General features: G+C 35.7%; 1 long non-coding RNA gene across 2 annotated transcripts, besides 1 other annotated feature; it reads right to left on the bottom strand.

The window, feature by feature from the left end:
* Window positions 1-30,586: 30,586 nt before the first annotated feature.
* LOC105374036 (uncharacterized) lies at window positions 30,587-55,008 on the bottom strand. Of its 2 annotated transcripts, none has more exons than XR_924327.3 (4): window positions 54,902-55,008; window positions 40,886-40,933; window positions 35,344-35,455; window positions 30,587-30,884 (listed from the first exon to the last, which is right to left on the bottom strand). It is a non-coding gene; the product is annotated as an uncharacterized LOC105374036 (long non-coding RNA). The 2 variants fall into 2 exon arrangements; XR_924326.3 differs by having other exon boundaries at window positions 30,664-30,884; window positions 40,821-40,933.
* Window positions 61,271-61,875: an enhancer, noted in NCBI's record as "NANOG-H3K27ac-H3K4me1 hESC enhancer chr3:110159215-110159819 (GRCh37/hg19 assembly coordinates)". NCBI's record gives its function as "activates a minimal SCP1, AML or CMV promoter by ChIP-STARR-seq in naive and primed H9 embryonic stem cells {active_cell/tissue: H9 hESC(naive and primed)}" and the evidence as "EXISTENCE:reporter gene assay evidence [ECO:0000049][PMID:30033119]".

Raw genomic sequence — 72,089 nt, 5'->3', positions numbered from 1 at the left:
AACAATTCAACAATATCAATTATATGATGTTAAGTTCAAATAAGGTAACGTGCAAGACAAACTCTGTTTCTTTAGGCTAAATCCACATACCCAAGTAATACATGCAGTGGTTCTGATGAATCCTTGTAAGAGGGTGAGCCTGACCATGGCTTCACATAAGTAGATGTTAATTATGTACTGCTTTCCAGGATTGGCCTGCACAATGTCCCTCTCACCTATCCTAGCCCATGATCTTGGCCATCTTGAAACCTCTTGCAGCCTGAAAGACAGAGGACAGAGCATTGCAGAAACTAATAGTAGTGTCCTGAAAATAGGAGGATCAGACAAGCTGTGTTTGAAATTGGGAGTGGAGTGGAGAGTAATCAGAAGGTGACTGCGGTGGCCAATAAGTAGTTAAAAAAAAAAGATGAGTTTCATAATTATACTGTATGAAGGTCCCAATGGGAAACAATAGATGAGTGTATATCTTATAACGTGTTTGGGGCTATTCTGAAGATTAAGTTGGTCACAAAAAAGACATTACTTTTGGTGCAACTAGAAGAGAATTAACACTACATATATATACATATATACGTATATATATATATATATACACGTATATATATATATATAGAGAGAGAGAGAGAGAGAAGCAGACAGAGTTGAGAAATGTTGGTTTTTCATTTGTTTACTGAGTACATATTAGCATATTAGATGCCAAACTGTGTAATGTGCTGGAAATTATTTTTAAAAAAAAGAAAGATTATATTCTTTTCTTTTTTTTTTACATGTGCAGAATGTGCAGGTTTGTTACATAGGTATACATGTGCCATGGTGGTTTGCCACACCCATCAACCAGTCATCTACATTAGGTATTTCTCCTAATGCTATCCCTCCCCTTTATCCCCTCCCCCAGACATGCCCCCCGGTGTGTGATGTTTCTTTCCCTGTGTCCATATGTTCTCATTGTTCAACTCCCACTTATGAGTGAGAACATGTGGTGTTCAGGTTTCTGTTCCTGTGTTAATTTGCTGAAAATGATGGTTTTCAGCTTCATCCATGTCCCTGCAAAGGTCATGAACTTATTATTTTTTATGGCTGCATAGTATTTTGTGGTGTATATGTGCCACATTTTCTTTATCCAGTCTATCACTGATGGGCCTTTCAGTTGGTTTCAAATCTTTCCTATTGTGAATAGTCCTGCAATAAACATACATGTGTATGTGTCTTTAGAGTAGAAAAATTTATAATCCTTTGGGTATATACCCACTAATGGGATTGCTGGCTCAAATGGTGTTTCTAGTTCTAGATCCTTGAGGAATCACCACATTGTCTTCTGCAATGGTTGAACTAATTTACACTCCCACCAACAGTGTAAAAGCATTCCTATTGGCCAGGCGTGGTGGCTCATGCCTATAATCCCAGCACTTTGGGAGGCCGAGGCAGGCGGATCATGAGGTCAAGAGATCAAGACCATCCTGGCTAACACAGTGAAACCCCGTCTCTACTAAATATACAAAAAATTAGCTGGGCTTTTTGGTGGGTGCCTGTAGTCCCAGATACTTGGGAAGCTGAGGCAGGAGGATGGTGTGAACCTGGGAGGTGGAGCTTGCAGTGAGCTGAGATCGCACCACTGCACTCCAGCCTGGGCGATAGAGCGAGACTCCATCTCAAAAGAAAAAAAAAAAGCATTCCTATTTCTCCACATCATCTCCAGCATCTGTTGTTTCCTGACTTTTTAATGACCACCATTCAAGCTGGCATGAGAACGTATCTCATTGTGGTTTTGATTTGCATTTCTCTAATGATTGGTGATGATGAGCTTTTTTTCATATGTTTCTTGGCTGCATAAATGTCTTCTTTGGAAAAGTGTCTGTTCATATTCTTTGCCCACTTTTTGATGGGGTTGTTTGTTTATTTCTTGTAAATTTGTTTAAGTTCCTTGTAGATTCTGGATATTCACCCTTAGTCAGAGGGATAGACTGCAAAAATGTTCTCCCATTATGTAGGTTGCCTGTTCACTCTGATGATAGTTTCTTTTGCTGTGCAGAAGCTCTTTAGTTTAATTAGATCCCATTTGTCAATTTTGGCTTTTGTTGCCATTGCTTTTGGTGTTTTAGTCATGAAGTCTTTTCCCATGCATATGTCCTGAATTACCATTCAGGTTGCCTAAGTTTTCTTCTAGGGTTTTTAGGGTTTTACATGTTAGGTTTAAATCTTTAATCCATCTTGAGTTAACTTTTGTATAAGATGTAAGGAAAGGGTCCAGTTTCAGTTTTCTGCATATGACTAGTCAGTTTTCCCAAAACCATTTATTAAATAGGGAATTTTTTCCCCATTCCTTGTTTTTGTCAGGTTTCTGGAAGATCAGATGGTGGCACGTGTGTGGTGTTATTTCTGAGGTCTCTGTTCTGTTCCATTGGTCCGTATATCTGTTGTGGTACTAGTACCATGCTCTTTTGGTTACTGTAGCCTTGTAGAATAGTTTGAAGTCAGGTAGCGTGATGCCTCCAGCTTTATTCTTTTTGCTTAGAATTGTCTTGGCTATACGGGCTCTTTTTTTGGTTCCATATGAAATTTAAATTAAAATTTTTTCTAATTCTGTGAAGAAAGTCAATTGTAGCTTGATGGGGATAGCATTGAATCTATAAGTTACTTTGGGCAGCATGGCCTTTTTCACAATATTGATTCTTCCTATCCATGAGCATGGAATGTTTTTCCATTTGTTTGTGTCCTCTCTTATTTCCTTGAGCAGTGTTTGTAGTTCTCCTTGAAGAGGTCCTTCACATCCCTTGTAACTTGTATTTCTAGGTATTTTATTCTCTTTGTAGCAGTGGTGAATGGGAGTTTACTCATGATTTGGCTCTTTGTCTATTATTTGTGTATAGGAATGCTTGTGATTTTGGCACGTTGATTTTGTATCCTGAGACTTTGCTGAAATTGCTTATTGGCTTAAGACGTTTTTGGGCTAAGACAATGGAATGGTTTTTTATAAATATACAATCATGTCATCTGCAAACAGAGATAATTTGACTTCCTTTCTTCCTATTTGAATACTCTTTATTTCTTTCTCTTGCCTGATTGCCCTGGCCAAAACTTCCAATACTATGTTGAATAGGAGTGGTGAGAGAGGGCATCCTTGTCTTGTGCTGGTTTTCAAAGAGACTGCTTCCAGCTTTTGCCCATTCAGCATGATATTGGCTGTGGGTTTGTCATAAATAACTTATTATTTTGAGATATGTTCCATCAACACCTAGTTTATTGAGAGTTTTTAGCATGAAGGGTGTTGAATTTTATCGAAGGCCTTTTCTGTATCTATTGAGATAATCGTGTGGTTTTTGTCGTTGAATCTGTTTATGTGACGAATTGCATTTATTGATTTGCATATGTTGTACTAGACTTGCATCCCAGGGATGAACCCGACTTGATCGTGGTGGATAAGCTTTTTGATATGCTGCTGGATTTGATTTGCCATTATTTTATTGAGGATTTTCACATCGATGTTCATCAGGGATATTGGCCTGAAATTTTCTTTTTTTGTTGTGTCTCTGACAGGTTTTAATATCAGGATGATGCTGTCCTCATAAAATCAGTTAGAGAGGTATCTCTCTTTTTCTATTGTTTGGAATAGTTTTAGGAGGAATGGTACCAGCTGCTCTTTGTACGTCTGGTAAAATTCAGTTGCAAATCCATCTGTTCCTAGGCTTTTTTTGGTTGTTAGGCTATTAATTACGGCCTCAATTTCAGAAATTTTATTGGTCCATTCAGGGATTTGACTTCTTCCTGATTTAGTCTTGGGAGGGTGTATGTATTCAGGAATTTATCCATTTCTTCTAGATTTTCTAGGTTCTTTTCATAGAGATGTTTATAGTATTCTCTGATGATAGTTTATATTTCTGTGGTATCAGTGGTGATCTCCCCTTTGTCATTTTTTATTGTGTCTCTTTGATTCTTCTCTCTTTTCTTCTTTATTAGTCTGGCTAGCGGTCTATCTATTTTGTTAATCTTTTCAAAAAGCCAGCTCCTGGATTCATTGAATATTTTTTAAGTGTTTTTCATGTCTCTATCTCCTTCAGTTCTGCTCTGATCTTTGTTATTTATTGTCTTCTGCTAGCTTTTGAATTTGTTTGCTCTTGCTTCTCTAGTTGTTTTAATGGTGATGTTAGACTGTCAGTTTTAGATCTTTCCCACTTTTTCCTGTGGGCATTTGGTGCTATACATTTTTCTCTAAACACTGCTTTAGCTCTGTTCCAGAGATTCTGGTATATTGTGTTTTTGTTCTCACTGGTTTCAAAGAACTTATTTATTTCTGCCTGAATTTTGTTATTTACCCAGTAGTCATTCAGGAGCAGGTTGTTCAGTTTCCATGTAGTTGTGTGGTTTTGAGTGAGTTTCTTAATCCCGAGTTCTAATTTAATTGCACTGTGGTCTGAGAGACTGTTTATTATTATTCCCATTCTTTTGCATTTGCTGAAGAGTGTTTTACTTCCAATTATGTGGTCAATTTTAGAATAAGTGCTATGTGGTACTGAGAAGAATGTGTATTCTGTTGATTTGGGATGGAGATTTCTGTAGATGGCTATTAGGTCGGCTTGGTCCAGAGCTGAGTTCAGGTCCTGAATATCCTTGTTAATTTTCTGTTTCGTTGATCTGTCTAATATTGACAGTGGGGTGTTAAAGTCTCCCATTTATTATTGTGTGAGAGTCTAAGTCTCTTTGTAGGTCTCTAAGAACTTACTTTATGAATCTGGGTGCTCCTGTATTGGGTGCATATGTATTTAGGATAGTTAGCTCTTCTTGTTGCATTGATCCCTTTACCATTCTGTAATGCCCTTCTTTGTCTTTTTTGGTCATTGTTGGTTTAAAGTCTGTTTTATCAGAGACTAGGATTGCAAACCCTGCTGTTTTTGCTTTCCATTTGCTTGTTAAATCTTCCTCTATCTCTTTATTTTGTGCCTATGTGTGTCTTTGCACATGAGATGGGTTTCCTGAATATAGCACACCGATGGGTCTTGACTCTTTATCCAATTTGCCAGTTTGTGTCTTTTAATTGGGGCATTTAGCCTATTTACACTTAAGGTTAATATTGTTATGTGTGAATTTGATTCTGTCATTATGATGCTAGCAGGTTATTTTGCCCATTAGTTGATGGAGTTTCTTTATAGTGTCGATGGTATTTACATTTTGATATGTTTTTGCAGTGGCTGGTACCAGCTGTTCCTTTCCATATTTAGTGCTTTTTTTCAGGAGCTCTTGTAAGGCAGGCCTAGTGGTCACAAAATCCCTCAGCATTTGCTTGACTGTAAAGGATTTTATTTCTCCTTCACTTATGAAGCTTAATTGGCTGGATATGAAATTCTGGCTTGAAAATTCTTTTTTTAAGAATGTTGAATGTTGGCCCCCACTCTCTTCTGGCTTTTAGGGTTTCTGCCAAGAGATCCGCTGTTAGTCTGATGAGCTTCCCACTGTGGGTAACCCAGCCTTTCTCTCTGGCTGCCCCTAACATTTTTTTCTTCATTTCAAGCTTGGTGAATCTGAAGATCATGTGTCTTGTGGTTGCTCTTCTCAAGGAGTATCTTTGTGGTGCTCTCTGTATTTCCTGAATTTGAATGTTGGCCTGCCTTGCTAGGTTGGGGATATTCTCCTGGATAATATCCTGATGTGTGTTTCCCAACTTGGTTCCATTCTCCTGTCATTTTCAGGTACACAAATCAAATGTAGGTTTGGTCTTTTCACATAGGCCCATATTTCCTGGAGGCTTTGCTTGTTCCTTTTCATTCTTTTTTCTCTAATCTTGTCTCATGCTTTATTTCATTAAGTTGATCTTCAATCTCTGATATCCTTTCTTCCACTCGATCGATTCGGTTATTGATACCTGTATATGCTTCACGAAGTTCTCGTGCTGTGTTTTTCGGCTCCATCAGGTCATTTATGTTCTTCTCTAAACTGGTTATTCTAGTTAGCGGTTCCTGTAACATTTTATCAAGGTTCTTAGCTTCCTTGCATTGGGTTAGAACATGCTCCTTTAGCTCAGAGGACTTTGTTATTACTCACCTTCTGAAGCCTACTTCTATCAATTTGTCAAACTCATTATCTGTCCAGTTTTGTTCCCTTGCTGGTGAGGAGTTGTGATCCTTTGGAGGAGAAGAGCCATTCTGTTTTTTTGGAATTTTCAGCCTTTTTGTGCTGGTTTTCCCTCATCTTCATGGGTTTATCTACCTTTGGTCTTTGCTGTTGGTGACCTTCAGATGGAGTTTTTACGTGGTCGCCGTTTTTGTTGATGTTGATGCTATTTCTTTCTGTTTGTTGGTTTTCCTTCTAACAGTCAGGCCTATCTTCTGCAGGTCTGCTGGAGTTTGCTGGAGGTCCACTCTAGACCCTATTTGCCTGAGTATCACCAGCAGAGGCTGCAGAACAGCAAAGATTACTGCTTGCTCCTTCCTTTGGAAGCTTTTGTCCCAGAGGAGTACCTGCCAGATGCCAGCTGCAGCTCTCCTGTATGAGGTGTCTGTCGACCTCTGCTGGGAGGTGTCTCCCTTTCAGGAGGCACGGGGCTCAGGGACCCACCCAGGAAAGAGGAGGCAGTCTTTCCTCTAGCAGAGCTCAAGTGCTGTGCTGAGAGATCCACTGCTCTCTTCAGAGTTGGCCGGCAGGAACTTTTAAGTCAGTTGAAGCTGCACCCACAGCTGCCCCTTCCCCCAGGTGCTCTTCCCAGGGAGACGGGAATTTTATCTATAAGCTCCTGACTGGGGCTGCTGCCTTTCTTTCAGAGATGCCCTACCCAGACAGGAGGAATCTAGAGAGGAGGTCTGGCTACCACAGCTTTGTGGTGCTGCAGTAGGATCCGCCCAGTCCGAACTTCCTGGTGGCTTTGTTTACACTGTGAGGGGAAAACCTCCTACTCAAGCCTCAGTAATGGCGAATGCCACTCCCTCCACCAAGTTCGAGTGTCCCAGGTCGACTTCAGGCTGCTGAGCTGGCAGCAAGAATTTCAAGCCAGTAGATTTTAGCTTGCTGGGCTCCATAGGGGTGGGATCCTCTGAGCAAGACCACTTGGCTCCCTGACTTCATCTCCCTTTCCAGGGGAGTGAACAGTTCTGTCTCACTGGGGTTCCAGTCTTCACTGGGGTATGAAAAAAAATTCCTGCAGCTAGCCCAGTAGGTCTGTGTCTGCCCAAACAGCCGCCCAGTTTTGTGCTTGAAACCCAGGGCCCTGGTGGTATAGGCACCCGAGGGAATCTCCTGGTCTGGGAGTTGCAAAGACTGTGGGAAAAGCGTAGTATCTGGGCTGGCAAGCACTGTCTGTCATGGCACCGTCCTTCAAGGCTTCCTTTGGGTAGGGGAGGGAGTTCCCCAACCCCTTTCACTTCCTGGTTGAGGCAATGCCCTACCCTGCTTCTGCTTGCCCTCCGTGGGCTGCACCCACTCTCTAACCAGTCCCAGTGAGATGAACCGGGTACCTCCGTTGGAAATGAAGAAATCACCTACCTTCTGTGTTGGTCTCGCTGGGAGCTGCATATTGGAGCTGTTCCTATTTGGCCATCTTGCCCAGGAATCCTGTATTCTTTTTTTTTTAATAGAAAGAAAGTGGCATACAAATTTTTATTGTTGTGCATATGAACACAAGAGCCATATACAAAGTCTTATATACATGAGAGTTTAAGGAGGGGCCAGATGGTTGATGATTAAATATTCTTACCTTTCGGAGATTCTAGTTAACTATCTTAGCTCTTATAGAAAACTCATAGCAATGAATATTTATTTATTCACAAATGTCTGCATGGGTGAAGGCCATACATACTATCAAGAGCCTAAAGTCAGTAGGGGCTTTATTCCAATTTAGAACCTCTGCTACCAGTTTGTGTAGCCTGGGATATTTGCTCAGAGTTCAATTTCACAAAAATCTATGTCTTACAGTGCTGGCATGAATAATACAGTCTTGTTTGTATCTGTTCACACATCTCTCTCCTGCCAACTGTAGGACAGCCTCTTTTATATATAATGCTTTATATACATATTTTCTGCTGCTTCCGAGTAGTGACAGATTGTTTTGTGACAGCACAAACACAAAATCTCTCCTTAGTTCAACTCCCAGATGCTGTAAGAAACTTAGAAGAGGAGATGGCTAAGGAAAGGTAGCTAGCTGCCATCATCAAAGGAAAGAAAGAAATGATCTTGAAACTGGTCAAAAAGCACTCCAACAGCTGGCTGACTATTTTTGTCATTTTTAAAGAAGATGCTCCCTTTGTACTACTGGAGAAAAGTACCTAAACCTCCTGAATGTGTCATCACTATTTATATGTGCCATCATGGCCTTGAGGGACCTATTCTGCAGTGTAAATTTGCAATTTTGAAATCTGCAGCATATGCAGACCTGATTTATTTGACTCAGATTGGGAAGACAGACTGTTACTGGGCAATATCACTAGGTAACCAAAGAGGAGGCAATAGAGTTCAAAACCCCATTTCTTATTTAAGTAAAAGCACAATTAATTACTCTGCAGCATGTTATTTGGGTTGTATGATATCTTTCAACATCAGGGTTTTATTTTTAGTTGCTTAGTTACTGAGATCACTATTCTAAGTAAACAATATCATACACTATAACATGAACAAGAAAAAAAAGCCCCAAAGCTTTGAACAAGGAAGCAAAATAGTCCTGTAAATGGGTTTGCCTAGTAAGTAGCAAGGCAAATCCAGGAAAAACCAGACAGCTGCTGATGTTACATTTTGCTGCTCTCCTTTATATGCTGCATGGCTTACAAGTCAATAAAACACTATTGAAGACAAGGAGATAAAATTTGAATGCCTAATATATGTATATTATTAAGATGTGGTTCTCTAATTAGGTTAAAGTAATGGTTGAATGTTCAGACTTTCCTTACAGAGAAAAGACAGAAAATCCAGAACATTTCGGGGGATATCCATGTCTCCTTTTCTCTGTCAAATGCTTCTAATTATTTATCTGTGCTTACAGTTTCATTTATCTTGTCTACACTTACTCTTTTCACCCTAGTCTGTTTCTGCCTTCAGTACTTGCCGAGATTATTTTCTAAACTATCATAAAAGTCTAGCTAATTGCCAAATTCTGCTTGACCTCTCTACAATGTCTGACATTACTGTCTATTTTATTGCCTTGAAATTCTCTTTTTCCTTGCATTGCATTCTCCTAATGGTCCTTCTTCTTTACTGGAAACAATTGCCTATGTGAAACTGGACTTTGTTCATTACAGCATGTGCAGCTAATAGCTATGTTAGGCAAATGACTTTAAAAATTTATGCCTCAGATTCTTCGTCTGTAAAATGGATGCAATAATAGTAATATTCCCCACTTACACAGTTCTTGTGAGAATAAAATGAGTTGACCAATATAGAGGATTTACAACAGTGCCTGTCAAAAATCCTACTCTTGCTTGTGCCATTACTGTCTATCTGGTTCTAAAATGACATTGTTCTTGAAAGCTGTGATTTTTTTCTTGAGCTTTGTATCTACTTCCTGGCTTATACTTTTATCTAATTGATATTGAATGTGACCTCTTTCCTCCTGAGCTCTACTCTCATATCACTAAGTTTGCTAATACCCTCCTGTGGATTTCTAATAGGGAATGAAATTAATTAACACAAGCTATCAAAAAGTTCATTCATTTATTGATCCATTTACTATTTTCCAGATACCATATTTGACCCAAGAGCACTGTTGGCCTGAGACCAATAGTTTGTTGGATATAGTAATATTGTATCTCAATGTTTATTTCCATCTTGAAATCTTTGGGTATTGCCCCACTGTATCCTGGTGTTGAATGATGTTGCTGGCAGTGTGTCTGAGGACAATCTAAGTTTTTTGTTGTTGTTGTTTGCTTTTTTAATGGATGACAGAATTCTTTTTTATTTTTTTTAAGTCCAGTAATTTTATTGGGATATTTTTTGGTGCTTATAACTCTACATACTTTTTTTTCTGGCATCAAGTATACTCTTTCAATTTGTAAATTCAACTTTTTACTTTCAGAAACATTTCTAATTTATATGTCATTTAAATATATTTTCTCTAGGAAGAATAATTTTTTTTCTTGGGAGTAGTTATAGTCATGTGATATCTCCTTTGACTGTCTTCCCTATCTCATATTTTCTCTATACACCCTTACATTTTCACTTCATTATTCTCTATGTTTTTTATCCATGTCTATGTAAATATTGCCTTATGTTATGATTTTTCTTTTCTCTCTCTCTCTCTCTTTTTTTCTACTGACGATTGTTAGCTCATATTTTGTGTCCTCCTGTCTCACCATTGCTACCTTGAGGTATTGTATCTTTGCTGTGACAATTTTTCTTGATTTCTTAAGTTACTTGAATTTAAGGAAGCATGCTGTTTTTTGATAACATTTTTCTCCATCTGTGGTTCATTCATCCTGTTCTTTCTCTTATGTTTTTTTCTTAATCATTTTTAATTTATTTATTATTTCCTCACCTCTGAATAGGATGAGTCTTAACGAGATGATTTAATTACAGAATATTCATGGGAAAAGTAAGTGGAACAAGTTCTCAAATAGCAGATATTCCTCCCAATTCACACAAAAATTCCTTATGACCCAGAGCTGTATGGCCTCATGCATTTGGTCAACCGGTTCACTGTTTTCTTCAGCCAGCACAATTTGCAGCTACTGAGATCATTGTGATTCAGAGTCTCTTTCCCTAACAGAAGGTTTCCTATGGAAACAAAAGAGAAGACTCTAACACCAGTTTCCACGCTTCATTTTTATTATTTCTGATATCGAATTCTGTTTTTTCTTCCCCTCAAGGTGTGCTATGCCCTGTGGACAGCTATGCACTGATGAAATTTGTAGCTTCTCTTACCCTGGTTATTTTTTATACCCATTGTACCTTCACTACATTTGAGATAGCTTCTCACACATTGTTATTTGAGTTATGAATATTTTCTATTTCTCTTAAGATGGAAGTTTTATTTGTTTCTTGTCCTTCTCTTTTTTTCACATGCTTTTCAAGATGAAAAAAGGACAAGACCATTTTATCCACCATTTAAAAATTAAAAGTGAAGTATACATTTAGATCTAAGCTATGCTATGACATACTCCCTCAGAAGGCAGAATAGTACGTCTCTTCCTCTCCCCCTATTTATTAAGATTAGATTTCCAGTCCAGTTCAAATGGATGTATTTTTATCCAATTAGAAAATGCTCCCCCCACCCTAAAAATTGTTATTGTAACAGATAAGTGCCAAAAGCCAATCCGGACAATAAAAATGCTGGCATTGAACATTTCTGAAGATACAATGAGTTTAACACTTAAGTGAATTTTAGACTGTAGATACTTTAAGGAATTAGATCTGCTTTGCTAAAGTGATTATTTAAACAAATTAAATTGTAAGTAAATAAGTGAATTAGTACTGAAAGGTTTATATATGGTCATATTGTTGTATAATGTCAATTAGTGTGCTAAATTGGTGGCAAAGCAGATGCGTGATTTTCTGCAGAGATGAATGGCTTTGTTTTTTTGTTAGACCTATATGTGTGTATATATATATATGTATATGAATATATATATGTACATATATAGGCATTTATAATATGAACGTTGCATATGTAACAATTGTCTAATGCTATTCTGATATGAATTCACTTTAGAATTTCAATGTCAATTATGTCACAGGAAATTTTCCTTTGTCCTGACTTCAGTTAGGTACTATTTCATATGCCTGTGATGGGAAAAATTAGAAAAAATGGTAAATTTAAGGCAAACGTTATGTGTTTTTGTTTTTTCTATGTATGCATAGGCTTGGAATAAGTGACTCTTCAGCTATGTCATGACTACGTCAGATACTCTGTGCAAGATCTATAAGAGAGAATGAAGGAAACAAAACACTTGAAATTTATGTTTTCAAAAAAGGACCATGATAATTGGAAAAAATATATTTGTGTTTTGGAAATCTATGGTTTGGTGAGCTCCTTATGTGTTTGAATTTCGCATAGTTATCTTAACAAACTCTTCTTACCTAAAATATTCCTTTTTATCAGCAACAGAAGGAAATTTTCTTCATAGGACAGTTTATACCTACTATGAAATTTCTATAGGAAGATCAAAGTTTAATGGGCATCTCAAGGAACATGGTATGGTTTTTAAAGGATCAGCTTTCAACATTCTCAGATTAATAAGTTCTTAGTGGGTTATTGTGAAAATGGACTTAGACAAAACATGCCCAAAAGAAACATTGTCTGGGGACAAGCTGTCTCAGGAGATTAGTAACAGGTGACATGGAAACTTAAACCTCAAGGTCAATAGCTCCAATCTATCCTCAGTCAATAGTGGCTAGCAAGTCATTAATGTACAAATGCTGGCCAGTTTTCTAGGAGAAAGAAGAAAGGTTTTCTAATCTTGCTCTTTGAAAGTATTTGTATCACAAGTTCTGATTTGAAAACAAGAGAGGATGTATAAACATATGCAAGCATACATAAACATACCAACATAAACATACCTATTAGGATAAAATTGAAAGAATATACAGGTATATGTTCCTACTCAGCAGGATTATAGAGATTTTAAATTTCATCTTTTTGCCAATTCTTGTTTTCTAAATATTTTACAATGAAGTACATTGCTTTATACTACAAGAAAAAAATTAAAACCTCTTTTCTTCCCGGACTGATTTCTAAAGAACTAAAAGACAATCAACATTATCTTCACTAGTTTATCTCTTTAGATCCTGTGTTTAATTACTTTCACCAGTAACTCTTCTGTGAAGCATTCAATATTGTCTTAAGTGGATGGCCTAACAGCTAATCTTCCCCACTTCCTCATTATTTAGTACTTGTTTCTCCATTTCAGGTATCAAATTAAGTTAAATTTTCATGCCTCCAGAAACCACCAAGGGATTACCCAAATGTTTTTCAGACTCAATATCATATTAGAACAAGATTTTTTTAATATTTGACCTAGCTCATCTTATTTTTAATGTACTTTTCAATCTGAGTGAGTGAATGCTCACTTAAAAAAATGTCATAGGACAACAAGACTTATAATGACAAAAACAGCAAGCCTCTATTCCTCCTCCTCACAGCTCTCATTTTGCTTCTCAGAGATAACTTTTAACATGTATTATTTATTCACCTAATATCTAATGAATGCCTACTATGTTCCAGACACTGTTTAAGTGATATGAATTAGCAGTGAACAAACCCATAGAAGTCCTTGCTAATATGGAGTGTACATTCTTATGGAGGAGAAAACAACAAACAAATGAATGAACAATGTACATATAACATACAATCCATTGGATGGTGGTAAGAGTTAACTAAAAATAATTCAGTATGAAAGGAAATATGAAATATTGGGAGGGGTAAAATAGTAAATAGATTTTATAGGACAAGCTTAATTGAAGGGTGACTTTTGTCACCTGAGGGAAGTGCAGCAGTTACTTAAGAGGATATCTAGAATCAGAGGTTTCTAGGCAACAAATACAAAGGCCATGAGACAGGAATATGCCTATTGATTTCAAGAGCACTTCAGCTATTCATAGTCCTCCTGGTAATTTGATATTTTTCTACATAACTAATCAGTATGATTTATTAATATTAAACATGTTATCTTGAATTGCACCAATATAGAAGTCAATTGCTCTCTGTTATGCTACTGTCCCATCTTGCTTATCCTCCCTTGACCCCCAGCTCAGTAATATTAGAGTATTTGATTAAGTCGATGATCAGTTTTTACATTATTTTGGCTATGTAAATTATATTCATAAGTAGTAGATCACAACCCCACTTTTTTTACATGAGTTAAATTTCTAAAGGCAATACCTACTTCATTCTTCATTTGCTCATTGTGCTGTACAATTTTATTAATATTCACCTAAACACTTCAATATTTCTTTTAAAGTTTTTTGTTTGTCTTTGATTTTTGTTATGTCTTGCTATACTCCTCTTGGGTTAAATTTGATTTGAGACCTCTATGCTTTCTATACTGGGTATTGGCAATTTCCCAGATTAGGGAAATTTCCAGCCGTTATTTATTTAAATATGATTTCTGGTCTTTTTTCTTTCTTTCTTTCTCTTCCTTCTGCAATTCTTATGATGTGAAGGTTTGATCTCTTGATAATATCCCATTATTCCTATAAGCTTTCTTTTTGTTCTTTTTTACTCTTTTGTCTTTTTGCTCCTCTTACTCAATACTTAAATTCTCTTTAAGCTCATTGATCCTTTATTTTGTTTCGTTGAGTGTGCTGCTGAAGCTTTCCTTTGAATTTTCAACTTAGTCCTTGCATTTTTCACCTCTAGGATTTCCAGTGAGCTCTTTGCTATTATTTCTATTTCTTTGTTAATCTCATGTTTTCATGCAAATTGTGTTACATTTAACATTTGTATATTATTGTAGTTTACTAAACTTCTTCATGAATCTTCTTCTGAATTCTTTGTCAGTCATTTCATACACCTCATTTCTTTGATGTCCATTACTGGAGCTTTATTAGTGTACTTTGAAGTTTTCATGATTCCCTGATTTTTTGGTAATTCTTATATTCTTGCATTGTTGTCTGTGTATTCTAAGGAAGAGCCATCTCCTCTAGCCTTTACAGTTTTTCTTTGTGAGGGATGAAACTTCTCTATTTAGTCTACCTCATTATTTTGGAAGGGCCAACTGATAATAACCCAGGGCAGGCAGAACTTGTTGTGAGTTTTCTAGTTGACTGGACCACTGGTTTTGCCCTGATATTGAATGGTGCTACTGGCTGGGCTCCACTGACTGGTGACACCACTGGCTGGGTCCTTTTATCAGGCAGAGCTGCTGGCTGGGTACTTCAGTGGACTCTGGTAAGTCTGGTTACAGGAGATCTTCTTTGGCCAGACATTTCCACTATTTGGGATCTGAAATTGGGCAGGGCTGCAGATTGAGCTCCAAGGTTAAGTAGAGTTGCTTCTCTGGACTGGCAGGATGTAAAGCTAGGCTTCTTAGGGATACCCAGTTGAGTATTACTGCCTGGGTGGAGCCATCGTGTGGACTTTTGGCTGAGCTGAGTGGCTGTTTGACCTCCTAGATCAAGAAGGACTACCCCCTACATTTCTCCAGAATGCACAAGGGTAGAGTAATTGAATGGGCTGTTGGGCTATGTGGAACCACTGCCTGCATTCCTGGGTCAAGCTGGTCTAATTCCTTTGCTTCTCTGAAATCATAGATGTAGGAGTCTCTGTTTGGATGGGACCATTAGGTGGCTTTTATGGCTGTGTGGAATTACTGCTTGCCTTCCTGGATATAGCAGGTTAAATTCCTTCACTTCTCTGAAATGAGTGGAGCTGCATTTCTCCCTGCCTGGGTGGGGTTGTCAAGGTGGGTTCCAAGGTTGGATAGGGAGACTAGCAGTATTGAGGCTTAATGTAGGTTTTACTTCCCAGCATACTTCTGAAGGCAACCTACTCAGTTTTGCAGGTGGGCTATGACGCTGGCTGATATAGCTTATTGAGTGCCACAGCTGGCAGGAACAAAGAGGTAATACCAAGAACTGTGCGTTGGTCACTGTTTTTGTGTCTACTTGACCTCTGGGTTGTCAAGCTTTGCCATTTTGCCTAGTCTTCCCTATGAGGTGAGTACAGAGTTTTTCTTGGTGTTGAGCATCTCAAAAAAAAAAAAAATACTCTAATCTACAAATAATTGCTAGTTGAACTTTTCTGTGGGAAGGAGTGGATCTGGAGACTTCCTATTCCACCATTTTGCTGACATCAGTCTCCTAAACACTTCAATGTTTCCACATAATGCCTATCAGTAGTGTTTATCATTTGTTGCCCCTAGTCTTTTCTGTCTGTCTTATTCAGTGGGACTCTTGCCTTTTAGGACCGCTGCCATTAAGGACTTTGTGCTATTCTTGGACTTCCCTTTGCTAATTGCCCATGTTGAATCTCTTGTTACGTGAATTTCATTTCTTCTTTCATGGAATTTTATGTTTCTTTCTGGACTAATCAAATCAACTTTCAGTGCTTCTTCATGGATGTCTTATCTTGCCTTTGCTTGTGCTATTATATTTTATTATTTCTTTCTTTCTTTTGAATTAAGTTTTCTGTTTTTTTGAAACCTAAAGCATCCTAGGAAATATAGAATTTAAAATACTATATAAAATGTCTAGTAACAAGAAGTCCTGAAGTAGTTTGACTTCATGTCTGGTTAATCCAATCGCTCAGAAACTCATTATAGACCCAGAGTTTTGGCAGTCTTGAAACTTGCAAATTTTGGTATATTCCATTATGGTCACAGTAGATTCTAACAGCACTAGGTATTACCAACATCTAGAGGAGGAGAAATACATGTTTCTTATGTCAATATGCAGAAACTCTAGATAATTTTTTTCTTTAGGATTAATTAGTTTTTCCAAAGATGAGCCTTCTAATCCTCACCTGTGATGTGAAGTGGCCAGAATGTGGGGTGGTAGGGTGATGTATGTGTTACAATCTTCTTCTAGTAGGGAAAGGAGTTTGAGAATCACACAGTTTAATATGTAGACTTTTAACTAATTTCTGTTGTCTTCCAATACTTCACCCCAGCTCTTCACTATGCCTAGAATTCCCCATTCCAAGCCCTTTTAGAGTTATGCTTTGTAAAGAAGAGACTCCTGATCTCCAGCCTGAAGAAGGATGCATTATGTATCTAACTGTTTAGTCATCGGGATCAGACTGTTAGAGCCTATAATTCTGCGTCAATGTTTTGTGTAATGTAATATTTTATTTCTCTGGGACATATTTCCAGGAGTGTAATTTCTGAGTCATATTATATTTTAGTCTTTAAAAAACTGCCAAACTATCTCCCAGAATAGGCATATCATTTACATTCACACCAACAATGTATGTGAGATCCAGTTTCTCTGCATTCTCACCAACTTTTGGTATTGTCAGTCTTTTTAATTGTGCTCTTCTAATACATGAAGAGTAATGTTTTAACATGGCTTAAATTTTAATTTCTGTATTAGCCAATGACAAAAAGTATAAAATCTTAATCACATTTTTCATTCCTTTACCCTCTCCCCTTTTATTACAAATGTCTTTAATGTTTTGTCTGTATATATTAGAAATCATATCAGACAATGGTATGATTTTTGTTTCACCCACCTGACATAATTTAGAAGACCCAAGATGAGAAAGATAGTATACTATATTTACCCATATTTCTACTTTTTCCATTTTTCTCTATTCATTCTTGATGTTCCAAGTTTCCTTTCTTTATTATTTTATTTCTGTTTGAAAAAACTTGCTTCAGACATTATTTTAGGAAGGCCTGTTGATATCAAATTCTCTTAGATTTTTTTCATCTGAGAGTGTCTTCATTTAACCTTTGTTTCTGAAGGATATTTTTGCTGGATATAGAATTCCAAGTTGACATGGTTTTTTGTTGCTTGTTTGTTGTTGTTTTGTCAGCAGTGAAAAATATGCCATTTCCTTTTGACCTCCATGGTTTCTGATGACAAATTTGCTCTCATTCACAGTGTTGTTCCTCTATAGATAAAGAAACATTTCTTTATGGCTGCTTTAAAGATATTTTTGTTTTTAATTTTCAAAAGTTTCACTATGTTGAGTGTTGGCATCGATTTCTTTGGGTTTATTCTGTTTGGAATTTTTCTCAGCTTTTTGGATCTGTAAGTTTATGTCTTTTTGCTAAAGTTTGAATTCCTCAGTCATAGGTTTTTGGGTTTTTTTTAATGCTTTTTAAGACCCACCACATTTCTTTTTTCTTTTTTATGGCTCTGATGACATGAAAGTAAGATCTTTTGTTTTAGGTCTTCAGATCTCAGAAGCCTTGTTCTCTCTCTTTCTCTTTCTTTCTTTCTTTCTTCCCTTCTTTCCTTCCTTCCTTCCTTCCTTCCTTTCTTTCTTTCTTTCTCTTTCTTTCTTTCTTTCTTTCTTTCTTTCTTTCTTTCTTTCTTTCTCTTTCTTTCTTTCTTTCTTTGTTTCTTTTCTTCTTTCTTCTCTCTCTCTCTCTCTTCCTTCCTTCCTTCCTTCTATTATTTTTCCATTGTTTAGATTGGGTAATGTCTGCTATTCTATATTTGAGTTTATAAATTTATTTTTTTGTGCCCTCCATTCTGCTGTAAAACACATCATCAAGTACTTTATTTGATTAATTTATATTTTATTTTAAAATTTTCATTGGCTTCTTTATATTTTGTTATTTGCTGAGACTTTCTATTGTTTATTTGTTTCAAGTGTTTCTGAGATTGCTTACTGAAAATATCAGTGATAGCTTCTTTAATATTTTTGTCAGATATTTTCATAACCTGTATCATCTTGGTGCTGGTATCTGTTTATTGCCTTTTGTCATGTAAGTTCAGATTTTTCTTATTCTTAGAAAGGATAGGTTTTTAAAAATTCTTTCCTTGGCATTGTGGAAAGTATGTTGTTAGACCTTAGGTCTTATTTAATATCCCTTTTTTTCTGCCAGGGAGTCACACTATGTAGGTGTAGAGTAAAGCCCTGGTTGGGGCAAAAGCTCAGTTTACCACAGTAGGCCCCATTGATAGTATTACTATAACAGTGAAGAAATCAGAATGCCAATTAACATCACATTTGTACCATCTAATTTCACCTCATTGTTTATCTATGTACATAAAAGTTATACTTTCTATTTTCCTATTGACATAAGTCAGGCAAAGGGAAGTGGAAGACTGACATGACCTACCTTCTGTCATTGGACAGAATGAAAACTTTAACTCTTTAACAACCCCACTGATTCTTCAGGAAAAAGGCATTTTTTCCTTTTATGCTTGTCTGGATTAGGATGGGTATTATTAAAAATGTCTTTTATACTCTACACAACCTTTTTCTGGTCCTTTTGTTAGAGGGTACAGGCATACCTCGAAGATACTGTGGGTTTGGTCCCAGACTATTGCAATAATGTAACTATCACAATAAAGTGAATCACACAAACTTTTTAATTATCCAGTGCACATAAAAGTTATATTTATACTATACTACAGTCTATTAAGTGTACCATAGCACTGTGTCTAAAAATATACATATCTAAATTAAAAAACACTTTATTGATAAAAATGCTAATAATTATCTGATCCTTCAGTGACTCATAATCTTTTTGCTGGTAGAAGATGTTGCCTCAATGTTCTGGCTATTGACTGATCAGGGTGGCAGTTCCTGACGGTTCAGATGACTATGGCAATTTCTTAAAATGAGACAACAGAAAGTTTGCTGCATCAATGGACTCTTTCTTTAATGAAAGATTTTTCTGTAGTAAATGATGTTGATAGCATTTTATCCATAGTAGATCTTCAAACCCTGCTGCTGCTGCTTTATCCACTGAATTTACGTAATATTCTAAACCCTTGGTCGTCACTTCAACAATGTTCATAGCATTTTTACCAGAAATAGATTCCATCTCAAAAAAGCACTTTCTTTGCTCATCCATAAGAAGCAACTCCTCATCTGTTCAAGTTTTATTATGAGTTTGCAGCAATTCAGTTACAGCTTCAGGGGCTGCTTCTAATTCTAGTTATCTTGCTAGCTCCATTATATCTGCACTTCCTTTTGTCCCTGAATCCTTTAACTCCTTCAAGTCATTTATGAGGATTTGAATAAACTTCTTTCAAACTCCTGTTTATTTGAACCTTCCATGAATCATGAATGTCCTGAATCCTGAATCATGGATCCTATCCAGAAGGTTTTCAACTTGCTTTGCCCAAATCCATTAGAGGAATAACTATCCATGGCCGCTATAGCCTTATTAAATGTGTTATTTAAATAAGAAGGCTTGAAAGTTGAAATTCCTCCCTGATCCATGGGCTACAGAATGGATGTTGTGTTAGCATGTAGAAAAAAATTATTAATATCCTTGTAAATCTCCATCCCTGCTCTAAGGTGACTAGGTGCATTGTCAATGAGCAGTAATATTTTTAAAGGAATCTCTTTTTCTGAGCAGTAGATCTGAACAGTGGTCTTAAAGTATTCAGTAAACCATATTCTAAACAGATGTGCTGTCATCCAGGCTTTATTGTTTCATTTATAGAACATAGGCAGACTAGGTGTAGTATAAAATTCTTAAGGATTTTTAGAATTGTAAATAAGCATTGGTTCTAGCTTAAAATCATTAGCTGCATTAGCCCCCACAGAAGAGTCAGCCTTCCCTTTGAAGCTTCGAAGCCAGGTGTTGACTTCTTTTCTCTAGCTATGAAAGTGCTAGATGGCATCTTATTCTAATAGAAGGCTGTTTCATCTACATTGGCAATTTGTTGTGTAGTGCAGGCACCTTCATCAATGATCTTAGCTATATCTTATGGATCACTTGCTTCAGCTTCTACATGAACACTTATTAATTCACCTTGCAATTTTGCTATGAAGGCAGCCTCTTTGTTTAATCCTCATGAAACAACGTCTTCTAGCTTCAAATTATTTTTCTGCAGCTTCCTTACTTCTGTCAGCCTTCACAGAATTTTTTTTTAAAAGTTAGGGCCTTTGTTTATATTAGGCTTTGGCTTAAGGGAATGTTATTACTGGGTTTGACCTTCTATTCAGACCACTCAAAGACTGTCCATATCATCAATACAGCTAGTTCCCTTTGTTGTCATTCATGTGTTCACTGGAGTTGCACTTTTAATTTTCTTCAAGAACTTTTTTTTTTTTTTGGCATTCATGATTTGACTAACGGGCACAAGGCCTAGATTTTGGCCTGTCTCAGCTTTCAACATGCCTTCCTCACTAAGCTTAAATATTTCTAGGTTTTGACTTAACGTGAGAGATATGTAACTTTTTCTTTCACTTAATCACTTGGAGCCCATTGTAGGGTTATTAATTGGTCTAATTTCAATATTGTTGTGTCTCAGGGAATAGAGAGGCAAAGGAGAGGGAAAGAGATGGGTGAATGCTGGTCAGTGGAGCAGTCACACAACATCTATTAAGTTCACTGTGGGCACAGTTCATGGCACCCCAAAACAGTTACAATAGTAACAGCAAAGACAACTGATTATAGATCATAATATTAATACTAGAAATAATAATAATGAAAAAGTTTGAAATATTGTCAGAATCACCAAAATGTGACCCAGAGACACAATGTGAGCACATGCTGTTGGAAGTTTGCCGTCGACAGACTTGCTCAGAGTAGGGTTGCCACAAAACTTCAATTTGTAAAAAATGCAATTTCTCTGAAACACAATAATAGGAAACACAAAAACATGAAGTATGCCTATATAGGCTTTTAATTGGGGCTTTTAAAATTGTCTGTGTCTGTTAGTAGTTCTAGGTTCCAGTTTTCTCCAGTGCTCCAACTAAGACATATGGAAGGAAAAAGAAAACCCAAGGAACTAATTTCCATGCTGTTCTTCAAGTACTGAGGTTCCTAGCCAGTCTACCTTCTTTTTTGGCCTTTCAGTCTTTCTGTGTTTTCTTATTGTAATTATGCCCAGAATTTTTAGTTGTATAAGAGAAGACTAGCAAGAAATGGGACTATTCCATCTTAAGAAAGCCAAAAGCCCTGACATTCATCTTTAGGTTTATTTTATATTATTCTACTCAGTTGACATATAATGTTGAACTACGTCATCCATCCATTTATCCAGCTACTTCTTTTCCCATGCATTTATTTATTCTTTCTTCATCCTGTTTTTTTTTATCTGCAATTTGTTTGTATTGAATAAGTGTGAGGTTCTATTTTGGTGGCTACTGGACATGAGATCGGAAACATGACTATCAAGACCAATAAAGCCCTGGATATGTCCACACTTCACTGTAGAAGACATCATTTAAAAAATGAATTTTGTTTCATGTAGGAGAACAGATGATAAATCATTGCTGGCTTTGTTTATATGCATAATATTTGTTTACGGTGAACAAATTAACATTTTTCTTGAAAGAGAAGAGTATCTGCAAAATGTAAATATCTGGCACAAAGGCTTGAGGTGAAAGGTTCAAAGGCCTCCTCATCCACTAGTGTTGGTAATCGTGGTTATATAAATTATCTCTTAGCATCAGAGTCTCTACCTGAGTCACTCCGGCCCAACTCCCTCCCTTCAGCCCTGGAAGAATACTTTGTGGTTCTCTGAAAGTTTTTAAACACCTGGGCACTATTACAGTGAGGATTACACCTATAAACATTATTCACAAGGTGACCCGTTTACAATTAATTCTGGCTAATAATATTTCATTTCCTTCACTACCACATTTTCTGTTGTAGCTTTGGTGTCTCCCAAAGCATGGAGCACAGAGGGATCACCTTGCTCACTGTACTCCAACGACAGCTGTCACCAGTCACAGATAATTACAAACTCTCGGGTCAGATATACTAAGCCAACCAGAGTGTCATAAATTGTATGTGTGAATTGCCCAGGGGCCCCTGACTATGTCTGAAACAGAGCCAAAAATAAAATTCCTGACTCTTCCCATACAACTGGCTTGCTTCTTTAAATTAAAGTCAATTGCCTGTGCTTTTACTGTCCTGTGTATCTCCCTTTGTTATTCTTTCCAGTTGTCTCCTCTAATCTCTGCAGGCTCAGTAACAATTTTCATTTCCTTTCTGACCTTATAAACAGGTGGTACCAAAGATATGATATGTGTCATTATACCATGGAAATAGATGTCTTTTTAGTTTGGTCTTACTTCTATCATTCTGCTATTATCTTACATGCACATACACATATGATTTTTCTATGTACTTTTTTGTAAGCATTGTGTGTCTTACCCCTATGTTGTGTTCTAAGGAAGCTTAATCTCTAAAGGTGTTCCTTAATATGTTCTATTCCATAAAGTTTACTTATTACAGCTTCTTTGGAGATTAACAGTATCTATCAGTACAATGTAGTCTATTAGTACTACTAATCCATTAGTGCTATTTAATGCCAAATATAGTACCATTAGTACTATCATAGAAAATCTACTTTAACTGTTTTTTTAGACTTATATAAAATTGTTGTTTAAATCAAAGTATTATTTATATATATTGTAGTGCACTGATCTCAAGATTACAGCTTGTCTAGCTTTGACAGATGCAAACACCTAGGTGATCCATACACCCCATCTAGATGTAGAACACTATATCCCTGAAAAATTTCCCTCATGTCCCTTCCCAGTCAATCTTTGTGAGTTCTGATGCATCTGTGAATCTGTGTTCTGCCATTGTAGATTATTTTTGCCTTTTTTCTTATAAACAAAATCATACGTATGTGATCTTTTGTGTCTAGTTTTTTTTGGTATACCGTTTTTAAGATTGTCATGTTGCTGCATGTTTCACTAGTTTAATCCTACTTTTCAGTGGTATTTCATTGTATATTTGTTTGTTTATCAATTTTTTTTCTCTTGACTGGTACAATATTATTTCTACATTTTTACTACTGTGAATAAATTTGTTAGGAGTATTCTTGTACAAGCTTTCTGTGGACATAGGTGTTTCTTTCTTTCGTATGTATTCCTAGAAGTGGATTTGATGACTCATAGGGTAAATATATGTCTAACTTTTTACAAAACTGCTAACATTTTATCCAAATTGATTGTACCATTTTACACTCCCACAGAAATGTATGAGAATTCCGGACTCTCAATAATTTTTGGCAAACGCATGGTAATAGACTGAGATATACAGTGTGAAATGTTGATATAGATATTATAGAAAGGGGTATACACAAAAGAGATGAGAAAAATAGGAGCCTATTTTTTCAAGGTCTGATTCAGTAAATTTAAATTTAGCTGTATGTCTTGTTTGTTCTGCTCATGACTCAAAGTATTCTTAAAGTGTAATTGATCTCTGGTTGCTGAGAGATTTTAGATATTTCTTCATGTTTCTATGGTGTGTCCGGATAATTTCACTGCAAAATATTTTCCAGTTAAATTGCAAAATTTGATGCAGAATTTCTAGTCCAGTTTATTCCTGTATAGGAGAATTGGCAGTTCTCCCTGAAATTCATAATTTACTTCTATATTAAAATAACAAGTATTGAATGACAATAAGAGATTGAATATTGAAAATAAAGACTTTTTTCACATCTATGGACTGAAACTTCATGGTATTCTTAAAATAAAGCTTGAATTTTGCAAACATTATTTAAATCTGGACTCTTTGAAGTAAGTTTGGCTAATAATATTTCAGACAGTTCTATTGAAGCATTTTAAAAATGTGTGATTTGGAGGCTCATTCAATCACAGTAAATAATCACATTTGTGTTTTGAATGAGAGAATGGCTGTCTAGTGTGTAAGATGAGGTAAATTAAAGAAGGACCCACTGACTTTTGGGTGGGGGATTAGCAGACCAAATAATATGATAACTCTTGACTACTGAGTGGTTCATATCCACTTTGCTTGACTCCTGGGATCTTCTAAACATTTTATTATGTTTTCTATTCATAGGTGCATATAATAATAGGTAGGGTAGGGAATAACCCTAGTATCTAGTCAAAACTTTCATTTGATGCTTACATTTCCTCTAAACCATTTTCTCCAGTTGTTATTTACCTTCAATAACTGAAGGACTTCCTTCAATGTCATGGAGAAGGTCAAAGAAACGTATATTTATGGACTGAAAATGAGTTTTATCACTCTTTTCTTAGTCATATTCATCAGGCTCCCTTTTTTATTCCAAGACAAAACACTATAAGGAGAGTGTGAGTGATGGCAAAAGGCATCTCTACCTGGCACTAAGGTTCATGAAAAATGGGAGGCTGTTTGGTGCCTGTCAAAATGGGAAACTCAGATTAGTATAGCTAGAAAACACTATGGTGTCTATAGCTAAAAACACCATAGTCACCCACAATGTCTCCTTTTATTACATTAGATTTAGATTCTTCAGTGTCCTTTATATCAACACAGTTGATCTGAGCCCTCTCTTCAATTCTCTGATCCTGCATCAGATAATTTTTTCTATTATTCTAGTTTATTATTATTTGAATTTTTTGATTGTGAAGTATTTTCATTTTGAAGAGAACAAATGATTATTTTAGGAATCACTATTTTATCTACCCTCACCAATCTCAACTAATAATATCCCAAATAAACGCATTTTCTTTTTTTAACTAAGTCTTGTTTTAAAGAAAAATGATGTGGGTGTCAGAGAGTAGGAGGCTGTCTGAGTGAAATCAACTGAGAATTCTTCTCAAGGTGTTTTTGTTAATTAAAATCAGAATTTCTTTTTATTTTAATACAGCAACCACTCATTGCTAATATTATCAGGAGCCTGTTATTATCCTGTAAATATTTAAATTGCTTTGGAAGGGACAGAAGAGTGACAAAAGAAAGGACGAGAGCAAAAACCAGAGATTACAGGAAGCTGGTTGGTTCCAGTTGAATTTTGCTGATGTCATGTGGACTATGGTATACTGGAGTCTCATGCATCAACCTTTCATATGATTGTGGTAGGCAGAATTCTAAGATGCCCCCTAAGAGTCTGAGATTCCCTGATGTACACGTCCTATATAATCTCAGGAACTGTGAATATAATTTATTTCAGTCTGGTGTTTAGGTTATACAATATGACAGACTTTACTTTAAAAGAAGGAGATTATCATCACTATAATCAAGGTAAGGGGGGTTGTTTATATTCAAAATCATCAAATATACACATTAAATGTGTACGGTTCTTTGTATATCAATTATACCTCAATAAAGCTGTTTAAAAAGAGACAGAGGGAGATTACCTGTGTGTACCTAATCACATGAATCCTTTAAAAGCAGAACATTTTCTCTAGCTGATTCCAAAAGAGAACATCAAGGAGACACTCTCTGGCTGGCAGGGGAAAATAGAAGCAAACGTGCATGCTGTGACTAGCCTTTGGAGTCTATATGGCAAGGAAGTCTCTGACCTGAGAGTGGTTCCCACCTAACAGCCAGCATGAAAATGGGGACCTCAGTACTACAACTGTGAGGAAATGAACTCTGCCAACAACCAGTGAGCTTGGAAGAGGACTCTAAGCCCCAGATGGCAGCCCCACATGACTCTTTGATTTCAGCTCCCTGAGACCCTAAGCAGAGAATCCAGTCATACCATGTCCAGACTTCTGACCAAAGAAACTGGAAAATAAATTTGTGTTATTTTAAGCTATTAATAGAAAACTAATACAGTGAGGCAATCAAGATGAGGTAGTTTTTTGAAGCAGGGAATCACAAGTAATACAGTTATCTATAATTTTTTAAAAACTCAGTAGGTAAATATTTATTAATTTCTTGATTGTTGTGGTAGGACAAATGGATTCTTCAACTGAAATTACAATTACCTTTTTATGTAAATCACACTTACAATACTTCTATATTTTCCAGTTTTGTGTTCTTTAAAGTGTAACAAGATCTTAAAGTTAATTGCAAAATAATCTGATTTCAGAATCGTTTGAAATGTTGTGATCCACCCCCTCCATCTTTTCAGTTGTTTGGCTAATACCTAGTTCCACAGAAATAATTTAAAGTTTAACCTTTCTAAGTCTTTTAAAAGCATTCGATTTAATTTTCATCAACTCAACATTTTTCTCTACTATTTTAGTATTTATAGAATATCCAATTAAATTATTTATTTTTAGTAACATATAAACCTGGCATATAAGCAATTTTGGGAGCAAACACAAATGATTCAGTAAAAGCTATTTATGCATTTAACTTAGAGAACATATGTACAGGCATACTGGAATATTGGCCATAGTGTTTAACATGCTGTGGCTCTCAGTAAGAAGATACCACAGAGAGACTGTGGGTGTCTTTCAGTCAATCTAACAAGAAAATGAAGTGGAGGTAGGTTATGAGACTTTCTATTAAACACATACATATCTAAACATATATATACAATTATCAATAATATTGGTATTGCTTTATGAAGATTCACCACAATTAGAGTACAATAATATTAGCTCCCCAAAACACAGCTGCCAGGGGCTCTAAATCATTTAAGTGTGGATGCAAAACTACTTTGTTAATATAAAACTTACTAATTTTTTAGGTTCAAGTGAATATTCATTTACACATGCTCGTATCTGAAGCACAGATAGGGATGAGATTGAATCAGATTATCTGGCTCTGTGGTCTTAAACAAGTTAATTATTTCAAAGCTCCACTTGTTCCTCTCTAACATGAACTCATAGAATCCCCCAGGATTGATGTGAAGTGAAGGAGATAACCTGAAAAGTGTGCCAGTAAATGTTACTTCCTCTCCTGTTTGGGTTTCTGTGCTATGGTGGAATTATCCTTAGCATTTGGTTTGTATGGTGTGGGTAGACACCTCTAACTCTAATTTTTCCCTACTTTCAAGTATAGCAATTTGTTAGGTGTACATGAAAAACTAATATGAGTATCATTAGACTTTTTTTTTAAGAATTGAGATATAATCCCTAGACTTAATGTCAATAAATCCACAGCACTAGAGCTGATTCGTGCTTAAATCTTAACACTTATTAAAACATTTTTCTAATATTAAAACAAAGTTCAAAATTGAGAAATATTTACCCCCACTTCCCTACCATAATACAATGATTGTTTTTTATATTCCCTGTTACATGATTTCTTGTTCCCCTACAAAATGATAATGTTAGTCTTTTAAAAAATACATGCTTTTCTTCCTCCCTTTTCATTTGCATTATGAGACCATCTTAATGGTACCTACAGTTAGAAAAGCTATAGATGAGCTGAGCATTATTCCTGTCACGATTGCCAGTCAGTACGGTGCCTCTAACACCTCTGCTTCCAAGCCTCCTCCATCACTCTGCCTGCCAGGTTTAGAGCACACACATCTAGAGTGAATTTATATGTGAGATGCTGAACAGAGCTGGTATCAACAGAAAAGCTTGCTCCCTGTTGAAAATGATTTGAAATTTCTGACAGACCATTTGTTTCTTCTTGAGAGTAGTGCCTACATGTTGGTGTTGGATAGAGCTAGTTTCAGGAACAGTGAGGCAAGCTAAAGCCTCTTTCCTCACCAAATGGCATGCTGGGAGAAAATGAAACAATGGTGGAGATATTGTAGAACTGGGAAAACTGGCACTTTTCAGAAGAAAAAAAATGATATGTGTGGAACAAAATTGAGAAATCAAAAAAGAAAGGGGGAATGGATTAAAATATATAATTAAAATTAGCAGATTCTCAAAATCAGTTTTGAACTCTTACTGCTTATCAGCATGTGGTAATTCAGTTGGCCTCTTCAAACTCCAGCTGGAGTTCAAGCTTCCCAGGTCACACACGCTGCCTTCGGTGAGGTCCATGATTTATGTCTGTGTAACCTCTAGGGCCTACTGCAGAGCCATTGGGTCTCTGGAAAGGAAATATAAATATACCCCCTGCCCCTGTGACATACACATACCACCCCAAAACCTTTTATCTGTGAGCTTCAAACATTTGTGTTGACACCTGTTAGGCCAGCTGTAATATCTTTACAATAATGTCTTCACTAATAAAAGACAAAATTGAACACAAACTCAGATGTTTTACCTTTGTTTTGCTATATTATTATTTATGTCTATTCTTTTATTTATTAAATATGTTTTGAACATCATATACATGCTGTTCTCCCTTCTTGGAAAAAGAGTAGGGAACAAAGCAAATAAGACCTATGGAGCTCAAAGTTTAGTTGAGAGAAATAGGCAATAAACACTTTAAAAGGGACTATATAGTATCTATAAAGTCTAGGGAGCACCAAGGTAGAAAGAAGTGGCTATTTTACAGAGTGTACTCAAGAAAGGCCATCCCTGATAAAATAGCATTTGAATAGATAACAGAAGGAAGTAAGGGAGCGAGTTGCCCAAATGGCTCTGGAAGGCGCGTTTTAGTCTGTCTCAGGGAGGGCAAAGGCTCTAAGCTGAGTGTATGTTTAGTGAGTTTAAGAAACTCTAAGAGATCCAACATCATGAAGGAAAATAAAGAAAAAAAAAAACGAAGAACATGCAAGAGAAGTGTAGGAGGTGAAGTTAGGGAGATAACAAATAATTTACAATTTTTTAGACCAACGTAAGAAATCTTGATTTTTTTAGATTTTGGATTTTTTTTTTTTTCTGAGTGACTTAGGCATTGAAAGGTTTTGGCAAGATCATATGCGCTGGCACTTGGTTTCTCAAGTTGCCTGCTTGGCCCTCTTCCAAGTAGTATGTTCCTTCTTTTCTTTCCTTCCCTTCCTTTCCTTACTGTTCTAAAACTTTTTAACAAACTTTAACTCCTGCTCTGAACCTTGCCTCGGTCTCTTCTGCTTTATGCTCCTCAGTCAAATTCTTCCTTCTGAGGAGGCAAGGACTGAAGCTGCTGTGGACCTGTATGGATTCACCACCGGTAACTTGGGGTAACTCGGCTCTCTTCCACTGGTAACGTATTTGGAACATGTGACTTGTATAAGTTCCTAGTGGTAAGAGGTATTTATGCCTTGTCTTCTTTGACTACAGGCATCCGACCCCTGTGCATGGCTTTTTCTCTCTCTCTTACTTTCTCCAAAAAAGGAAAAAAAGAAAAAAAAAAACCAACACATCATAAGCACTAACATAGATTTTCACAGACAAATGGGGCAGTATGTTGGGAATAGATGTTGAATTATGCTTTGATGGACCATGTTATGTAGCAGGAGTCTCTTCTATCCATGAGGGAAACAAGAATCCAGATGTCTTTTACAATGTTTGAGAAAAATAAATGGATGTTAACTTGATGAAAGGAGACAGTTTTTTATCACCTTTATAATAAAAATATTAATTATGATTTTACCCCATAATGAAAGGCAAAGGTGCTCTAGAAATTAGCCTTCAGAAGTAAATTCTTAAACAAAGGCACATTGTACCTGTTTTCACATGTGATTTCCTCACATTAGTAATGTTGAGCCAGAAAATTCACTGAAGGTTGTGCAAGAATCTTCAGAAATTAGCTACTTTCTTTCTAAGATAAACTTGTGAAAAAATAATCACAAGTAGTGATCTAGTACTAAGGTTTATAGCCAGCTTCTTGATTCACTAAGATAAATCAATTATTTCTTCTTGCCTCAATTGCTTAATTTTTCAAAAGTAAACACTATTCTGACTTGCCTTATGAAAGTCTCAAAAGCTTATTAAATTCTTGAGTATGCACTATTTTGAATATTAAATACCAAAAATTTTCAACCCTCAAAAGTCATTATATAAATCACTATAGATGGTTGAAAAACCAAAGAGATACTCAACAAATTGGCTGTTTATACTGTAGTAGAATAATTTTTAAATAAGGGGGAAATAAATTTTACAAGTTATTCCATACAAAGTATGTAAAATACTGGAGACATCACTAAAGTAAACATGTTTTTCATAAATATTGAGCAGTTTTGGAAGTAACTTCAGGATATGCTAGACATTCAGCTTTTGACTGAATTTTGACAATATGGATTTATTAGAATTGAGAATTTATTGAATTTATTGATTTGTTGGCATAGCTTACAAACCTGAGCTATTAGGTTTAAATATCACAAGGAGTGCAAGTCCAATAGCACATTCCAGAGAACTTCTTTAGAAACAATCTCTGTGTGATAATGTGTGTGATGATTCACATACACATATACATGCACACACACACGTATACACACGCATGAAGACATATGTATATATAGATAATTTTATACTAAAGTCTACAAAAAGATTTAGACTGTTGCTTTAATTCTGACTTGTTCACTGACTCGTGGTTCATTTTCTAATAGAATATTCAGGAACCTAACAAGACAATTCCAAAGTCAAATTAAAAGTTTATTAAGTAATTTCTCAATTACATTATGTATGAAATATGACTACTGTTCAACAAATAAATTTAAATGTGGTTTTAATTGTAGACCAAGAATATTCTACGCTCTAAGTTAGTATGTTTACTGGCACTATACCAAATAAAGAGTAAAGTTTGGGGGTCTTATTTATAAACCATCACTGGAACTTTCTGGCAAAGATAAAGCGAATGCTGGGTTGAATGAGATACCCATCACCATTGCATGGAGGTTTTTCTTGTCAGCCAAGGTCTTGGTGCAGGGACCTGGGAAAAGAAGGCATAGAAGGTAATCCTGCATATTTGATGCTGGTACTTTAATCATGACACATGGGAAGAGAGTGGGTTCTCAGCCTAGTTAGGATGAGTTCAAGAGAAAGTGGTAGCTGGCAACAGGCAAGGGCATGGGAAGAGTTGAGTGGGATGGGAAGGGGTGTAATGTGTTTGAGAAAGGGGACTCACAGGTCTATAATCTACTTCACTCCTCTCCTTTCTTCCCTACCTTCAGTAAAAGTAGGATTTCCTAAGGCTTCATCTATTTGCCTTTTCTCCGTTGGTTCTTCCTATCACTCTGTGTCTATTAACCTTCTTTATGCCAGTTAATCCTATAAACGTATACATGGTAATATGATAAAATATTCTATAAAATGTATGCATAGAAAGTCCTATCAGACAGCATTTGTTTTAATGTAAATTCAGCCTCTGTAACTATGGTTAAATCAAAAAAAGGAGTGATTTAAATTTGAAATTTCATGGTAAAATGTTTAGAAGATAGAACATTTGAAACTTCTATTTTGGTGGCAGGCTGTCCTGATCAACCACAGAATATTCCTTCAAAGCTATAAGTGAAAGATTTTAAAATATTATAGTACTTAAGAATTACCTGGAAAACTACCCAAACATGCATCATGTAACTATAAAGCAATTAAAACAGAATGCACTGTTAATAAACTCAACAACACCGACGAATCTAAAATACCGGATGTTGAAAGAAGTCAATCAACTACAAAAAGCATATATTATGTATTCCATTTGTATAAAGTTCAAGAAGAGGCAAAACAGTAGTATTTTTCCTCTGGGTGTGTTATTGCCTAGAAAGAGCATGAAAAATCCTTCTAGAGTGATGGAAATTAGCCATCTGTTGATTCTGAATGACAGTTACATGGGTATATTCATATGTAAATATTTATCCAGCTGCACATTTGAGATTTCTGTATTTTATTGTTACATTTAAAATTCAAAAATCACTTGAGGTACTTAGTAAAAATATGGATTCCTGGGCTCACCCATAGATATTTTAATTTAGTAGCCTGAGACAGTCCTAGAAATCTGTATTTTTAAAATAAGTCTTTCAGAGCATTATGAAGTAAATAGTCTATGAATCACATTTTTAAAAACACCGGATAAAAGGTAGACTCTATACCTCCAGTAAGAACCCAGAATCCATCTGGTTTATTGGGTCTTTCTAATTTGATAGCTTGTATCATGATTAATGAGTTTAAACAATTTTAACTGAATTCTCCCTATTGTGAATCAAATCATAATTCTACTTCCAAATTATTTTCATTTAGGTTATACAGAGGAGATAATTTTCTTATGTTATATAATTTTTTAGGCTATCTTCTAATAGCTATCAAAACCCAAGCTAGTAGCACTTACAAGCCCTCCATACTCTGCAATCATCCCTACTTGACTATCTAATGAGAGTCAAGTTTTGAGTTCAAATATAAGGAAAACCATGTAATAAGGCATATTGGGTGACTTTCAAGATGATCTATTTAAAACAACTGGCTTTTTAATTTATTAACTGTAAGCAATGCTGTGTTTCAATATGCAACTGTATTCTATAACTTTTAAAATAAGTTCTATTTGCTTAGAAATTGAATATCTATTTTGTTCCACTAAACAATTATTCCATGAATTCTCACAGGGATGCAATTGTTAAGAAAGAATTCAAATTTAAATACAATTATTGTAGATTTGTATAGAAGCCTACATAGCATATGAATTTAATTTTCTTCACTTTCAATTTGCTTACAGGTAATTCAACTCAAGGTAATATAACCACTCTGCTGAATTCTTTTGTCAAATGTTGAAGGTGTTCAAGGATGGTTATTATGCTAAAGAGGAATTTGAATTTACCGAATGACAGCTAATTTTGTTCTCTTAAATCTTTAATCTGTTGACTTAAATAAACATTATAGGTAAAGAATTCTTTCAAAATGTAATCTTTGCTTGCATGACTTTACTAAGACATACTTTTGTATGCATTGACTTAAGTGGAAATACATTAAATTAAAAGCATAATGCAAATGGTTAGTTGAGAATATAGAATATACTGACGAATTTAATGGCTCTGTTTTTCAAAACATTTAAAAGAGAAGTGAGAGTGAGAGAAAGTGAAAAAAGAGGGCGCAAATACAAGTAATTTTAAAAAGATTTAAATGTATTGAATTTAGTATTGATAGTATCAAACTCATATTAATAGACATATTTAGCAGAATACCATTGAAATATGTGCAGATTAACTTAAGAGCTAAGACTGAAAACTTTTATGGTCACATTAACCCAAGTTCAAGGCCTACATTCACTACTAACTATGAATCTTCGGTCAAGTAACTTTTTAGAAATAATGGTATTTATATTGTAAGTATTAAATCAGTTAATACTTGAAAAACACCAGAGTGCTGGTTACATAGCAATTGCAAAAAGTATATTACTTGCTGACATGGTGATGAGAATGACATTTCTAAGTAATGATTGATGTAGGGCACTAGCTGAGACAGACATATTCTTGTTCAGAATTAGAAGAACCACTAATGCAAAATGCTGCTCCTGAATTTCACTATTTCAGCTTGAAAACATTTAATCAAATCTAATTTAAATATAAATTTATTTCTGTTAAAACCTCTTTTAAAACATAGCAAACAAGGAGTTTTATTTTCTTGTATTTAGCACTGACCTAATATGCTAGTACATACACATAGTTTATAAATGTTTTGGGTATGCTGAAAGACAATTTAATTTTACTAGGAGACTTTAATAATTAGGGTCCAATAGCAAAATTAAACCAAACCAAAACAAAAATAATGTACCCAAACTGAACCAGACTAGAGTAATTAAAATCAAACCAAAGAAAGATGCTACTCTCAGAAGAAATGGCATGCAATTGGATGTGAGGCCATAAAATGTTTAAAACATTCTTAAAAATACCTATGTAATTTTGTAATTTTGACTTTCACACTATTTCTACATGGTAAAGCTAGGAAAATTGGAGCTAATGATATCCCCAAAGAGACAATTCAAAGAAACAATGTAAACATAATGATACACCTCATTGGTTATTTCTGTGCTTAAATTTTTATCAATTCCTCATTTCTGGAAGGCTACTTTAAATAATTAATAACAAGATAATTTATATTTTAGTTATTCCATGACAATATATTTATACCGTCTCACACGAGATTAAGAGAGACTGAGAAACCATTATCTCTCCCTCCCATCCCATATGTCCCCCACTCTGCCCCTATTGCTGATGACTCACACTACCAGTCAACACTGTTAAGAAAGCTCTTTACATTTGCCTAAAATTTTCAAATCCTATTTTCAGGAGCTAGGCATTCTGATATTTATAAAATACTTAAAGAAGATAATTATTGGCATCATAATTATTATTTAACCAGTGGGCTGTGGAGGTACTTCTTCTTTTCACCAGGCTCCTCTATCTCAGAAAGTGACACTGTTCCATCATTTATTACCAGGATTAATCTGGTTTGGCTACAGTTAGGTATATGCACACTTCTTTTCTCACTTCTCCAAACATGTCCTTCCCAAACCCATATACTTGCTCAAACATTCCCATTTTCGAGGGAGGACTTTTTCTAAAATGGAAGATGGTTGAAAAATACTTATTACTGTAGACACTGCTAAATTGCATCAATTTTACAGATGAGGCAACAGGCACAGAGAGGTTAATTAATTATTGGAAAATGACATAATAAGTAGCAGAGCTTAGAATATGCATCCGGGAGTCTCTTAACCACTGCATTCAATATCTTAATTATTTTCACCCTAATTATCAGTATGGTTACTTTTAAATTAAGAGGATTTGATCAGGTGAGCCCAAAGTTTATTTTAGGACAGCGCTGGCCCCTGGAAGACTCGGTCTTTTGGGGCAGAAAACTTTCAGATGTGCAAAGTTAGTGCAAGTTGCCAGCAGCCCTTTTGGTAGATGTTGCCCCAGTTTATTGTTGATAGATCTTTGAAGTCATCACAGAAGTGGATGCCCTTCAAGTCATGTGTTACTCAGAGTAATTCATCTGCCTCATGAAATTGGCAGCTGAAATGGGACACTTGTATTTGGCAGGATTTAGTGGGAAGAGAAACATGGTATACTAACAGTATCAATGACTAAGGTGATAGAAAATTCTAAAACTCTAGTGACGACTCCACTTCTCCAGGGCTTGAGCTGTCCCCACCTGTGCTATCGTTTCAGAGTTTTGTCACACTGGGAAATCAAAACCAGGATTAAATCTTTTATTTTAATAAATATCTTAGCAGACCTTTGGTTAAAGTCTGACTATGTGCCAAGCACCATGCCAACTGGCTTATAAGATACCAGCTAATAACACTTGGAAATTTACTGAATTGCTGTACAACATGTGAGGCAGGAAATGTGCACCTTTGTACCTGCAGGTAATAGAAGGAGGTCAGCTTCAATGCTCACCAAGTATCACTGAGCTTGTTAGCATCAGCCCTATTGAGAACTCTTCCCATGGCCAGTTTCTGGTGTCTGTTCTCCTCTTTCCCTTGGTTTATCCATCATAAAGTTCTGTGTCCTAAAAGCAAGCAAGCAAACAAAAAGCAGTGTAAAAACAAATGGGGGTTGAGGGGAATCTAAAAGGGATTTTAGTGCTCCCTCTCTCATTCTGCCCTATCAAATTATAGGTAAAGAAATTGACACACAAAACACTAAGTTGCTTGACTGAAGTCAGACAGCTAATGCTACAAAAAAATTAAAACCGAAAAAGTCAAATATAAACTGTTGCTTGTTTTAGAGAAGATAGCACAAATTAATCACTAGAATCCAAAGCAAAGTAGATAAATCACAGTACCCTAGAGTTTTAAAACTTAAAATTATTTCAAATATATCCTTCAAATCAAGTAACTGACTCCAGATGTCACAGTTATGTCAGTGGTGTAGCTAGAAGCAAAGGTTCCAATGTTAGCCTTCCTTCAGCTTTTCAAATTCCAGAACATCTCAAACGTTTCCTGCTGCATTCTTTGACTACAAAACTCTTTCTGCTTACATCTGGTTGCGTATAATGTTTCAAGACCCTTTCCTCTTATCAAGAGGGCAGGTGTGTGACAGGAATTGCAGGAGAATTTAGGAATGCGAAAAACTGATCAAGACAGGTGAAACCTCCACCTTAGTAAACAAATTAATGTTTACATGGGTAATCTGACAATAAACATATAAACAAGTAAATAAGCAAGAAAACTGAAAATTGTTGTTACCAAGAAAGGAAATAATCATGCAATGGGTTATGGAGTGAAATTGGGAAAGCCAGTTGGGACAAGGTGGTGAGGGAAGTCTCTCTGCTGTGTGACATTTGAGCTGAAAAGAGAAAATGAGAATGAGGCAGACATGCCTACATACTATGGGAAAAACACTGTGGGCAGAGGCTGAGGAAGAAGTCTGAGTTTTCTCCGTGAAGATAGGGTAGGAGAACTCTCCAGCCAGATAAACAGGCAAATGCGAGGGCCAGGGCTTGAAAGCTTGGATATAGCCAGGAATTGCAAGAACATAAGGTGCAATAGTGATGAACCCTGGGGCTGAAGGGTAGGCAGGGAACAATGAACACCAGCCTTAAGTGCTCTGATAAGGCTTGAGAGGTATGGAGACATAGTGTGTGATAAAATATCTTGTTCTTTTATTTATTCAAAAATGAATTTTATTTGGTTGATCCAGAGATTAAAGCCACCAGGGAACTTATCCTTTTAAGAGTCCCCAGAAGAGTCTTTTCAAAAGGAAAATAATCAAACTTAACTTGTGGTTATTAAGTTTGAAATAAACTTAACTAATTCACATTTTAAAGAAAGTGTGAAATGTGGCAGTTTGCTTAGTTGATAATTATGAAAGTTTTAAATTTTAAATCAGCATTAAAATATTGCATTTATTTTCTATAGTTTATTTCTATAATATCACTCTTTCCTATTTTTTTAAATGAGGAGGTATTTAAGACACTTAAAAAACAAAAATGTCTTCTAATTTATTCCAGAAGATTATCACTATTTCAGCATGTCATTTTGAATGGAGAGACAATCAGAATACAACAGAAAGTCTTTTAACTGCCAGTACTAATGACTATGAATTTTCCAATTTAAGTAACTGCAAAAGGGGAAGCAGATACTTTATACAGTTGTATTATTGTTGTGTGTATTTTTTAAATTAGAGAGATTCACAATGTTTAATTTGCTTTTAAATGCAATGTCAATAATTTTATCAATAAACATTTATTAACCCTTTACAAGATTTAATGTGCTTTCCTGAGTGTCTGGTGGTATTCAGACATGAAAACCACAGGGTTGCATTATAAGAGGGGAAAAGCTAAATACTCTTGAAAAGATGACCAATAAGATAAGATAGCATAGGATAAATTAAAATTGGGGACAAACCACAAATGCCATTGAAGATCAGATCAGGGAGAAGCATTACAAGATAGGTATCAGGGCTGGGGTTCAGATCAAACTTTGAAAAAAGTGAGTTTGAGATGGGGTGGAAAGAAGGGAGAAAGCAGAGGAGGGAGAAATCAATGGGATTAGTTAAATACGGCAAATACTACATGACTGCTCCACTCTAACCCATTTGTCCCTATGCCACAGCAAGCCAAAGGGGAAAAAAATAGATTAAATTAACATCTTTTAAATTCTGTTTCTGTGGCTCTATCCCTCCATCAGAGAACCTGCTGAAATTCCAGCCCCCAAAACTTATGCACTCTATCCCTTATCCTCAGTCTTTCTGGGAGCCCTGAGGAGGTGCGGGGTATGTGCTCTGCTCTGCTATCTTACAGTTCTGTCACTTCTAGTTCTCTTCAAAGCTGCTGCTTTCAGTGGAGGAAGACCTCACCACTGTCCCAGGCACTCTGTTTTCAACGAGAGGTCTAGGGTTCTGCCCAAAGTCCCCACCTCTATTTCCCATGCTTCTCACTCACATTTTGCTGCTAAGATGCTGAATGTCTCAGTACAAAATGCTCACCCTATTCTCTCTGGTGTACACTGCGCAAAGCCACTGGTAAACAGGAAGGATCCCTATCTTCTAGCACTGTGCTGCCCACTTTCCTACATGGGCCCAGAAATAAGACTAACTCCTGATCCAATGTCTTTCTTACGAGGATTTTAGTGAAAAAAAAAAAGAGAGAGAGAGAAACTGATCCTTTCTTTTTCTTAGCAGAATTACTCACCTCAGGAGAGAAATCTATGTATTGCCACACAGATTGATGAAAATGGGACTAGATGACAAAGTTAAAATCATAGTTCTGAAAACCATAGGGGCTCACTGTGAAGAATAATACCTTTCTGTGGATAACTCACTGGAAGAATATTATTTTCTAAATATGATACTAAACAGCAAATTTTCCCTAATTGAAGGAAGAGGTTTCCTCCTCTCAATTTAGCAATTTTTAAGATAGGGCCAGACTGGCTTAGGTGTCTTATGAAGGCAGGCAGGCAGTGCTGAGGCTGTGTTCCAGGAGATGTGAGCCTTGGTCCCAACTCTACCTCTGGACATCTGTTATCTTAGAGGCCATGCTATGACTTTGGATTTCAGGTTTTTTTAATCTGAAAAAAAAAAGTGCTGAGCCTAAATTGTCCTTTTTTCAATTTTTTCTTAATATTCTACAAGCGTACAAATATAGTAAAGGTTACTATGTTCACATTCACTTTGAAAACAGTAACTAAATCTAAATAAGGGCAGTATTTCTACAAGGGACCCTTTAAATTCTGCAAAAGGGGAAGCAGCTAAGTTAACCTTGCTGTAAGCGCTACAATTAAGCACATGCCACAAAGGAATACTAATCTAAAAATGTAGTAGTGAGAGAAACAAAAATGCTTTTAACGTTGTCTTAAAATCAACATCAAACAGCTGCCAGACCTCTCCCTTGTTTATTCTTCTATCTTCTGGAAGAAAAATTCTATTTTTATCAGTGTCAGGGCTCTTCCTTTCAGCAAGACGTCTCAAGAAACTGGAAAGATCATGTGACTTCTGAAATACAGGAAGACCCTCAGTCTTTACTGAATTATGATGGCTGCTGCTACCCCCATTTTCTGCATCTGGTAGAACTCGGCTTCTGAGCTAGTCATGGGGCACTGGCATACCCAGGGCCAGCCTCTCATGCGCAGCATGCTTCCATTGTCTCTGAGGTCTGGCCTTCTCCACAGGGCATTACTGCAGAGTAGGTATCAAGTGACCAAGAACATCAGGGTCTGGTGATTTTTGTTTCTTCCTACTTTTGAAGAATTATCTTCCTTTTCTTTCTCTATTCCCATATCTTCAATTTGTTGTGGCATTTACTGAACACAATAAGAAACATTATCTTCAGGAAACCTCTGATTTAGCTCCTGTAAAATTACCTGTGGCAATTAATAGGTAGGCTTGGCCACTCAATTTAGTGGGAGGAGAGGAAATTAAGGAAAAACTATATGCAAATGAATATCCCAATAGATTATCATGCTTAACACCTGCTGGCTTAAGAGTTAAGGTAAGAGATTAATTTAACAAGCCTTAAATGAAGATGAATATTAGCACTAGCTAATATTGACTTACTGGGTAAGTCAAATTAGGTTAATGGGTGCTATTTTGTTAGTTTTTAAATTGGCTCTAAGTCAGGTAGATAATTCCCTCTAGTTTATATTGCCAAAAATAGGAAGAAAAACAAAATAAAAACCTTCAGGTCTCAGTGAAGATAATTACACAAATACCTTAGTTCGAAGTCACAAACATGAATTTCTGAACAATTATAGTAAACTGCCAAGAGGTTTTTTGTTTTTGTTTTTGTTTTAATCCAAGTACATTTCCCTCTCCATATAACTGACACTGCTTCCATACTTCAGTTTTAGATTGTCTTGCTGCTGTGGTTCAAATGTGTACCCCAAAATTCATGTGTTGGAAACTTAATCCTAAATGCAACAATGAGTGGAGGTGGGACCTAATGGGAGATGTTTAGGGGATGAGGACTCCATCCTCATGAATGGAATAATGTTGCTATTAAAAGGGCTTGTGGAGCGGGTTCTGTCTTCCTTGACCTTTCATCTTCCACCTTCCACCATGTCAGAATGCAGTAAGAAAGTCTACAACAAATGACAACACCTTTCTCTTCGATTTCCCAGCCTTTAGAACTGTGAGAAAATAAATTGCTGCTCTTTGTAAATTACTCAGTCTCAGGTATTCTGCTATAGCAGTACAAAACAGACTAAGACACTTCCTCAGAAAGTGTCTTGCCTTGGCTGGCAATGCATTAAGAAGGTCATTGCTGAATGTTGTGTCAACCATTGCTTCCGGGATGCTGATGCCTCATGGTGCCTCCTGCCTCCCTTTTCAATTTTCATGATTATCTGAGTTCTTGCTTCTTTCATTCTAGACTACTTAGTGTGTCCTTTAAGATTTGTAATATTTTGTTTTAGCCCTGTCTGAAAGTTTCTGTTTTTGACTCATACGTATTTCTATTCTCTGCTCACAGGCCCTGATGCTAACAGTGCCTTCCCTCATTCCTAACCCAGTTTTCCACCTACACACATGGCACAAAATGGACTTGAGTCCATGTTGACAGAGGTGCATTATCTCATAAACATTGTACTCACGCAGTTTCAAAGAAATGTTTTTATTCAGTGTTCAGCACATACTAAACTAATAATAATGTGAGATGTACAGCTTACAAAGTGAATGGATTATCTGGACAACTTAATGACTCAGATTTTCTCTAAGAAATATTTTCCACTTTCCTGTGTACCTGTCAACACATGTTCAAAAAACAGGGGTAAGATCAGCTTTGTTCTTCACAGAAAAATAATTTTATGAACTCTTTGATGATTATACAATTGATAACTCTGGAACATTAGAAGAAACATATAAAGGCAGCACTATTATTTTGTTAATGTGTGTCACTTTAGTTACAATGTGGCACTAGGTATACTGCTGTCACCTACCTAGAAAGCTCCAGAGAAGAAAAAGAACTCCCTAAAGAGAAGCATTTCCATCAATAGACACTTACAATTTTCTTATGAAGGACACTTGTCTTATGTATCACACAGTGGATCACCTTGGGAGAGAAAGGAACAACAGATAAATGAAATAATTCACCTGCTTCTGTATCCTTCATCTACTAATCACAAAAAACATAATTAACAATAACTATCTGCCCTATAATAGTATCATGGCTGGGCGTGGAGGCTCGCACCTATAATCCCAGTACTTTGAGAGGCTGAGGCAAGAGGATTGCTTGAGGCAAGAGTTTGAGACCAATCTGAATGACATAGTAAGATCCCATCTGTACCAAAAATACTAATATCAATAATAATAATAATTTAAAAATAAATAAAAAATAAATTTTATAAAAGTAATATAATGGAGATTGCACAAAATGCTGAATCAGACAACTACGTTGTTAGCCCTCCAAACCCTCCTGGGTTTCCTGTTCTTTCTGTAGGATAAGTGTCTATATGTTAACAACTTCCTTCATAAGGTTGATATAAGAGTTAAATGGCATGATGGATGCAAATGTATAATATTGTACTCAAGTGCACAGAGGGGGTATCATCAATTTTAATTAGTTTTCCTTATCCCAATTTTTCTTCTTGGGAATATATGTAATGTATCATCTATCATAAGACTCCTCATCCAGAAACAATAAATAAAAGAGGTTTAACACAACACCTGTACGAAGGCTGGGACAGGAAATCTGAGTAAAAATATTGCAGACATCTTTTCTTAGTTTAGATTTTATATTGACCTACTTCAAAATTCAGTCTTTGTGGTGTACCATTTTGTGGGTTGCGAGAGAGTTGCGTGTCTACCAACACAATACAGAAATTTTGTGCTGTTTCTTTGTAGTCAGCCCCTCATCACAGTTTCAACCTCTGCAACCACTATTTTGTTCTCTGTCCCAGTGGTTTTATCTTTTATAAATGTCACATAAATTGAATTATACAGAATTTAGACTTTCAGTTCTGACAACTTTTACTTACTAAAAAGAAACTGAGATTAAGTTATGTTGTCGTTATATGCATCAACAGTTGATTTCTTTTATTGTGTTTTATGGCTTTCACCACAGTTTATTTCTCATTCACTTGCTGAAAGATATTTGTGTTGTTTCCAGTTTTCCATGATTTTGAATAAAGCTGCTGTAAACATTCACTTGTAGGATTTTTGGTGAACATAAGTTCTCATTTCTTTTGGGTAAATACCTATGAATAGAATTGCTGGGTGATAAAAGTGTACATGAGAAAAACTGCCATACTGTTTTCTAAAGTGGCTGTAACATTTTGAATGTTCACCAGAAATGTACAAGAAGAGTTCAAGTTATTTTATATCTTTGTCAACATATTGTCACACTTTTTCCCCCTTGACATTCTAATAGATATGTAATAGTATCTCATTGTAGCATTAATATGAATTTCACTAATAAATAGCGATATTGTACATATTTTCATGTGCTTAATTGCCACGTAATTATGTCATCTGATAAAGTGTATATCCAAATCTTTTGCCCATTTAAAAATTGTGTTGTTTTTTGTTTTATTTTTGAGTTTTGAGAACTATTTACATATTCTTGAAAAATTCTTTGTCAGATACGTGATTTACAAATATATTCTCCCAGTTTATGATGTGTCTTCTCATTCTTTTAATAGTGTCTTTTGTAGAGAAAAGCCTTCTACTTTCAGTACAGTTCAATTTATCTTTTTAAAATTTTAGTGATTATGCCTTTGGTGTAGCACTGTATTAGTAAGAGTTCTCCAGAGAAAGAGAACCAAGAGTAGGTGCACACAAGGAGAAGATTTACTTTAAAAATTAAATCATGTGATAATTGAGGCCTGGCAAGTCCAAACTCTGCAGAGAAGGCAGGCAGTTTGAAGACCCAGGGAACAGATAAAGTTGTGATTCAAGTTTGAAGGCCATCAAACTGGAGACCCAAGTGAGAGCTAATATTGCAGTTCAATTCTGAAGGCCATCTGCATCTGCTGGCAAATCTACTCCCTATTTGGAGGAGGTCAGTATTCTATCAATACTTCCAACTGATTCAAGAGGCTAACTCACATTATAGAGGGCAAACTGTTTTACTCAAAGTTCACCGATTTAAATGCCATCCAAAAATACCTTCACAGAAACATCCAGTATCATGTTTGACCAAATATTTGGACACTGGCCAAGCCATGTTGACACATAAAATGAACCGTTGCAAGCATCTAAGAACTCTTTGCAAAACAAAAGAACATGATAATTTGTTTATATTTTCTTACAAAAGTTTTATTTATAGTTTTAGTTTCAGTAAAAGCTCAATTTAAAAACTTTGTGAAAAAATATTTTAAATAACAAAATCCAAAAAATATATACAAGATTTTTATGGCAAAAATTATAAACTGCATTAGGAAACAGTAAAGAAAGCCTTAATAAATATTTATAAAAAGCAAGAGTTGATATAGTAAAAATATAAATTCTCCACAAATTAATCTATGCAATTATTCTAACTTTAACAGGGTTTTATGTTAATTTATTTGCTTGCTCTTTTTAAATGAAACTTAAGCTGATTCTACATCTTACATTAATGTATAAAAGAAACAGACTAGCTAAGATTATTATGTAGAAACAACTTTCTAGATAGCAAGACTAATGCTAAAGCTTTATTTAGGCCGTCTAGTATTGATTCAGAAGGAAACAAGTTAACCAATAAGATAAAACAGAAAACACAGCAATAAAACTATTTGAACACAGATATAATAAGAATGGCATCAAAAATGAGTGGGAGGGGAGGTAGAGCAAAACTGCTAAATAAGAAGTCCCACTGATCACTGCCCCACCTCCTGCAAAGACATCAAGTTAACAACAGCTTCATAACCAAGTTAAGGGCCCGGGCGCGGTGGCTCACGCCTGTAATCTCAGCACTTTGGGAGGTCGAAGCGGGCGGATCACGAGGTCAGGAGATGGAGACCATCCTGGCTAACACAGTGAAACCCTGTCTCTACTAAAAATACAAAAAATTAGCTGGGCGTGGTGGTGGGTGCCTGTAGTCCCAGCTACTCAGGAGGCTGAGGCAGGAGAATGGCGTGAACCAGGGAGGTGGAGCTTGCAGTGAGCCGAGCTGGCGCCACTGCACGCCAGCCTGGGCGACAGTGCGAGACTCGAGCTCAAAATGAAAAAAAAACAAAAAACAGAACCAAGTTAAAAACACCTTCATCAGAACCAAAAATCAGGTGAGCACCCATAGTAGTTGGTTTTAACTCCATATCACTGAAAGAGGCACTGAAGAGATAGAAAAAACAGGCCTAAATCATAGATGCCATCTCCCCCTACCTGTAGCAACAGCTGAGTGGTGCAGAGAGCAGCTCTAGGTGCTGGGGGAGAGAGAACACAGTAATTGTGAGGCATTGAACTCATTGTTGTCCTGTTAGAGCGGAAAGGAAAACTCAGCTGATGCCTGCCCAGACAGACCAAACTCAGCTGATGATTATCCACGGAGGAAGCATTTAAACCAGCCATAATCAGAGGGGAATCACAGATCCCAATAATCCAAACTTGAGAGCCCACAAACCGCGCCACCAGGGCCCAAAGTGCTCTGTGCCCCTAGATAAACTTGAAAGGCAATCTAAGCCATAAGGACTGCACTCGTAGTGCTGAACTAGTCCCAGAGACAGTGCACTGTGGGGGCATGTGACATACTGAGACACCAGCTGGTGCAGCCAAGGTAGTGCTGGCTGTGTTGTCAGCACTACCTTGCTCTACTAGAGTTAGAGGAGGTGAAACCGTCTCCTCTAACTCCAGGCTATAAAGCTTAGAGCTCTAAGAGTCCCCTTGATTCTGCTTGAGGAGAGGAGAGAGAAGAGTAGGGAGAACTTTGTCTTTCATCTAGAATTCCAGCTCAGCCACAGCAGGATAGGGCATTGGCTAGAGTCATGAGGAAACCTTTCCAGGCCCTACCTCCCCCATGACATCTCTAGGCATACCCTGTACCAGAAGGGAAGCCACTGCCTTGAAGAAAAAGACCCAGTTCTGGCAGCATTCATCACCTGCTAACTGAAGAACCGTTGGGCCCTGAATAACCAGCAGTGATATTCAGGTACTACATTGAGGGACTTGGTGAGCCACTGAGACTTGATGGCTTCAGGTGAGATTCAGCACATTACCAGCTGTGGTGGGTATGGGTAAAACTACTGCTTGAGAAAAGCAGAGAAAAAAGTAAAAGGATTTTGTCTTGCCCTTTAGGTACCAACACTGCCACAGAGGGGTAGAGAACCAAATGGCTCTTAGGGTCCCCAATTCCAGGACTTGTCTCTTGGATCGCATTTCTGAACCTGCCCTGCGACAGAGGGAAACCCACTACCCTAATGGGTGAGTCTCAGGCCAGGCAGAATTCACCACAAGCTGACTTAAAAGACCTTGGGCCTTAAGAGAATGTCAATGGTAGTCTGGCAGCACTCCTTGTGGCCAGTGGTGGTGGTGACTATGGGATGAGGCTTCTCTGTCTTTGGAAAGGGGAAGGAAGAGTGGGAAGGAGTGTGTCTTATGGTTTGAATGCCGGCTCAGCTGCAATACAATAGAATACCAGGTAGACTTCTAAGGTTTTGACTATAGTCCCTGACTCCTAGATGGCACTTTTGGACCCATATGGAACCTGGGGGACTTCACTGCCCTGAAGGGAAGGAAACAGATAGGGCTGACATTACCCCAAGGCCTTGAGCACATATAGGAAGTATAGGGTATGGTTATAGTAGGCCTTGGGTGAGACCCAGCACTATACTGACTTCAGGTCTGACCCCGTGCAGCCATAGTGGTGGTAGCCACAGTGGTACTTGTATCACTCCATTACCAGCTTTAGATGGTTCAGAACAAAGAGAGAGAGACTCTGTAAGTTTGGGAGAAAGTAAGGGAAGAGAACAAGAGTCTCTTCTTGATAATCCAGATAATTCTCTTGTATCTTGTCCAAGACCATCAAGATGGTACCTCTATGAGTCTACAAGAACCACAGCATTACTAGGCTTGTGGTTCTCCCTGAAGCAGAAACAGCTTAAATCACATCACCGAAATCTGTTCAAATATCCAGGAAGGACAGCTACAAATAAGCCTAGACAGTGAAGACTACAATAAATAACTAGCTTTTTAATGCCCACATACCAAAGAACATCTATTATTATCAGCACCATCTAGGAAAACATGATCTCACCAAATGAACTAAATAAGGCACCAGGGACTAATCCTGGAGAAACAGAGATATGTGACCCTTAAGACACAGAATTCAAAATAGCTGTGTTGAGGAAACCAAAAGAATTTCGAGATAACACAGAGAAGGAATTTAGAGTTCCATAAGATAAACTTAACAAAGAGATTCAAATAACTTAAAAGAATCAAGCAGAAATCCTGGAGCTGAAAAAAGCAATGGGCATACTGAAGCATGCATCAGGTCCTTTAATAACAGAATGGATCAAGCAGAAGAAAGAATTAGTGAGATTGAAGACAGGCTATTTGAAAATACACAGTCAGAGGAAACAAAAGAAAAAATAATTTAAAAGATGAAGCATGCCTACAGGATCTAGAAAATAGCCCCTAATGGGGAAATCTAAGAGTTTTTGACCTTAAAGGGGAGGTAGAGAAAGAGATGGGTGTAGAAAATTTATTCAAAAGGTTTATAGAGAACTTCCCAAATGTAGAGAAATATATCAATATCCAAGTACAAGAAGGTTATAGAACACCAAGCAAATTTAACTCAAATAAGACTTCTTCAAGGCATTTAATAATAAAAAAGAAAACTCCCAAAGGCCAAGTATAAAGAAAGGATCCTAAAAGCAGCAAGATAAAAGAAGCAAATGACATACATTGAAGCTCCAATACATCTGGCTGCAGACTTCTCAGTGGAAACCTTATAGGCCAGGAGAGACTGTCATGACATATTTAAAGTGCTGAAGGAAAAAAAAAAACTATTATCCTAGAATAGTATATTCAGCAAAGATAGTCTTCAAACATGAAGGAGAAATAAAGACTTTCCCAGACAAACAAAAGCTGAGGGATTTTATCAGTACCAAACCCATCCTACAAGAAATGCTAAAGGGAGTACTTCAATCAGAAAGAAAAGAACATTAATGAGCAATAAACAATCACCTGAAGGCACAAAACTTACTGTTAGTAGTAAGTAGACAGAAAAACACAGAATTAAGTAGAAAGACTAAACAATGAATCAACCAAAAATAATAACTACAACAACATTTCAGGACATAATCAGTACAATAAGATATAAATAGAAACAACAAAAAGTTAAAAAGGGGAGGCACAAAGTTAAGCCAAGTTTTTATTAGTTTTCTTCTCGCTTGTTTGTTTCTTTATGCAAATAGTCTTAAGTTGTTATCAGGTTAAAATAATGAGTTATAAGATAGTATTTGCAAGCCTCATGATAACTTCAAGAAACATACAATGAATACACAAAAAATAAAAAGCAAAAACTAAATCATATCACCATAGAAAATCATCTTCAATAGAGAAAGAGAGAAATGAAAGAAAGAAGGAAGAGAAGGCCATAGAACAACCAGAAAACAAATAACAAAATGGCAGAAGTACATCCTTACTTGTCAACAATAACATTGAATGTAAATGGACCAAACTCTCAAATCAAAAGACGTAGACTGACTGAATGGATAAAAAAATAAGACCCATTAATCTGTTGCCTAGAAGAACACACTTCACCCATAAAGACACACAAAGACTGAAATTAAAATGATAGAGAAAAATATTCCATGTCAATAGAAGCCAAAAAACAAAAAATAAAAAGCAGGAGTCAGTATACTTATATCTGACAAAATAGATTTCAGGACAAAAACTATAAGAAGAGACAACCAAGGTCACTATATAATGATAAAGGGGTCACTTCAACAAGAGGATATAACAATTTTAAATATATATGCACCCAATACAGGAGTACCCAGATATATAAAGGATATATTAGAGCTAAAGAGAGATAAGCCTAATACAATTATAGCTGGAGACTTCAACACCCCACTTTCAACATTGGACAGATCTTTCAGGCAGAAAATCAACAAAGAAACATTAGACTTAATCTGCGCTATAATGACCGAATGGATTTTCGGTTTATTTACAGAACATTTCATCCAAGAACTACATTCCTTTCCTCAGCACGTGAATCATTCTCAAGGAAATACCATATATTAGATCATAAAGCAAGTCCTAAAACTTTCAAAACAATTGAAATATCATCAAAAAGTTGAAATATTATCTTCAATTATGTTGAAGATTATCAAGCACCTTTTCTGACCACAATGGAATAACCCTAGAAATTAATAACAAGGGGAATTTTGGAAACTGTATAAATACATGGAAATTAAACAATATGCTCCTGAATGACCAGTAGGTCAATGAAGAAATTAAAAAGGAAACAGAAAAATTTCTTGAAACAAATAGTATTGAAAACAATATACCCAAACCTATAAGCTACATTAAAAGCAGTACTCAGAGGAAAGTTTATAAGTGCCTACATCACATGAAAGGAAAAACTTATAATAAATAATCTATTGATGAATCTTAAAGAACTAGAAAATCAAGAGCAAACCAAACTCAAAACTAGTAAAAGATAAATAATAAAGATCAGAGCAGAAATATATGACACTGAAATAAAAAAAGCCATAAAAAGATCAGAGAAACGAAAAGTTGTTTTTTGCAAAAAAAAGAAAATTGTAAAAAAAAAATTTTGTAAAAAAAAACAAAATTGACAAACCTTTAGCCAGATTAACTAAGGAAAAAAGAGAGAAGATCCAAATAAATAAAATTAGAAATGAAAAAGGAGACATTACAACTGATACTGCAGAAATTCAAAGGATCATTTGTGGCTACTATGAGCAGCCATATGCCAATACATTGGAAAATCTAGAAGAAATGGTCAAATTCCTAGACACGTAAACTTCCAAGATTGAAAAAGGAAGAAATCCAAAACCTGAGTAGACCAATCACAAGTAATGAGATTGAAGCCACAATAAAAAGTCTTTCATTAAAGAAAAGCCCGGGGCCTGATGGCTTCACTGCTGAATTCTACCAAACGTTAAAGAACTAATATCAAGTCTCCTCAAACTACTCCAGAAAATAGAGGAGAGGTGAATACTTCCAAACTTATTCTACAAGGCCAGTATTACCCTGATACCAAAACCAGACAAAGACACATCAAATGTGTAGACAGGCCAATATCTCAACTTTTTTTTTTTTTTTTTGAAATGGAGTCTAGCTCTTGTCACCCAGGCTGGAGTGCAATGGAGTGATCTAGGCTCATGGCAACCTCCTCCTCCTAGGTGCAAGCAATTCTCCTGCCTCAGCCTCACAAGTAGCTGGGATTACAGGCATCTGCCACCATGCCTGGCTAATTCTTGTATTTTTAGTAGAGACAGGGTTTCACCATGTTGGCCAGGCTGGACTTACACTCCTGACCTCAGGTGATCCACCTGCCTCAGCCTCCTAAAGTGCTGGGATTATAGGTGTGAGCCATCTTGCCTGACCCTCTGATGAATATTGATACAAAAAGCCTCAACAAAATATTAGCAACCTGAATTTAACAATACATTAGAAAGATTATTCATTGCGAGCAAGTGGGATTTATCCCTGGGATGCATGGATGGTTCAACATACACAAACCAATTAATATGATACATTATATTATATCAGCAGAATTAAGAATAAAAACTAAATGATCATTTCAATTGATGCTGAAAAAGCATTTGATTAAATTCAACATTCGTTATTATTAAAAATAACTAAAAAAATGAGTATAGAAGGAATACAACTTAACATAATAAAAGCAAGCCATATATGACAGACCCACAAAGTCTATATAATACAGGTAGTATTATACTGAATGGGGAAAAACTGAAAGCATTTTATCTGCAATCTGGAGCATGACAAGGATATCCACTGTCACCGCTGTTATTCAATATAGTACTGGAAGTCCTAGCTAGAACAATCAGACAAGAGAGAGAAATAAAGGGAAGCAAATTAGAAAGAAAGAAGTCAAATTATCCTTGTTTGCTAATAATATGATCTATATTTGGAAAAAACCTAATGACTATACAAGAAACCTATTAAAACTTATAAACAAATTCAGTAAAGTTGCAGGATACAAAATCAGCTTACTGAAATCAGTAGCATTTTTATATGCCAACAGTGAACAATTTGAAAAAGAAATCAAAAAAGAAATCTTATTTACAATAGCCACACGTGAGGTTAAATACCTAGGAAATATCCAAAGAAGTGAAAGAGCTCTATAATGAAAACTATAAAACACTGATGAAAATTGATGAGGACACGAAAATATGAATAAAAAATTCCATGCTCATGAATTGGCAGAATCAATATTGTTAAAATGTTCATACCACTCAAAGCAATCTACAGTTTCAATGCAGTCCTTATCAAAATACCAATAACATTCTTCACAGAAATAGAAAAAACAATCCTAAAATCTACACAGAACCACAAAAGGCCCAGAATAGCCAAACACATCCTAAGCAAAAAGAACAAAACTGGAGGAATCACTTTACCTGACTTCAAGTTATACTACAGAGGTATAGTAACCATAGCAGCATGGTACTGACATAAAAAGAGACACATAGACCAGTGGAACAGAATACAGAACACAGAAACAAATCTACACAACTACAGAGAACTTATTTTAACAAAGGTGCCCAGAACATACACTGAGGAAAATACAGTCTTTTCAATAAATGGTGCTGGAAAAACTGGATATCCACATGCAAAAGAATGAAACTAGACCCCTATCTCTTGCCATGTGCAAAAATAAAGTCAAAATAGATTAAAGACTTACATCTAACAACTCAAACTATGCAACTATTACAAGAAAGCATTGGGGAAAACCTCCAAGACATTGTTTTGGGCAAAAATTTCTTGAAGCGACAACCCACAGAATGAGAGAAAATATTTACAAACTATCCTTCTGACAAGGGATTAATAATCAATATATAAAGAGCTCAAACAACTCCATAGGAAAAAATCTAATAATCTGATCCAAAAAAAGGCAAAATATTTGAATAAACATTTCTCAAAAGAAGACATACAAATGGCAAATCAGGCACATGAAAAGGTGCTCAACATCATTGATCATCAGAGAAATGCAAATAAAAACAACAATGAGATATTATCTCACCCCCATTTAAATGGCTTATATCGAAAAGACAGGCAATAACAAATGCTGGAGAAGATGTGGAGAAAAGGGAAAGTTGTACACTGTTGGCAGGAATGTAAATTAATATGACCACTATGGAGAACAGTTTGGAGGTTCCTCAAAAAAACTAAAAATTGAGCTACCATATGATCTAGCAATCCCACTACTGGGTATATACCCCAAAGAAAGGAATCAGTATATGGAAGAAATATCTGCACTCCTGTTTGTTGCAGCACTGTTTACAACAGCTAAGGTTTGGAAACACCCTAAGTGTCCGTCAACAGATCAATGGATAAAGGTAATGATGGTCCCATAAGGAAAGTATGTGAATATGGCTCTTGCAAAGGATTAACTATTGTAATTTTAGCTTATGCTCTGTATTCTGTTTTCTATGGAATTATTTAAGCCCTTTTAGTGACCTTTGTCCTGGCTCATTTAAAACTAAAATGTAGCATATATTGTATAAAATGGAAATATCATTATTGCTTCATTAGGGAAAACTGTACATTGGCATTGAAAGAAGGATAAAAGCAAGCAGTTTTATCAGGCAATTGTAAAACGCCAAAAACATAGATTTGTCTTTGATATGTAACACACTAAATGTATTTTGTATAGCATCTGGTTTAAAAGGTGCCTTACTAAGTTTACCATTGCTTGCTTTGTTCTATATACAGATTATATCCAATGTATCATATTGAAGTAAATAACCTTATTTTAGTAAAAAACAAAAACAAAAACAAAAACAAAAAAACAAGAAAGAAAATGTGGTACATACACCCAGTGTGGTACTAGTCAGCCATAAAAAAGAATGAGATCCCATCATTTGCAACAACATGAATGGCACTGGAGATCATTAGTTAAGTGAAATAAACCAGATACAGAAAGACAAACATCAAATGTTCTCACTTACTTGTGGAATCTAAAAATCAAATCAATTGATCTCATGGACATAGAGAGTAAAAGGATACTTACCAGAGGCTGAGAAATATGGTGGGGGGATGAGAGAGGAGGTGGGGATGGTTAATGGGTCCAAAAAAATTAGGAAGAATGAATAAGACCTACTATATGATAGCACAATAAGAACACTATAGTCAATAATAACTTAATTGTATATTTTTAAATAAAGAATGTAATTGGATTTTTTGTAATTCAAAAGATAAATGCCTGAGGGGATGGATACCCCGTTCTCCATGATGTGTTTACTTCACATTACATGCCTATACTAGAACATCTCATGTACCCCATAAATATTTATACCTACTATATACCCACAAAAATTAAAAAAATATTCAGTAGGAAAAGAATGAACTATTCAATGTATGATTCTAGGACAGCTGGTTATCCACATGGACATGGAATTAAATGAAGTTGGATCGCTTGCTCATAAAGTATTTAAATGTTAAGTCTGTGAAAATTAAAGACCTAAATCTAAGAGGCAAAATTTAAAGCTTTTAAAAGAGAATTAGGAGCATATTTTAGTAAAGTCAGAGAATAAAAGGATTTCTTAAATAAGTTACAGAGAGCACATACTGCAAAGGAAAAGACTGATAAATAATATTAGGATAAAGATTCATTATGAAAATTCTGTGGGAAACACACACACACGTGCATAAAGACACTATTAAAAGTGAAAAGGTAGGCCACAAACTGGAAGAAGATATTTGTAAGTTGTATAACAAAGGATTAATATAAGAATATATGTAAAACTTCTATAAACCAATTTTTTTAAAAGACAAGCAAAACAATTTTAAAAATGGCAAAACATACAAATAAGCAACTCACAGATGAGGAAACCCAAATGTCCAGAAAGTAGAATAAAATATGCCTAGCGTCATCAGAAAAATGCCAGTGTAAACCACATTTTCAAATATTTCATTTACATTAGACTGGCATAAATAACATAATCGTGATAACAAATTTTAGGCAATTATGTGGTACACATGAGGTCTTTATTTACAATTCAAAACTCAAAAACAATCTAATAACTGATTGTTTTTCATTATTCACTTTGCAGTAAGATCTAACTTGACTTAACCTTATTTGTAAGCAAAATCTGATCCTAACTGATGTTAAGATATTTATATTTTTAATCCTACTTGTGATTATTTGTACCTTTCATTGCAAAAATACTAACACTGTATTGGATGCTGCTGCAGTGCCTGTTAGATTGTTACATGATATATGGGGATAACTATCATATTACCTTCCTGAAACCTACACATTATAAATTCTAAAAAATAGCTGGTGCTAGAGTTCTGCACCAGAGATTGAAGGCTTGTTCAACAATTTGGCACCATTTAGGAAAGACTAATAAAAAGTGTGTATCTCTTGAAGCAATTCCATTCTTAGAAATTCTAGTATATGCTTGTTAAGATACATGGACAAGGATGTTCATAGCAGCACTGTTTATAACCACAAACAACTGGAGACAACCCACTGTTCATCACCAGGAGAATGCCCAAAAATATGTAAAAATTTTATACTGTTAAAAATGATCAAATGCTTGCCACAAATTGTCACATGAATGGGTTTTATAAATAAATACAAAAGAGAAAAAGCAAGTAGCAAATCAACATCTAATGTTTTATACCATTTATTTAAAGCTTAAAATATGCAAAATAATATTTAAAATCCTTATTTTTAAGGATACAAGCTATGATGGTTAATTTTGTGTGTCAAATTGACTAGATTATGGACACCAGTTGTTTGGTCAAACACAGTCTAGATGTTGTTATAAAGGTATTTTTAAGATATGATCAACATTTATAATCAATTGACTTTAAATAAACCAGATTTCCCTAAATAATGTGGCTGTGTCTTTTCTAGTCATTTGAGACCTTAAGAGCAAAGACTTAGGTTTCCCAAAGAGAAAGGATTTCTGCCTCCAGGCTGCAACATAGAAATTCTGTCTGAGTTTTCAGCCTTTAGACTCAAGGCTGAAATATCAACTTTTATCTGAATCCCCAGCCTGTCAGCCTAACCTATGTATTCTGGACTTGCTAGCTCCCATAATCATGCAAGACAATTCCTCATTTCCTTAAAATCTCTCTTTCTTTTCATGTATGTGTGTGTGTGTGTGTGTGTGTATATGTGTGTGTGTGTGTATATATATATAAAACAAATAGGGGACACATGTATATAACCAATAGGGGACTGTGTGTGTGTGTATATATATATATGTATCTCCTATTGGTTCTGTTTTTATCTATGAACTCGAATGCAAATGTACATGTAATAAAATTAGAAAGAGATTTATGGAAATGATAAGAAACAAGATCATGATTTCATGTTAGGAAAGGAGGTACATATGTTCTGGAAGGGATACACTATGGGTTTAAAATCTAATGGTAATTTATTTCTTAAGCCATGTGGTAACATTATAGTATTCATTCTTCCTATCTGTGTGTCTAAGCATTTTATTACAAATTTTTAAAAAATTTAAAAGATAAGGCCAACAAAAGATATTTGAAGATAATAATTATGGGAAAGAAAACTTAATTGTGTATCTGAAGTAAAAATTTCCCAAGTGAATTTTAAGAATATTGACTTATAGTAGAGACTTAATGAAAGCATTTAATACCAAGAGTTTATAACCTAGATTTTTCAAATTATTTATATTACCATGATAAGGAAAGGTGACTCAGTAAGATAATTTTCTGATGCTTGTTCTGTCACTTATATTTACTCAGATAATGATAGTAATATTAATACAGCAGCCTAAACTCCTAATGGCCAACAACCTGTAGTTCTGCTCGTCCAACAGTGCTCAAAAGATCAAAGTAGTGCTTTGCTGGTGTGGCTAAAATCTAGACTAGCTTTAGCCAAATAGCGAGCCAGAACTAGTGCTATTACCTTTTTAACTCTTGATTATCTGGTTGATGTCAATGCCAATCTCTATAAACTTCTGAAAGGTACGGAGTCTTCGAATATCTATCTGGTTGTTTAGAGAATACTCAGTACATGAAAAGGATTCGTAATGAAGATTAAAGTTGATAGTTCACAATTTTTTTTATATTTGTCATATCTTTCCACTGTCTCTTTCACTCTCTAGGAAAAGATTGAATGGAAATTAATACAAGTGGGATGAAAGAATGGCATCTGTTTACATTTGGATAGCCACATCAGAATTTGCTTGAATAATATTTCTAGGGTTAAAAAAAGTTTATAAATTATTCCTTTAGGTTCTCAATTACTTATTCTCAAATGGAAGTATGTGCTTTTCTGTTGAACATTCCCGAATGTTGAGTTTATCTATGATAAATTTTTATATTTGAGGTTTCATTTTGACGCTAAACTTAAAATATTAATATGAGTATATATTTATCAAACACTGTATATCCAAGTACTACACCACAATTTTTCTGCCCATATTTGGGATTGCTTTTAAAAAGTAATCATCACCACATGAAATATTGTCACCACATGAAAGGTGCATGAGCTCACAGCACACCATAAAAATCAAATATTTTACAGGTAGTCTGAAGAGAGAAAAATGTGGTAGGAAGATTGTGTTTTAATGCAAGACAGAATCACATCAATACTGCAAACTGAAAAGTTAAATCTATACTAGAGAAAAACGTCCTCTTTTTTGCAGGTGGTGGAAATGTTAACATGAAACAAAAACATTTTGTTTTCCAAATTGCGTAAGTAATCAAAATTGATGTATTTTTAATGCACATTTTAATAATGTAGCAGTGCTAACTTTACTTTCATGTGAACAAGTTTAAAGATTTATCAATTGCTATTACATTTAAATTAGCACCTGCAGCTCACTGGTAAATTCTGATTAAGGATGTGTGCTGATTGAAGTCATTGCTATCACCACATTAGTATTATTAAAGTCAAAATGCAGTTATTGCTTAAGCACGGAACTGAACCTGAGGTACTATTTCCCTACCATTAAAACCAACATCAGCTATTAACTTTCAACCGGACAAGAACAACCATTACAATATATTGATGTTGGTTTTAATTTTATTAGCCTTGTAATCTTCTTTATAATTTGATGAGACCTATGTGTCCATGCATTAAATTAAGCACACATAGTTTTAAGATTGCGTCAACTGAACTGTATTCTTTATTTTTTTTTTATTATACTTTAAGTTTTAGGGTACATGTGCACATAGTGCAGGTTAGTTACATATGTATACATGTGCCATGCTGGTGCGCTGCACCCATTAACTCGTCATCTAGCATTAGGTATATCTCCCGATGCTATCCCTCCCCCCTCCCCCCACCCCACAACAGTCCCCAGAGCGTGATATTCCCCTTCCTGTGTCCATGTGATCTCATTGTTCAGTTCCCACCTATGAGTGAGAATATGCGGTGTTTGGTTTTTTGTTCTTGCGATAGTTTACTGAGAATGATTATTTCCAATTTCATCCATGTCCCTACAAAGGACATGAACTCATCATTTTTTATGGCTGCATAGTATTCCATGGTGTATATGTGCCACATTTTCTTAATCCACTCTATCATTGTTGGACATTTGGGTTGGTTCCAAGTCTTTGCTATTGTGAATAATGCCGCAATAAACATACGTGTGCATGTGTCTTTATAGCAGCATGATTTATAGTCCTTTGGGTATATACCCAGTAATGGGATGGCTGGGTCAAATGGTATTTCTAGTTCTAGATCCCTGAGGAATCGCCACACTGACTTCCACAATGGTTGAACTGGTTTACAGTCCCACCAACAGTGTAAAAGTGTTCCTATTTCTCCACATCCTCTCCAGCACCTGTTGTTTCCTGACTTTTTAATGATTGCCATTCTAACTGGTGTGAGATGGTATCTCATTGTGGTTTTGATTTGCATTTCTCTGATGGCCAGTGATGATGAGTATTTTTTCATGTGTTTTTTGGCTGCATAAATGTCTTCTTTTGAGAAGTGTCTGTTCATGTCCTTCACCCACTTTTTGATGGGGTTGTTTGTTTTTTTCTTGTAAATTTGTTTGAGTTCATTGTAGATTCTGGATATTAGCCCTTTGTCAGATGAGTAGGTTGCGAAAATTTTCTCCCATTTTGTAGGTTGCCTGTTCACTCATATGGTAGTTTCTTTTGCTGTGCAGAAGCTCTTTAGTTTAATTAGATCCCATTTGTCAATTTTGGCTTTTGTTGCCATTGCTTTCGGTGTTTTAGACATGAAGTCCTTGCCCATGCCTATGTCCTAAATGGTAATGCCTAGGTTTTCTTCTAGGGTTTTTATGGTTTTAGGTCTAATGTTTAAGTCTTTAATCCATCTTGAATTGATTTTTGTATAAAGTGTAAGGAGGGGATCCAGTTTCAGCTTTCTACATATGGCTAGCCAGTTTTCCCAGCACCATTTATTAAATAGGGAATCCTTTCCCCATTGCTTGTTTTTCTCAGGTTTGTCAAAGATCAGATAGTTGTAGATATGCGGCGTTATTTCTGAGGGCTCTGTTCTGTTCCATTGATGTATATCTCTGTTTTGGTACCAGTACCATGCTGTTTTGGTTACTGTAGCCTTGTAGTATAGTTTGAAGTCAGGTAGTGTGATGCCTCCAGCTTTGTTCTTTTGGCTTACGATTGACTTGGAGATGCGGGCTCTTTTTTGGTTCCATATGAACTTTAAAGTAGTTTTTTCCAATTCTGTGAAGAAAGTCATTGGTAGCTTGATGGGGATGGCATTGAATCTGTAAATTACCTTGGGCAGTATGGCCATTTTCACGATATTGATTCTTCCTACCCATGAGCATGGAATGTTCTTCCATTTGTTTGTATCCTCTTTTATTTCCTTGAGCAGTGGTCTGTAGTTCTCCTTGAAGAGGTCCTTCACATCCCTTGTAAGTTGGATTCCTAGGTATTTTATTCTCTTTGAAGCAGTTGTGAATGGGAGTTCACTCTTGATTTGGCTCTCTGTTTGTCTGTTATTGGTGTATAAGAATGCTTGTGATTTTTGTACATTGATTTTGTATCCTGAGACTTTGCTGAAGTTGCTTATCAGCTTAAGGAGCTTTTGGGCTGAGACAATGGGGTTTTCTAGATATACAATCATGTTGTCTGCAAACAGTGACAATTTGACTTCCTCTTTTCCTAATTGAATACCCTTTATTTCCTTCTCCTGCCTAATTGCCCTGGCCAGAACTTCCAACACTATGTTGAATAGGAGTGGTGAGAGAGGGCATCCCTGTCTTGTGCCAGTTTTCAAAGGGAATGCTTCCAGTTTTTGCCCATTCAGTATGATATTGGCTGTGGGTTTGTCATAGATAGCTCTTATTATTTTGAAATACGTCCCATCAATACCTAATTTATTGAGAGTTTTTAGCATGAATGGTTGTTGAATTTTGTCAAAGGCTTTTTCTGCATCTATTGAGATACTCATGTGGTTTTTGTCTTTGGTTCTGTTTATATGCTGGATTACATTTATTGATTTGTGTATATTGAACCAGCCTTGCATCCCAGGGATGAAGCCCACTTGATCATGGTGGATAAGCTTTTTGATGTGCTGCTGGATTCGGTTTGCCAGTATTTTATTGAGGATTTTTGCATCAATGTTCATCAAGGATATTGGTCTAAAATTCTATTTTTTTGTTGTGTCTCTGCCTGGCTTTGGTATCAGAATAATGCTGGCCTCATAAAATGAGTTAGGGAGGATTCCCTCTTTTTCTATTGATTGGAATAGTTTCAGAAGGAATGGTACCAGTTCCTCCTTGTACCTCTGGTAGAATTCGGCTGTGAATCCATCTGGTCCTGGACTCTTTTTGGTTGGTAAGCTATTGATTATTGCCACAATTTCAGCTCCTGTTATTGGTCTATTCAGAGATTGAACTTCTTCCTGGTTTAGTCTTGGGAGAGTGTATGTGTTCAGGAATTTATGCATTTCTTCTAGATTTTCTAGTTTATTTGCGTAGAGGTGTTTGTAGTATTCCCTGATGGTAGTTTGTATTTCTGTGGGATCGGTGGTGATATCCCCTTTATCATTTTTTATTGTGTCTATTTGATTCTTCTCTCTTTTTTTCTTTATTAGTCTTGCTAGCAGTCTATCAATTTTGTTGATCCTTTCAAAAAACCAGCTCCTGGATTCATTAATTTTTTGAAGGGTTTTTTGTGTCTCTATTTCCTTCAGTTCTGCTCTGATTTTAGTTATTTCTTGCCTTCTGCTAGCTTTTGAATGTGTTTGCTCTTGCTTTTCTAGTTCTTTTAATTGTGATGTTAGGGTGTCAATTTTGGATCTTTCCTGCTTTCTCCTGTGGGCATTTAGTGCTATAAATTTCCCTCTACACACTGCTTTGAATGTGTCCCAGAGATTCTGGTATGTTGTGTCTTTGTTCTCGTTGGTTTCAAAGAACATCTTTATTTCTGCCTTCATTTCGTTATGTACCCAGTAGTCATTCAGGAGCAGGTTGTTCAGTTTCCATGTAGTTGAGCGGTTTTGAGTGAGATTCTTAATCCTGAGTTCTAGTTTGATTGCACTGTGGTCTGTGAGATAGTTTGTTATAATTTCTGTTCTTTTACATTTGCTGAGGAGAGCTTTACTTCCCAGTATGTGGTCAATTTTGGAATAGGTGTGTTGTGGTGCTGAAAAAAATGTATATTCTGTTGATTTGGGGTGGAGAGTTCTGTAGATGTCTATTAGGTCCGCTTGGTGCAGAGCTGAGTTCAATTCCTGGGTATCCTTGTTGACTTTCTGTCTCGTTGATCTGTCTAATGTTGACAGTGTGGTGTTAAAGTCTCCCATTATTAATGTGTGGGAGTCTAAGTCTCTTTGTAGGTCACTCAGGACTTGCTTTATGAATCTGGGTGCTCCTGTCTTGGGTGCATATAGATTTAGGATAGTTAGCTCTTCTTGTTGAATTGATCCCTTTACCATTATGTAATGGCCTTCTTTGTCTCTTTTGATCTTTGTTGATTTAAAGACTGTTTTATCAGAGACTAGGATTGCAACCCCTGCCTTTTTTTGTTTTCCATTTGCTTGGTAGATCTTCCTCCATCCTTTTATTTTGAGCCTATGTGTGTCTCTGCATGTGAGATGGGTTTCCTGAATACAGCACACTGATGGGTCTTGACTCTTTATCCAATTTGCCAGTCTGTGTCTTTTAATTGGAGCATTTAGTGCATTTACATTTAAAGTTAATACTGTTATGTTTGAATTTGATCCTGTCATTATGATGTTAGCTGGTGATTTTGCTCGTTAGTTGATGCAGTTTCTTCCTAGTCTCGATGGTCTTTACATTTTGGCATAATTTTGCAGCGGCTGGTACTGTATGTTCCTTTCCATGTTTAGCGCTTCCTTCAGGAGCTCTTGTAAGGCAGGCCTGGTGGTGACAAAATCTCTCAGCATTTGCTTGTCTGTAAAGTATTTTATTTCTCCTTCACTTATGAAGCTTAGTTTGGCTGGATATGAAATTCTGGGTTGAAAATTCTTTTCTTTAAGAATGTTGAATATTGGCCCCCACTCTCTTCTGGCTTGTAGGGTTTCTGCCGAGAGATCCGCTGTTAGTCTGATGGGCTTCCCTTTGAGGGTAACTCGACCTTTCTCTCTGGCTGCCCTTAACATTTTTTCCTTCATTTCAACTTTGGTAAATCTGACAATTATGTGTCTTGGAGTTGCTCTTCTCGAGGAGTATCTTTGTGGCATTCTCTGTATTTCCTGAATCTGAACGTTGGCCTGCCTTGCTAGATTGGGGAAGTTCTCCTGGATAATATCCGGCAGAGTGTTTTCCAACTTGGTTCCATTCTCCCCATCACTTCCAGGTACACCAATCAGATGTAGATTTGGTCTTTTCACATAGTCCCATATTTCTTGGAGGCTTTGCTCATTTCTTTTTATTCTTTTTTCTCTAAACTTCCCTTCTCACTTCATTTCATTCATTTCATCTTCCATCGCTGATACCCTTTCTTCCAGTTGATCGCGTCGGCTCCTGAGGCTTCTGCATTCTTCATGTAGTTCTTGAGCCTTGGTTTTCAGCTCCATCAGCTCCTTTAAGCACTTCTCTGTATTGGTTATTCTAGTTATACATTCTTCTAAATTTTTTTCAAGTTTTCAACTTCTTTGCCTTTGGTTTGAATGTCCTCCCATAGCTCAGAGTAATTTGATCGTCTGAAGCCTTCTTCTCTCAGCTCGTCAAAGTCATTGTCCGTCCAGCTTTGTTCCGTTGCTGGTGAGGAACTGCGTTCCTTTGGAGGAGGAGAGGCACTCTGCTTTTTAGAGTTTCCAGTTTTTCTGTTCTGTTTTTTCCCCATCTTTGTGGTTTTATCTACTTTTGGTCTTTGATGATGGTGATGTACAGATGGGTTTTTGGTGTGGATGTCCTTTCTGTTTGTTAGTTTTCCTTCTAACAGAGAGGACCCTCAGCTGCAGGTCTGTTGGAGTACCTGGCTGTGTGAGGTGTCAGTGTGCCCCTGCTGGGGGGTGCCTCCGAGTTAGGCTGCTCGGGGGTCAGGGGTCAGGGACCCACTTGAGGAGGCAGTCTGCCCGTTCTCAGATCTCCAGCTGCGTGCTGGGAGAACCACTGCTCTCTTCAAAGCTGTCAGACAGGGACATTTAAGTCTGCAGAGGTTACTGCTGTCTTTTTGTTTGTCTGTGCCCTGCCCTCAGAGGTGGAGCCTACAGAGGCAGGCAGGCCTCCTTGAGCTGTGGTGGGCTCCACCCAGTTCGAGCTTCCAGGCTGCTTTGTTTACCTAATCAAGCCTGGGCAATAGCGGGCACCCCTCCCCCAGCCTCGCTGCCTCCTTGCAGTTTGATCTCAGACTGCTGTGCTAGCAATCAGCGAGACTCGGTGGGCGTAGGACCCTCCGAGCCAGGTGCGAGGTATAATCTCGTGGTGCGCCGTTTTTTAAGCCGGTAGGCAAAGTGCAGTATTCGGGTGGGAGTGACCCGATTTTCCAGGTGCGTCGGTCACCCCTTTCTTTGACTCAGAAAGGGAACTCCCTGACCCCTTGCGCTTCCCAAGTGAGGCAATGCCTCGCCCTGCTTCGGCTGGCGCACGGTGCGGGCACCCACTGACCTGCGCCCACTGTCTGGCACTCCCTAGTGAGATTAACCCCGTACCTCAGATGGAAATGCAGAAATCACCCGTCTTCTGCGTTGCTCACGCTGGGAGCTGTAGACCGGAGCTATTCCTATTCGGCCATCTTGGCTCCTCCCCGCCAACTGAACTGTATTCTAATGTGCACAGAGTTAAAGTCATAATACTATTTACACACAATGGACAAGTTTATGACTGTCACTGAATATAAAATATTTAATATCTACAATGTGTGGCACTGAACCAGGTGACTTAAATTCTGTGCCCAACACGTCAATAATTTTTTCTGCTTCTACTTTTCTTGATACTCCCTTAACATTGATACTCTTAGTTTTCCAGTTAGTCACTAGATCATGGTCTAGAATTCCATTCAAGAAGAAAGGAATGCTGGCTTTAGAAAAGATGGTTAATCATTTTTCACTTCAGAGAGTTTAACTGACTTTTTTCAGAGGCAGACTTCTTCAGCAAATGTATTTATCAATAATGCTGGACTATATTTACATACTACTTACAGTTTGCAAAGCACGTACACATGGTTTTGAATGTCTACACGCACTGACTCCATTCTAAGAAGGACTCCAGAATACCCCAACCTAGATTCACACTCCTCATAAGTACCCCATAGGACTAGTACCCCAACGTCTAGCTTGTAGCACCCGTATGCCTTTCAGTGACTTTTGATGAATGTTGTGTCCGAACCAAAAATCTGTAAGCCTCTTCAGTTTAGGTACCATGCCATATTAGTCTTTGAGTTCCCAGGGTTTAATGTAACACTCAGAGTTTTTTAAAAAAATGTTTAATAAATATTTAGGGAACAAATTAAATGGCCAAATCTACTAAACTCTGTGAGAATTTCATAATCTTAAATGTATTGGCAGGGTTCCAATTACACTAAACATTTTAAATAATCCCACTGGCTATATGGATTGATAAATTATCCTTTATAGTAGAACTACATGTACTAACAAATTTTATTACATTTTTATTTTCCCTGGAAATGACATTAACCCCAAATTGTTTGTATCAGAAAGATAGACAGATGAAAAATGATAGACATATGATTAGGTAGATGATAGATACCATGCAACGTTAATATTTTTGATTATTCAAGTCAATCCAATAAATATTTGCTGAACACTTACATTGTATACTATGCTCTGTATGAGAAGCTATCAGCATGACAAAAACGCATATAGTATGTCCTTACAGGCAGCTTAAAATTCAATGGAGAAATGTACAGTACAGTATGGCATAATGAAAAACAGAGTAAAGGTTAAGCAAAATGTAATAGGAAAAACTTGGAGACAGAGAATAACCTCAATTGAGTGGTAAATGGGAATGGTAGTAAGGAATGTTTTCACAGAGGGGTGCCTTAAAAAATGTTTTTGCATTAGTATAAAATAACTTTACATCAATTAATATAAGATATTTTACATTGCATAAAATGATTTTTTATAAACACAAAATTTTACCACAATAAAAATAATATTAACCTGAGCTATGACTTGATAGAAAACATTGTTTATGTTGTTCTTTTCAATTGTAATAGTCTTTAGTTTGCACAATGTTTGAATGTGTTTCTGCACTTTGGAATGCACATTTGGAATAGAGACACATTTAACGTTGGTTGTATAGGCGAGGTACATGCTGAAGCTTGTAGTTATTTTTCAAGTGAGAATAGACTGAAAAATTTCTCTCGAAGTCTCAGAAAAAAGATTTAGGTTTTGGATTTCAGAGTCATAGGCTACTGATCTAACTATAACATGTTCAAAAAACAGATTTTACCCTTGTTTTCATCCAAAAGTTAATCAGGACTACAAATTATAAACATTATCTTAAGCAAACAAAAGGTAATCCTTCTCAATGATTAAAATAGCTTTGTAAAAATATGTAAACACAGTATGTAATCATTATATAAGAGTCAGACAATATGGAAAGGAAATGAAAACTACACATAATTCCACTGCCGGGAGATAGTAATTGCTAACATTTCACTGAATAGACTTCAAGCCATTTCTTCTATAGAAGTATAAGTCACAGTGAGATTGACTCACACTGAGGCACATACACAGATACAAATAGAATACAATTATACACACTGCTCTGTTAAATGACTTTTTCACTTGGAACATATAATGGTCACCTTTTAGAGTCAAATTTCTCAACAGAGCATTTTTGTCTTAATATATTTTAATTTAGCAGTCATTTCCTTGATAATTTATAGCTTTTGAGAAACCTTAAAAAAAATTTCCTGCTACAATATTGCAGAAATAATCAATTAAATTATCCCTCAGTAGTTATGTACATATATTTTTCTATCTAATTAGTTAACTCCATCTGGAGATTTATAACAGTTCAACTTTTGTTAAATTTTTGCCCCAATATTTGTCACAAAATAATATACTGAGTAACCACTTTCTCAAAATACTAAATGGTAAAACATTAATTAACTAATAATTAATAATAAATCAATGACAGATATCAATAAATTAATGAATAATACATTTTAATAAATATTATATTATATTTTATATTATTATACATTCCCTATTTTATTTTCTTGGTATGTTTGTTTCTTTAACAGTATCATGACATTTTATGTACTGCAAATTTATAATGAATCTTGCAATGATTTGAATTTTTCAGCCTTTTATTAACTTTTATTAAAAGGTTATACTTTTAGGTAATCTTAGGATTATTTTGAGGAAAAGGATTTCAATAATAATTTGTAAATAACTGATAATTTTTAAATTCTATTGTTATTAAGTTGAATTTTTTTTCAGAATATATTTGCACCTATTGAAATGGCCTTCAACTTGTTAGTGTTAACACACTAATACTTGTTAATATGAAAAACTGTAAACAGATTTTTTGAATTTTGAACTATACATTCAAGAAAAAAGCTCTATTGAGTCATGGTATATTGTTATTTTTAATGTCACGATGTGTTCTGCTTACATTTTTCTTAGGATTTTTTCCTCTTACATTCATAAATGAGATTGTTTTGCATTTCTTTTCCTTTATTATGAGGTTGGTTAGTGCTGTCTTGGTAAAAAGAATTGGGAAGTTCTTTATATTTGACTTCATACTTTCAAACTCACCATTATTTTTTAATCTTTCTTCAGACTTCGCATAGGTTCAATCTCAACCTTAAGGTATTCTAACACAATAAAATGTAGCAGTGTACTGGATCGAGTTGATTGGCTTATCCAGTTCCAAACTTTATGTAGTGTAGCTTGTTTTGCTGCAGAGGCTAGAAAGCTAAAAATGAAATAGGCCAGATCCTCCTTGAAGATAGAAACAATAAAGCTTTCATTTCATCCTTTTAGAAAGAGGCTTTCAGAAAAAGGAAATTAATTTGTATTATTTTCATTGGAGTTTATATTTTTGTAAAAGTTACATTACATAAGCTGAAAAAAATAAATCTGGGGTTTAAGTAGTGTTTAATGTAATCACCATTGTGTTGTAGTGTTCTAAATGCTGCCTTTCTTTTTTTTTTTTTTTTTTGCAGAATATTTTCATTTATATGAGATCCAGACTGAATGAGAAAATGTGGTTCAAACTGTGAGAGAAGTTTTAAAATTTAAATAGTGTCACATGGCAATAATGAAAGTTAAAAGTGTACTTCTGTAGGGCTTTAAACATGACCAGCCTCAGGGGTTTATAGCTCTTTCCAAAACATCATTTCTGAAGCACAAAGATACAATGCAATTAAAAAGAAAAGTGCACATTTTGCAGGCAGACCTGGATATGAATCCCAGTTTTGCCACTTACGGACTTTGTAACCTTTAGCATATTGCTTAATCTTTCTCAAACACAGTTCTCTATCTATATATACAAAAAGCGGAATATCTAACCATGAGGTTACTATACAGATAAAAGCAGAGAATATACATGAAATCACCATTATCAGCATCCGGTGCACAGTGTACCTTCAATAAATAGAATTGTTCCCTCACAATTTGGTTTTAAAATCTCAAATTCTACCTACTCAGAGACAGATTTAAATCATGTTTTTTCTTTGGGTTTGATACACTACATTCCCTTATTAAATTATTATATACTTGCAATTATTTACATATATGAAGGAATATATTTGTCAGATCTTTCCCCAAAAATACCTTTACAGGTGGAGGGGAACATTGAGGGAAACAATATATTAGAAGAGAGCCTGATTACTGTTATGGGAGAGAGTTGGGAGGGAATAGGTTTATTGAGATATTAAAAATAGGTATAAGAAGAGCTAAGAGTCCAGGAAGAGAAACTTGGGCAAGAAGAAGTTAAATGTTGCCTACTTCATACCGTTCCCTAAGCACAAGGCTGATGAAAAGTAACTGATTTTTGGAAGTGAATCCTTCCTTTGACCATTACAGTCAGTAGAGAATAGAATAGACTAGGAAGATCAAAATGTTTTCCAAATACTCCAAGTGAAGGAAAGGGCTGAACACTTAGTAGATTATCAATAAAACACATTGAATAAATTATTATTCAAATCATTATGAGCCAAGAGAATAAAAATGTGTGTTTTCATAATTTTTCTAAGAACTCTTTATAACGATATTTTTTGCAGTAGGAAAATATAATCGAATAAGTTTTCAAAAAATGAGGAATATAGGAGCAAATTTACTTGCCTAGAGTGAGGAAGGAAGTTGATAATGAAGGGAGAATGAACATCTATTAATACGTCTTTGTATTGCACTTTACCTATGGCTCTTGAAAAATAACCTTAAAAACTGGAGTTCAAAAGGTGAAAATTTTCAAGTGGTTTCATTGAAAGATACTGACTTAAAATAATCATCAAGTCCATTTAAAATATATCTTTTTTTTAATAGCACAATGAAACATTATTTTATTACTGACAAGGCTATATGGGAACAACTGTCCTGAAAATAAAATGCCAACAGTTAACTACCACTTACAGACTTACAGTTAAAAGCTCCATCTGCTAGCTTTTCTCTAAACTATATCTTGATTCTATCTCCTTAAATTATAAAAATGTATCTGTAAAACCTTGTTATAATCATCATCATTGACTGCTCTCAGAGTGGGGAGTAAACTGCTAAGCTACTGCTTAGCTATCATCTAGAAGTTTTGACATAAAAGTATAGCATATCAAACTGTGAAGATAATTAGAGATTTTTTTTATCCCAGTGACTTTATTTCATAGATAAGGAAACTGAAACCCAGAGGCATTAGTTAACCAGGCATTAGTTAAGGACATACAACTTGCATGTAGCATAGCCAAGACTCATCCATAGATATTCTGACTCGCAGACCCCCATCTTTTCCATAATCCTCTGTCACTTTGTATATAAATAATTAACAATATTTTGGGGAACTCCAGGTGAGAAACTTCGAAATCAAATTATGAGAAAAAGAAATCAGCATTTAATTGTTTGTATTGACAAATTACACACACACATACACATATATTTTTATGTATTTGCATACATACACACATGTGATTGTAGTGGAATAAGGAGCTCTGAAGTCTGAATGCATTCTTTTAAGTAGCTAGGTACATTGAGCAGGATATTTAACTTCATTATTCAATTTCTTCATTGGTTAAAAGGGAATGTAATTGTCATCCTGCTTCTTTTTAGTGAAGATCACAGGGGATAATACACATGAATATTTCTTGTAACTTCTAAATTGTTAAGCAAATGTGAAGGATTGTTAGGTCTTCACACATGGTGATACTATAGTAGTGAGTGGAATGAAGTATATCTTGCATTTCTAACTGTGGTGTGGAATGAGACTTTCTTTAGGCTCATTTTCCTCTGCTTGCTGGAGAAATAAGTTGCCTGTTTTATTAATCAAAGTAACCAATTCCAGCAGCTGCAATTAAAAAGGGCTTCAAAAATTGCAATGGCTTGGCAGAAAACCTTACTTCTTCTTGAAAACTGTGATGCTGATTTTTGGGAAACATTTGGACTTAGAAAACAGGATTCACCCAGCTGTGACAACCATCTCAAGACACGGCTTCCAAGCCAGAAAGAGAGATGAAAGAGGCAAGTCGTCTCCTAACTGCCTTGGCCCAGAAGTAGTACTCATAGTTCTGCACAATTCATTTGCCAGAACTAGTCCCATGACCCCAACTTAATGGCAAAGGAAGCTAGGACATGTAGGAGAGTACTTGGAGAATTTGTTGAGCATTGTTCGTCTATGGCATATCTATGGGCCATATTAGGGTATCAGTCTCTTCACTCACTTTTCGTGTCAAAACTTCATGAGATAGATCCCTGCGTCCCAGGCCCTACAAAAGTAAGGGATAAATGGATAAAATCACAAAATAATCATAGTCAGGGAAATTCAAACAGAAAAATATTCCAAACACTGGATTCTGTGACTTTAGCCACAAACAAGGAATGTATGCTTATTTTTTCATTGTTTAAATGTATGTATGTATGTATATGTATATATATGATGTGCATATGTTTTAATATATATTTTCATTTATACATATCATAAACATATTTTTTCATTTATATATCATATATCATATATATCATATACTACACAATGTATGCATATATGATATATTGTATTATATATAATATATATCATTAATATATAATATATGTCATTATTATATATTATCTCATATATAATATTATATCATATATAATAACATTAATATATAATATATCATATATATCTAATATCATATGTAATATAATATATAATGTGTTATTATGTCATTTAATTTCATTTATATATTATATCATATATACACACCATATATATGAGGTATTATAGATATTATCTGATACGGTATAATATATAATGTTTATGATATATGATAAATGATATGACTATGTATAGATGATATATATTATATATTAATATGTTAATCAAATAGTAATGATATTAATGAATTTTTCATTAATATGTGTACTGAATAATGTATAATGTATAATATGTATATTATACATATTCATTAAAAATATGTATTAAATGCCTCTACAAGCTCTCTACAACCTCGAAAAGATCCCCTGGTCTGTGAATTCTTGCCCTCTGACCTCACCTCACACCATAATCCCTTGAGCTTGTTATACTCCAGCAACTTTGGACTACTCTGGATTCCTCAGTTATAGAAAGCTTATTTCTGTCTCTGGGACTCTATACTTTCTAATCATTCTGCTTTGAATGTCCTTCACACAGATCTTTGCTTGGTTGCTCTTTCTCATTCTCTCAATTTTGGCCCAAATGTTGGCCTCATAATTTCCTTTCTTAAATTGCTATTATACCTTACATAATGTTACTTTTTAAATAATTGAAAAAATTTGTTTAAATTAATGTATTTCCTGCCTTTTGCGATTATTTGTATCTCTTAAAATTACCCAATTTATTGTCAGCTTTGTTAAAATAGGGACTATATTAACCTTTTTAAAATTTTTCCATAATGCCCAGCACATGATAAAATGTCATAATTAGTTGTTGCACTGAACTTGTCAGCTAAAAGACTATTTAATAATGTAGGCATTTGGTTCTGACCTTGTGATAAAAAGGACATGAGAACGTGCACCCAATTAGGTGAAGCAGAAAAGGGAACTTGATAGTTTTAAATGAAGCAGCATTGCTCCTATTTGTTGGTCAGTTTTCCTGGCCTGTTCTCCTTTTCAAATTGTTGGATAAGCAGGAGGCCATTATCCCAAGTGAATTAATGCAAGAACAGATAACCAAATGCTACATTCTCTCACTTATAAGCAGGAGCTAAACATTGGGTAAACATGGACATAAAGATGGCAACAATAGACATTCGGGACTTCTAGAGGGGAGAGGGAAGGAGGGGGGCATGGGTTGAAAAACTACCTATCAGGTACTATGCTCACTACTTGGGTGATGGGATAATTAATACACCAAACCCCAGTGACATGCTCGTTTACGTGTGTAACATACCTGGTCACTGGAGAGACCAAGGAAGATAAGCAAGGGTATGAATGCCTTTTTAGAAAGGAGAACTTGTGCCTTCTCTGAAAATATCTAGTGAATGTGCGTACTTGTGTAAGAAAATGATTCTAACATGGAGTTTCATAGAAACAATGTCTTGGTAGAGAAAAGTTAAAAGTCAATCACAATATAGAGAAATACATATATAAAGTATAAAATTTTAAAAATTAATCAAGTTATTGGTACCTGTGGATTATCAATTCATTAATTAATCCAGCATAGACTTGTACATTTATTATCTTAAAAATCCCATTGAGAATTGTGAATGCTTCCTTAATCTGTCTTCATGTAACCTATTCTGTGTAATCACAGCTCTATTCTATGTCTATATGCACAGTAAATTCTACCAGGTTATAGGCTAATTTCTGGAGTGTCAATGTACTTGAGTTGCATTTTACCAAGAATTGGTTCTAAACCTGTTCCATTAATAATTGTATATACAGATTAAAAATGACTGCAAAAAGAGTGCTGGTTTCCATGAAAACTTCTTAAATGCTTGGGACAGTTTAAGTAAGCTGACTTGCTTAAACGTTGCTATCAAATAAGGTACAGAAAAATAACTGTGTAAGATTGGTGAAAAATGGAAAATTACCATTTGAAAACAGTGTAATGAGTAGATGTATGCAGCCCCATGTTAACTGAGCACTATTCACGACAGCCAAGTTATGGAATCAACCTAGGTGTCTACCAACAGATGAATGAATAAATAAAATGTGGTATATGTACACAATGGAATGCTATTAAATAGCCTTAAAAAAAGAAAGAAGCCTTGTCATTTGGGAAAACATGGATGGAATTGAAGAACATTATACTAAGTGAAATAAGCCTGGCACAGAAATGACAAACACCTTGTGTTCTCCCTTATACATAGAATCTAAAACAAGCCCATAGAAACAGGGAGTCAAGTGGTGATTACCAGAGGTTAGAGGGTAGTGAGAATGAGGAGATGATGGTCGAAAGGTACAAAGCCTCAGTTAGACAGAAGGATTAGATATTTTTTGAGATCTATTGTACATCATGGTGAATATAGTTAATAATAGTGTATAGCGCATTAAAAATTACCAGAGAACACATTTCAAATGTTCTCACCCTCCCAAATACTAAGCATTCGAGGTGATGAGCATGTTAATTAGCTTAATTTAATTATTCCACATTGCATTCATAAATCAAAACATCACTTTGTACCTTACAAATATATCCAACTACAATATTTTCATTTATAATATAATTAATTAATTAAAAAACCCTAGTTGGATTCTGTAATCACACTGCAAAAATAAAAAGTCAGAACTCCAATTAGCAAATATAAATTCAAACATATGGATCCTAGTTCAAAGGTTGTAATGACATGCACCTTGTTTAAATGTTCAAATTATGTGTGTGTGCATGTGTGTGTGCGTGTATGACATAAATAAATCATTAAAATGTGTTTACCCATTAAGTGATTTTTTCCTAAATAACCAGTTCAATAGTTCTAGATAGGAGATTTTCACTCTATTATTTTTATTTAACTTATTGAAAAATAGAGCTTCACGGACCTATGTAACTTGACCCACTGATAACAAACAAAGCAAAATTCTCCTGAATTCTAGGGTGGTGTTCTTCCATTATGTTAAAGTATATCCCCTAATCTATACGTTATTGTTCTTATGTTTTAGACCCTTGTTTTAATTCTGAGAATGACTTTATAATGTCATTGCTAAAAATTGCAGATTAATGTTTACTGTGGGGATATGGGGATGCACTTCACATATCCCTTCAGGAGAACTTGCAGTGGGGGACACCCTGACTGTCATACTTTTAAATATACTTCAATCTTAACACGAAGGCATTCAGCAAGACTACTTTTCCTGCAAGATGTTTCCAGCCAGTGTTGGAACACAGTGGGGAATGCTAGAGCCAGATAACTATCATTCCTGTGGGACTCCTATAATAGACAATCTGTCTCTCATGGGAAAACTATAAGAGATTCCATGTAGGCTGTGACTGAGGAACTACACTATAGTTTGAGGCTCTTTCTTTCTCATCCTTTATTCCCTCCTTTTTTCACAGGGATCATTCATGCATCATAGTCAGAATGCCTTCTCTGTCCACTTTTGC

The sequence above is a fragment of the Homo sapiens genome, chromosome 3, assembly GCF_000001405.40.
Source record: "Homo sapiens chromosome 3, GRCh38.p14 Primary Assembly".
NCBI lineage: Eukaryota > Metazoa > Chordata > Mammalia > Primates > Hominidae > Homo > Homo sapiens.
Note: the sequence above shows the minus strand (reverse complement) of the source record. Positions and strands in the feature narration are given on the sequence as shown.